This window comes from Pinus tabuliformis, chromosome 8 (assembly GCF_031772625.1).
Source record: "Pinus tabuliformis cultivar Carrire ecotype Pingquan chromosome 8, CPIR1, whole genome shotgun sequence".
In the NCBI taxonomy this organism is placed as follows: Eukaryota; Viridiplantae; Streptophyta; class Pinopsida; order Pinales; family Pinaceae; genus Pinus; species Pinus tabuliformis.
In genome coordinates, this window is record NC_142294.1 from 296,130,492 (window position 1) to 296,202,580 (window position 72,089).

The 72,089-nt window shown below is 35.2% G+C and overlaps 1 pseudogene; it reads right to left on the bottom strand.

Moving 5' to 3' along the window:
• Positions 1–8,999: 8,999 nt before the first annotated feature.
• Positions 9,000–37,041, bottom strand: LOC149235291 (heat shock protein 90-5, chloroplastic-like; annotated as a pseudogene).
• Between the last annotated feature and the right edge of the window lie 35,048 nt (positions 37,042–72,089).

Here is a 72,089-nt window from a genome sequence, read left to right on the forward strand (position 1 = left end):
GGTCACTATGCTTCTTAGTGTCCAAAGAAGAAAAAGGGAAAAGAGAAGACACAACAGGTAGCAACAACAACAAAAACCTAAAACTATCTATGAAATGTGTAATCCTCTCCTAAAGTAATGTAGCGTATCTTCTCTTCAGCTCTTCAAATTCCTTCTCAAACTGAACTCTGATTCATGTATTCTGTCATAAATAGAAATAAATGTACGTAGTGAGCTTAAAATGAAGCTCCAAATTCATACACATACTTAAGCAACTTCCAATAAGATAACATAGGGATCTAGGTAAACTCATAAATATTGGTTGAACAAATCTAGCAAATCTTGCACAACAAATTTAGCAAATTTAGAATAGAGAAGTTATATGGAAATATTCTAGAAGTACCTCTTCTTCATGAAGATTTCTAATTCACTCTTGTTCCTTCTATATCCTCAGCATCTCATGGTACAGAGGGACAAGAACATTTGCATGCTTCACTGTAAAAAACCATCAGCAAAGTTGGTTTAACATAATAAAAGTAAAGCATAGAGGAGATGATCCAAAAGAAGACCTTTCTCCAAATTGACCCACAATGAAGGTAACAGTGTGTAGCAGTGCACGAGGTATTCCACGAACAGAAGATAATGACCTGATGGCTTGCAAGGGAATTGATAAGCTTCAGAGCTCAAGGAAAACTGTCAGCCTCATACAAGGACTAGAATTTTCAGCTGGTGGCTCATAACATGGATGAACCTAAACATGACCTTTCTCCACATTGACCCAAGATGAAATTGGCAGTGTCATACTGAGCAAGGTATTCCATGACCAGAATATTAGGATCTCATACACCATCAAGGGTTGCAATACTTTTGGTAGGGACATCATACACCAGCAAGAGCTACAGAATTTTCATCTAGGATCACAAATGCCCATTGAAGCACAAATTAAGTGAGAATAAATAGATGTTGGATATTGGTTGCAAGAGTAAACCTATCATTAATTACTGTAATGTCATGTGAGAAATACTATCGTAGTTAATTAACTATTTGCATGCCTTACTGATAATTCTGACGTATAGTTTATGGAACACCTGGAAGAAGAGCTATACCTTTTTTATTCACATTAGATGTTTGTATCCATTTCAAGAATGGTATGTGTTCGGTTATTCTAATAATCGGAGTCAATCCAATTAATACACGTGTATGTACTATGTCTCATGCAACTCTACCATATAAATAAAACATATGTGTTTATATGCCTTCAACAAATGTCATGCCTTTAGATATGTGTTTGTATGCCTTCAACAAATGTCATATATGGCTTAGACACGTAGTCAATATGCATTCAAATGCCCATGCAGGAGGGAAACAATGCTTTGGCACCTGCAATTAACTTTTTCTTTAGCACCAACAATTTGACCATCACCGAGAAGGGAGGCGAGAGCCCAATTGAATCAAAGCATTCACACCTATGACTTGTGGTGTAGTAGCCTAGAGAGGTTGCGAAGAAGTTGCTTTCCTTTTCTTTCCTGCGGTTTAACATTCATTCTTGTAAGATACAGAGGATCACTGTGGGGGATTAGAGAAGATTTCATAGCCAAGAGGCTCCATATAGTCACGAGAGAAAATTTGATAGCTGAAACACTCCATATAGTCACGCGAAGGACCCAACCAATATGTTGACTCCTGGAGCAGTGATGTCTAGCTGGGAGAAGTAATGTCTGGATCCAATCCAATTGGAGATTTTTGCAAGAAAATTCAGAATCCACTGATTTTTGTAAGAAATTTAGGAATCCACTGATTTACCAGGAATTTTGAAATCCACTGGTTTCCCTCGAAAACTTGTAGGCTGAAAAACCACATCAGAAAAGGGTCGAACTAAGTTTAATAGAAGGACAAATTTTCTGAAGTTTGTATCAGGTTGGAGGACAACCTTGATCACCATATCAATCCTTATTGGCATTACCAAGATGCAGCCTCTAGTGCCAATGTTTACAGGAGCTCAAGTCCGCGTATCTTTGTTTGAACCAAGTGATTCCCTTCATCCACTTCGTGCATCTGACAGCGAACCCATATGTTATGGGCCTAATTTGAAATCAGTTTTTATAGCTAAATTCTAGCATGAATACTGTTACTATCTGATGCTATGATTCTAAGAAACACTAATAGATTCCAATTCTGTAAAGAATATTATAAGATGATGCCTTTACCAGGTTATGATATTCTGATTGCAATATTTTTTTTTTTCTATATTAAGACTAACCTAAGTACCCACGAGGGATTTGAACCGGTGACCTATCGCAAGGAGTGTCTTAACAAAGCACCCATTCACCGTCAATCCAAAACCCCGTGGGCATTCTGATTGCAATATTAAATGAAAGCAAATAAACAAAAAAATTCAGCAGATTATATGTTAAAAAAATTTTAACAGCAGATTAAAATGTTGTAATTTGATCTACTCTAGCAAAGTAAACTCTGCAGTCAATGTATAAAATGTAATTTTCAATAGGAAAACAATTGTTGAAAACTGCTATATACTCTCCTTAGAAGGTATGAATTCAAAGTTTAAGGACTTTTGGCAAAGTTCTCTATCTTTGAGAAAGAAACTTGAATAAAGAGGTTATTCAAAGTTCTTAAAAGTTCAACTTAAAGGAAACTTCTTAAAAGTACAGCCTAAGAAAAAGTTCTGAACAAGAAGTTGCTTAAGAAAGTCCTTAAAAGTTCAGCTTAAAAGAAAGTTCTTAAAATTCCAACTTAAGAAAGTCCTTAAAATTTCCGAACGAGAAGCTGTTTAAGAAAGTTCCAAACTAGAAGCTTCTTCACGATTTCAGAAACTACAAACTACAAAAAATTGTTATGCTGTACAACAACAAAATGAACAAAAGGTCTACAGTAACAAGAAATAGTTCCATTCAAATTAAGAAATAGTTCAATTTACAATAACAAGAAATAGTTCCATTCAAATTAAGCAAGGTCTACATTAACAAGAATTATCAACAATAACATATTAAATTCGATAGTTAATTAGATCAATATCTGTTTAAATTAATAACAACACAATATCTGTTTTAATTTGACTGTTTATCAATGTTTTATAGGAGGTGCAGCGCTGGAAAAATGCCAAGAACATATCAAGTCAAGAACAATCCAGAAAAACATTGATTCCTTCAACCCGACATTAAGATCCAGCCATGCCTAAAATAGCAACGAAACATAAGCAAAAGAAGGGTATTCTGGAAGCAAAACAAGGTTCTTCGCCTAACAGCCATGCCCTGAATGAGCTCTGGGGATCTGAGATTGTTATGGTATGAAGGCAGAGACCTGTGATTCTCCACAATAGGGTATTAAACCTAGCTCTAGAGATCCTAGCTCCAAATAAGTGTTACAAAGGCCCAAATGGTAGTGTCAGAAAGATCCAAACGTCAAAAAGGGAAAGCTAGGAAAAGAAACATATTAAACTTGCCATGTATGCTGGTGAAACAGAACAAGAATTTAATGTGCTCCGCTAATGCTAGCATTAATTCAGCTAGTATTTACTAGTTTCAAAATACAAAACAAATTACTAATTATAACATATGGTTTTTCTCTTTGGCCTCGGAAGAGGCAAAATAAGAAGGAAAATAAATATGTATTGAAAAATTTTGGCTGCACTTTGGTTGCCAAATCTGTCTTTGTCGAGAAACTTTGGCTATATCATCGTTAGTGGGATTAACAAACAGGTGAACTAATGCTAAGATGGGCATAATCGACTACTATAGTCCGTGGCCATTGCTAGATATATCCAATATATGCCAACAGTAATAGATTATTCGAACATGTAAACAACCCCACCACTATATTATTTAGAAGAGGGGAAAGTAAGGGACCTGGATTCTTAGACAGTGCTTCTATGATTTCGATGCTTGGAATACCACGCTGGAGACAATATCCACAATATGTGCACTTGCTTGCGTATACATGTCAAGTAAGGGGTATTGTTGTTGTATGAAAACCATTGAAACACACCCCACTTCGCGGCCTTAGCAGCCGTGTAACTGCCTTCTCCCCTGTTCCAAGAGAAACCACTAGGAACGTCTTGTTGTCCTGTCTAAAACAAATAGCATGATCAGTCATTATCAAGCATGTCTTGATTGCATCAATCCACTTCAATATAACTGACCCAAAATTATGAATTCCCTGAAAGAGCCCCTCTAGTCACCTCGTTTATACTGACTAACGTCTGCAACACCAAATCACCTACCCTCTCTGTTACTCATTACTGGCACTCATATTTTATATTTTTGACATATAATTTACGAATTAATTCATGAAAATTTAACTAAATTATAAATTAAGAGAATATTGAGAAATCTGAAAAACATAAATTATTTGTCTAATTTGAAAAACACAAATTAATTGTTTAATCTCGCCCATGTCCCAAATCCAAAATCTAGATTTCCCAAACATTACTTACTGGATTGGTTGGGCAATTCCCCCATCAACGACATTAAAAATTTCGGTATTTCCTGTAGAATCTTTCGTTTGAAAGTAATAAGCAGGAAGATATGTTGGAGTTGCTAAACTTCCAATGTAGACATCACACAAAAATGCATCTTTCAAGACCTGCTGTTTGGCCTGCAAAGAGATTTATGATATCATAATTACATTAACTAGAATTGGAAAAAATTTCTTCTTTACAATTATGTTAGAAAAAAGATTACTGCAAAAGTTGTGAATATTGCAGGTTCCTGAGACATGATGTCATATGCTGGAATGACGACATTAGTTAGCATCTGGGGCAATCGTGTATTCTTCAAATTCATCTTTATGAACTTATGCAGGTATTCCCCCAAATATATGCGGCCAAAGAGAGCCCGCACAAATTCTAGGCAACCTCTCTCAGTAACTCATTTTAATAAACAAGGTTGTTGTTTGGAACATTAAGAAAACCAAACAAGAATAAAATATTGGACTCTCACAAGGTCTGTGGAAAAATAGAAGCAGATTGTTCTAAATAAAATTTTGTAATGTCCTTTGCAGCAAATAGAGGACGATTGTTTTCATTTGGAGAGGTTAACATGGCAGTGACCAAACCTCAAGTGCTTGTCCTGGGAATAACGTAGAAATAATTAGATATCCTTACGTCTGGACCGTCTAGTTCCTATTATATTGGCACAACTCACTTTTTCATATGTAATAATACCATATCCATTGTTATTGAAACCTAATCTAACCTTTTCCAAGTTGAACGTGGGTTAGATTAATCAATACCTGAAGCTTTGCCTCCAAGAAATCAAGGATAGTTGCTGGAACAATCCCTCAGACTCCTCTTCAGTCAATACTTCGAATTATTATCATATTTCCAGCACATGGAGGGGATTCTTGCAGGCCATAGGCTAATGTTTGATGACTGTCAAATACTTTTATATAAACAGACGATATATTGAATGAATGAAAGTCGTTTATGTTGAATATATTTCAGTGGAGAGGATGTAGTTTATGTGGGATGCGTTGAGTGCAGTCGTATAATATTTACTAATACCCATACCCGATCCATTTCAAGTAAATTATTAAAGCGCATCCTTATCTCGATTGTTGATTCCAGATAAGGGGTTGTTAACTATTTGATCGCTGCACCCATTTTTTCTTGATTGCTTAATATTTGGAGAACCAACAATTACATTAACTCAAGGGTAAATTATATGCTACAATTTTGTCTTGAAGCTTTATCTTATTGTTCACGTTATAAAAAATCAAACTAAAATAAGATACAGAAATTGTAGTTTAACAGGAAAATTCAGGCAATCGCGCTTCTGAACTCGCGGGAGTAATGGCACAATTGTTTGAAGAAGAGCACATTATTGTACCTCCCCATAAGACTAGTAGCTAGTTGTAGCTATTTGTGGGTTCCTATCAGAATTAGAGAATTGGACTAAGTCACTTTATCATCTTAGACCAAAAATACTCATGCATGCGCTGGATGTGTGTAATGTCTCCACCTTATTAATTTACGAAAATTACATATCTCATAAAAAAAAAATTAGTGTGGTTATAAAGTTTCTCCACGTTATGTAGTCTTCGTAAATACACAACTCCATATTTTGTTTTAATCATTATTGTACTAGCATCATTTATACGTAATTTAATTCTGAGGATTGGTTTCATGCCAGGGAGTCCATGGGGCTTGCATATATATACTCCATTCTGCACTTTATGATAGGCCATCACGTGCCTTGCAGGCTGTCCGGTCTCATCTGCCATCTGCAAACTCGCCCTCAACAATGGTGCAAAACATCTGATCTGACAGTGACAACTTTCCCGGAGCTAACCTCATCTTTGGCATGCAATGAGAATAACCTCATTTGTTAGGAAACAATCCTGCGAAGCCTGCTCTGGTTTGGCTCTTCCATTAGTAGCCTCAGTGTGCTAGACATACAAGATTTAGATCAATTTGTCGGTTTTGTTCAGACTTAGGGTTTGGCAGCGTTCAAGACTCTTCAGGTAAAATGTGTTCCTCGCTAAGCTATTCATGCTACCCTCGTAAACTTACATAGCTGGAAGCGCTTCTCGTATACAGTTGATCTAAATATGTTTTTCATTTATGTGGAACTCATGCTACTTGTAGGATGTTCCAGTTATAGCTATGGCTCTAAGCTATACCAGATGAAGGGACGCTCCTTCAGTGGTGGTTTCAACATCTCCCAGGTAAGTCATATTTAGACTGGAAGCTTTCTTGCATTTTCCCCTTACCTTTTTTTCCGGTCTGTCTCAGCTGTTATGTATTAGTTTTTATCAGTCGCATTATTCTAATACCATGTGGCTATGGCTCCATGCAGGATGCTTGATGACCACCTCAAATCTTTTGGCTGCATCTAGTGGGAAGGCACTCCTCTAGCATTGGCCTCAAGGGTTTCCATGTATGATTTCATCCTGGCCTGGTGCCCTCAGACTGAAGGAATAAGACTTAGGGTGATATCTGGGTCACGGTTCTCAGCAAATTTTATGACTTCTCAGTCTTAATGACTGCACCCAAAATCATTTGGCTAGGATTTTCAAGGGGTTCTTCCCAAGTTCGGTGAAGGGACTTTCCTTCTAGGGTTTTCTTCTGTATATGTTTTCGTTAATTAAGAGCATTGTTCCTATTACAGATTCGGTGCTTTCTGCTGCACAAGATTATCCGGTCTCTGGCTAATTTATTATTTTGTATTTATATCAAGATTCCAAGTTGAAGAACTATTTAAAATTCTCTCAGTTAAATGTGAATGATTGGGTGCATAGCTGGGGCTTCGCCCGCATGCATTGAACCGTTTTTCCTGTTATTAATATATCACATTTGTTTGGCCTATCTATAAATTCGCGTGATTATTTGTTGGGTTGGTTCTATTTTTCATGGAAATATTCTCGTGGCAGCTATGTGTTTTTAAGTTGATATGTGGCCTCCAGCCAGCACATAATTCTATTCATTACTTATAAAATTGAATTACAATTACATAGTTTTTTTTTTCTTTTTTTTTTTATAACTGCATTTGGGTTTTGGATCTACTCTTACTGAGCGTAAATTTGGTTTGTCAATATCAAAGCCTATACATTACAGGATCATTATGTTTTTACTTTCCCTCGGAAACCAATTTCCTCTATAAGATTTCCTTCTGTTTTGAAATTCCTATGGATTTATAATCATTAGGGTTCTCATCCCTCGAACAGTTTCATTACAACCCGATAGGTTCTTTATTGCTCCGGATTCAGGGATTCTTGGACCCTTTTTGGGTTCATAACCTTGACCATGGGGTAGAGCGACCATCCTTCACATACCCCGGACTTGTTATCTGTTACAGAACTTGGTTATTCTACTTCTGTGTTTATCTTTAGGTTACGTACTAATGAGACATCTAATATCAATTCTTTATTAGTCATGCGTCAGAGAAAGCTTTTCCACTTCCATGGTTTTATTTAAGAACTAAACAAGGTCCTAGGGTTCTTATTTTATCATGCAGTTCTGATATTTGAAATTACAAAAGCCCAGGTGGCCTATCTTGCTTTTCCTCACTATGGTCTTAACTTTCATTTCCATTTTGAATGGAACTGTAAAAGAATTATAATCTTTCTTTGTTACAGAATTATATCTCTCTTTGTTACATAAATTTTCTACCAGCATTCTATAGACTGTCGGAATGGAGTTTTTCAATAAAGTAGAAATTTAACTTTCTAGTCTAAACAGAGTTTTGAAACAGAGAATATAACCAATTTCTTAAATGGGAATGTCCCACCTAGATGGTGGCACTTACAACTAGTATCTTTTGGAAATAGTAACTCTGTTTATAAAGAAACTTGCTATATTTATTTTGGTTATAGCTCTAGGAACCTATTACTTGTAGAAAAATAACACTTCTAACTCATTTCAGATAATAGCTTAGAATTCGGTTGGTACCTCATACCCGATTCCTTCCAAGTGAGTAACTCCAGAGGAAGAGGTCACCTCTGATTCTGTAGCTAGTCAAACCACCCGACCATGAGATTGTCTTTCGAGACCAAATCTTCCCCCTAGCTTGCTCAAAGACGTACAATCTTTTTCAGGTTTCTCACGCTCTGCGCCCTTGCTATCTGATCATCACCAGACATAGCAATATTTCTCCCTTTTTTCTCCACTACCTGTCCCTACAACGTAGTTTTTCCTCCCCCCCTCTTCCTTTTCCTGGAAGCCCTCCACGGTTAGGGGAGGTAGTTAGGGTTCAGCAACTATTTCTTTTTAACTTCCCTCCTCAGAAGTTACTTGATCTCCTCTTCACTAGGAAATCATTTCTCATTTTTTTCAATAAAATAAAAACATTAATTAATTCAAACAGATAGTAACCACAATCCTTCAGTTTGTTTTCACTATGGTAAATAAAATATTTACAACATTCTGGGGATATTACATCTCCCCCTCCTGAAATTGGACATCGTCCCGATGTCTTTCAACCATGAACAACCCTGGGTAAGCCTTTTTCATGAGCTCTTCATCTTCCCAGGTGGCCTCATCAGGCCCAAAGTGCTGCCACTGCACTTTAACTTGGGTAATAGGTAGCTTCTGCAACATTACTTCTCTCCGGTCGAGGATGCTCAACGGCTCGATCAATATTTCTCCTTCCAGTTTGACCTGAAACATGCAACATCTTTAATTAGTTAAAAAAAAAAAAATCATTTATATTGATCTACCGGAGATAATTCTTACCTATATATCCTACCATCTAATTACATGCTTAGGATCATAAACATATTTTTTTAACAAGGAAACATGGAAGACATTGTGGACCTATATGTGACTCGGCAGAGCGAGCTGGTATGCTACCGGCCCAATTCTTGCTAAGACCTGAAACGATCCACAGAATCGTGGTGCCAACTTAGCACACCCGCTCCATTGTAATGTGCTCTTTTCTACTCGAATTCTCACATACACATGATCACCCACTTGATACTCCTTAAACTTCCTTTTTCGGTTAGCAAAGTTCTTTTGCCTATCCTGAGCTGCCTTTAGATTGGACCATACCTTCTTAACCATTTCCTCCATTTCCTTAAGCATTTCGGGACCTAACATCAATTTGTCTTCCAGTCCACCCCAGCTTGAGGGCGTGCGACACTTCCGCTCGTACAATACTTCAAATGGGCTCATTTGCAATGATGTATGATAGCCATTATTGTATGCGAATTCGACCAAGTGTAGATAATCTTCCCACTTGGTTGGTTGTTGCATTACATATGCTCTTAACATGTCTTCCACCACCTGGTTCACCCGTTCTGTTTGTCCATTAGTCTGACGGTGATAAGCTGTACTGAAATTTAGCTGAGTCCCCAATTCTTCAAACAACATTTTCCAAAAGACCGATGTAAATTTTACATCACAGTCTAAAATTATTGTTTTTGGTAACCCATGCAGCCTAAATATATTTTGCATAAAAATATGGGTGATCTGGACAACTCTATAAGCAGATTGCACAGGTATAAAATGTGTTGATTTACTTAACTTGTCCACCACCACCATGATGGTGTCATTATTTTTCTTTAACTTGGGCAAGCCCGTTATGAACTCCATGGAGATGGTTTCCCACTTCCATTCCAGAATGGGTAATGGTTGTAATACCCCCACAAGGTGTTGGTGTTCTGCTTTAATTTGTTGGCACTCCAGACAATGTGCCAAGTATTCAGCCACATCTTTCTTCATACCCTGCCAATAATATTCTTTTCAGAGCGCAGTGATCATTTTCTGATACCCCGGGTGTCTAGCATAGTGACTTCTATGAAATTCATCCAAAATCAGGTTTTTAATGCTATTTTGATTGGGCACATACAACATTTTCTTATAATACAGCATTCCAGCAACATCCATAGCATAACCTTGCTGATTTTCCTTGCTGGTTGAGTGCTGCATTTGCTGTTTTATTTGCTGATATGCGGTGTCTTGTTCTGTAGCCCTCTTAATCATTTCTTCGAAGGTGTTTTTCCCTTTACTACAAGAAATCTCATATATACATTGTAATTTTTGACTTAAAGCATCCGCCACCTGGTTCTCTTTCCCTTTCAAATGATTTATCTCGAAATCAAAACCACTTAACAAATCCACTCACCATGCTTTCCTAGCATTTAAGGTGTGCTGGCTGAAATAATTGGTCAGACTATGGTGGTATGTCAATAATAAAAATTTTCTTTCCATAAGAGAATGTTGCCACATTTTTAAGGTGTGAATGACAGCTGCCAACTCCAGATCATAAGCGGAATATTTCTGCTCATTCTCTTTTAATTTTTTTGAGTCGTAAGCAATCACCTTCCTTTTTTGCATCAACACGCCTCCTACCCCTTCCTTACTTGCGTCTGTGGACACCACATAATCTTTACTGGGATTGACTATGCTTAGAATGGGTGCGGTGATGTGCAGATGCTTAAGTTGCTCAAAACTCTTTTGAAATTCTGGGGTACACCTAAAGGTTCTTCCCTTTTTCTGTAAGGAAGTGATAGGATAAGCTACTGTTGGTCGCTCTAATTGTTTTCACAAATCGAGCTCCACATAAATTGTCAACCCGAGAAGGTCTTTTTATTCCAAAGGTAATAACGCACTGGATATGCTCAATTTCAAAAGCAAGATCAATGTTGTAGTGAAAGAAAGACATACATCTGTCAAATTCATCAATCTATCAATTCACACTCTACTTAATTAAAGCCGAAGTCAATTAAATTATAGCAGAAACAATTTCTCTATTACAGCAAAGAAAAATCAATCTATAAGGAAAGAAATCATTCAACCATAGCAGTAACAGGACCCTATTCCCTGGTGGGGAACTTCAGCACCTGCTGCCTGGCACTTAGTCACACTGTAAGAAAAGTAATCTCAAGAGGTCAAGACCCTATTCCCAGGAACAGGAACCTTCAGCACTTGTCCTCTTGTCTCTAATCACACTGCAGGCAAAAGAAAGCAATCAATGGGAGCAAGACCCTATCCCTTTATGCAGGGATCTTTAGCACATGCTCTCAACATCATCCACTCGTGCATTCAATACGTGTAGCGCTAAGAAACAGAGTATTGCAAACCATGTAACTAGTGTTTCAGCAACAAAATTAAAGAAAGTGCAAACATATAAAGAAATAAATAACTACAGGAACCAAAGGGGTGAATCTTGTGAGGAAGGTGGGCCCTTTCCTTCTCACAAGATTCCCCAGGAGAAAGAATTAAACTGGAACGCTCAAAAGAAGTCTTTATTCATCTGTCAAGAAACTGATATATTACAAAAAGGAGACTAGCTCCTGTTCTCACACAATGCTGTTCTGTGATTTACAATTCAATCCCCTTCTAATGATGATGTCTCCTCTTTTTAAAGAGGAGACATCTTTTACAGTTCATGAGAGCGAATATCTCGATTCTGTTTCCTTCTCCAAAACGGGACTATTCTGTTCTTTTAAAAAGAGATACTGTTACAACCGAGACAACAGAAGTGCTATCTTCAGGATGATCCAGGTAACCGTATCTTCGGGCTGTTGCTACTATTGCACAAAAAGTTCTTCCAGAATCGCAAATTACGCATGACGGGATTTGCGTGCTGACGGCTGTTTCAGCAACTGAGTTAGCTGTTTCAGCAACTGAGTCAGCTGTTTCAGCAACGGTCGCTCGTTCCAACATAACAGGATTTGCGTGCTTGATGGCTGTTTCAGCAACTGAGTTAGCTGTTTCAGCAACGGAGTCAGCTGTTTCAGCAACGGCCGCTCGTTCCCACCAAGGCATATACATATCTGCGATCTTTGGCTTGTGTTAGCAACAATGCACTTCAATAAATGATAAAATATAAGAGTATTGTAGAATTAAATGTAAGACAGATTAATCATATAATAAAGAAGAGGTTTCTATATACCTTGGGATAAAGTGAATGAAAAAGACATTGAGGTTCATGGTTTTAAGAGTAAAGTGATGTCAAAATATATAGCAAAAATGGTACATAGTGGAGTCCTAACAGCTACTTTCGAAAATCCTTCTACAAACCATCTGTAATAACCTACTAATCCCATGAAGGATCTGATGTCTGCCACATTCTTTTGTATCGGCCATTCCATTATGGTCGATCCTTACCTTTTTGGGATCCAGCGCGATCCCTTCTATAGTGATTATATGTCCCAAATATTGTATTTGTTCCTTAAAGAAATCACACTTGCTGAACTTGGCATATAACTGGTATTCTTGGAGGGTTTGCAGTACCAATCTGAGGTGCTCATTATGCTCCTCCATATTTCGGGATTATATCAATATATCATTAATAAAAATCAGCACAAAATTATCCAAATACTGATGAAATATGTTGTTCATTAAACACATAAAGGTTGCGGGAGTGTTGGTTAACCCAAACGGTAACACCACAAACTCATAATGGCCATATCGTGTTCTAAAAGCAGTTTTAGCTATGTCTTTTTCCTTAATCCTAAATTGGTGATACCCTGATCGCAAATCAATCTTAGAGAATACCGTTGCCTCTTTTACTTTATCAAAAAGTTCATCAATACGGGGCAAAGAATACTTATTCGTGATGGTAAACTTATTCAATTGATGATAATCCATACACATGCGAAGGGTCTCATCTTTCTTCTTAACAATCAACACTGGGGCTCCCCAGGGGGACACACTGGGGTGAATGTAGTTTTTGTCTAACAGCTCCTGTAATTTCATTTTTAACTCTGTCAATTATAGTATGCTCATTCTGTACGGTGCTCAGGATACCGGGGCTGCCCCTAGCACCAATTCGATGGTAAAATCTATGTCTTTCTTGGGTGGCAGTCTAGGAATCTCTTCCAGAAATGCATCAGCAAATTCTTGTATCACAGGAATGCTTTCCAATGCTGCTGTTTTATTTTTTGAGTTGGCATAACCCACTTGGATGGCATAAATCTGACATCCTTTCCTAATGCATTTTGCTAACTAAGAGGCAGTTATTGGCCGAATCTGCACTGGCTGCTTAATTCCTTGCATCTCTTGCCTTGCTCCAAGCTCATCTTTGTAATAGATAGTCTTTGTTTTACAGTTAATGATGGACCAGTGTTTTTCTAACCAGTCCATACCAATTAGTACATCATACGAACCGAGGGGAAGCATGTTTAAATCTGCCATCACTGGCTGTCCTGCTATCTTTAAAGGGTAGTTATTGACCTTAGCAAGCACTCATCTCTTTGCCCCTGTTGCCAGCTGTACTAGCCAAGGATCCTTAAATTTAACAGGTTGCAATTTACAATGCTCCACAACCTTAGGACTAATATAACTTAACGTAGCTCCAGGATCAATTAAAATAGTTACAGCAAGGTCTAAAATCTTACCTTCAAATTCCACCATGGTTGGCTGGTACTCTGCCTGACGATCTTCCAGAGTAGCATTAATCCTTGGTAAACTACGTCCTACATCACCGACTGTAGATGCTTCATCGATCTAGGAAACTTGTTCGGTTCCCTTTCATTGAGGACAGTTTTTAATATAATGAGGCCCACTATAGCCCCAACATTGCACTAGACGCCTTGCTGTCCCTTCATTGTCTATTTTTCCAAGTTGTTCACTGATTATGGACTCATTGGTTGGCTTTGACCTGAGTGGATTCTTTTGTATATTTCTGCTATTTTTCCCTTTGGCAAATCCTTTGTTACCACCACCTCGATTTCCTTTATTATTTCTAGCCAACTTGTTGCTTCTCTTATCAATCCACCTTTTACCCACAATTTCTCCCTTTTTTTTTTACATTGTTGGTAACAAGTCCTAGCTTTACGTATTACCTCATCCATCATCTTTGGGTTGTCAAATTCAATTATTTCCCTCATGTTCAGATGTAAACTGCTAACAATCCTCTTTACTTTATGCTTTTCCTCTCAAATATAAGGCACATAACGGAGCAATGAAGTAAAACAATTGATAAACTCATCCATTGTTTACTGTCCTAGTCGCAGGTCATGGAATTCTCTTGCTTTTTCGTCATAAAAATGTTCAGTCAGGATCTTTCCTTAAAGTATTTTTGAAATTTTTCCCAATTTATATTATGCTCGCTTACTCTTCTTACAATTTTAACTTCTTCCCACCACAGAGTGGTTTTTCCCTGTAATTGGAAAATCGCCAACCATGCCTTGAGGTTGTGATTGTCTTCATATAGCTGGAAGTATTTGTTCATATTAATCAACCATGCCTCAGCTGCCTCCTCCAATTCTCCATCAAAGTGTGGTGGTTTGATTTTACGAAACTCCCCTTGCAACTCTATCTGTTGCCTTTTTGATGTCTATTACTTAGAAGCATTATCAAATCATTCTTCTCATTATTCCTCCCTTCCTTCTAACTCTTCTAGTTCTGTGTGGTTATTTTTCTCCTCAAACACCCTTTCACTACAACAAAACCAGTGATTTGCGCCAGATTTAGCACCAGATTTTAGTGCATTTTTTTGTAATTGTGATGAACAACCTAGCGCTAAATATGGCTCTATTGTACAACTTTTAAAGCACCCTTTTTTGCGCTTGATTTTGCATCCTTTTTCATGCTATATTTTGCATAATTTTTTACACCAAATTATGCATCATTTTTTACGTCAATTTTGAACCAAGATTTGTATCTTATTTTATGACAGGTTTTTCTTGTAGTTTTGTGTCATTTTTTGCATCTATTTTTCATCGTCTTTTGCTTCCTATTTTGTGTCATTCTTTGCTTCCATTTTTGCGCCATCATTTGCATCAAGTTTACATCATATTTTGCATCCAATTTAACGTCTTTTTCTGCCTCCATTTTGTGTCAACTTTTCCATATAGTCTTACACCAGGTTTTGTATCTAGTCTTACACTAGTTTTTGCTTCTATTTTTGTACCTATTTTTGCACCAGCTTTGGTGCCTATCTTTGCACAATGTGTTGAATTTCATTTAGCATCAAATTTTGCATCCATTTTTGTGCCCCTTTTTGGATATTTTTTTGGACCATTTTTTACGTCAACTTTTACGTTTGATTTGTCTCCACTATTCCCATCCCATTTTGCACCATATTTTGTGTCATTTGTTGCATCCAATTTTGCATCGTTTTTAACAGCATTTCTTGCATCCAATGTTACATCATTTTGAGCATCCCAATTTGCATTTATATTTGCATTTTATGTTGAGTCATGTATTGTGTCCACCTTTGCATCTTATTTTGTGTCTAATTGTACATTCAATTTAGAGTCATTTTTACATCTACTTTTGTATTTGTTTTTGCACCAAGTTTTGCATCATTTTTTGCATTCAATTTTGAGCTACTTTTATGCTCATTTTTGCACCATTTTTTGTGTCTAATTATGTGTCCAATGTTGCAACATTATTTATGCCCACTTTTTCATCCAATTTTGCATTTTGTTTGGTGTCTAGTTTTACATCGTTTTCACCATCCAAATTTGCATCTTTTCTACCTCATTTTCTGTCCACATTTGCATATAATTTTTTGTCTAAGTTTGAGCCTAAATTTTCATCTGATTATGCATCATTTTTTACATCCAACATGGCATCCTTGGTTTCACCTTTTTTCAGCCCCATTTTGCATCTTGTTTTATGTCTTTTATTACATCCTTATTTGCACCCAAGTTTGCATCCCAAATTTACACATTATTTGCATCATCATTTGGGATCTTAATTTGTAACATTTTTTGCTTCTTTTTAGCACTCAACTTTGCATTTTATTTTACATCTAGTTGTTTGTCTTTTTTTGCATCTAATTTGGTGTCCATTTATGTGTCCTTGTTTTTGCGCAATTTGATATCCTTTTGTATGCCATGTTTTGTTCCCTTCTTTGTGTCAACTATTGCACAATTTTTCACTTCTAGTTTAAAACACTTTGTATGCCATTGTTTTTATTTTGTATTAATTCCTAGTATAACATCCAATTTTACTTTCAATTTTGCATCCATTGTTACATCCGCATTTGAATTCTTATGTAGAGTATATTTTTCTTTACATATATGACCCCCTTTATAGATTCATTTTACTAATTTCAATTGCATAGTGAAATATATCATAATTTCTAAATGTCATTAAATAAGATATCACAATTCAAAATCATTTGTAAAGGAATTTAAGGGAAATTGACAACATCCATCCAAAAAAATAACACTGTCATCATATACAATGATTCATTGACAATTTTAAACACATGTATAAAATAGCAACATAATACTAATAAGATCAGTATTATTTTTAATCAAAACAACTAAAATTAAAATATGATTAACCAATAAAAATATTTCATGAATATCATTATTCTACGATAAATTTACGACATACATCCAAAGATGGTAATATCACCATACATTATAATTCTCTATCAAAATACTGATGATACTTTCTAATATATAAATCAAATAAAAATATAATAATGATAATGATAATAACATCATCATCTTCAATCAAATCAAGCTCATTGTATGATTACCAAATCAAAATTTTTCATTGATATAGGGTAAATTTACAAAACCCATATAAACATAACAATGTCATTCTACACAATAATTTCTTCATAAAAAACAATGCATGTGCATGCCTAGCTACCACCACCAAGATCATCCTCATCATCATCTTGACCATCCTCATTAGTCTCGTCCACATCATCACCAACACCATAACTATCATCATCATCTCCTCCACCACCATCATCCTCATCCTCATCATCTCCTCCTTCACCACCATCATCCTCATCCTCATCATCTCCTGATATATGTTGAGCATAGTTTGGATCATCATCGTGATCATCGTCTTGGCAATCATTACCTATAGCATTCTAGAAAAAAAAATCAGTATTACATGTTAGTATTAATTACATAACACAACAGATGTTTTTGTTATACAATGCTAACCATAAAATGAGGTAAGATATTATATCTAATAGTACTAAAAACTAAAATGAAAATATGGTTCAAAAGTATATTAGAAATCCAACTAAGATTACATACCATAGAGTCCATCCAACAAAAAATTCAACCCATCTCTTTTGCTGCAACACCTCCTTTTCCAAATGATTTGGAGGTCTTCCATATTTTAGTTCCTGTAAATCAGTAAATAGGGGGAAATTAGATAACAATGACTTTCTTCTAGTACAAATTTTATTAAAAAAATATCACATGTTTAATATACTTATAAAGGTTGTTATCAGTGCTTTTAAACCTTTCTGGCCACTACAATAAGTGACTTTTGTCTTGGTTAACCTCGCCTTGGATGCCTTGTCCTTAAACATAAACCAATTCAATTTATTTTCACACAAATACGCATCTAAGATACTTACAAGTATTAATACATTCTAAATAACATTTAATGAAAAATTCAATAGTTGAATGCATTCAGCGCCGACCTTTCTTTGTGCATCCAACTTATCATATGATTTTACAAGGACTTTCCATACTTTAAAATATATGTCAAATGATCTTTGTTTCAGTCTTTGATCTTGAGGCATTCTTTTAATTTTTCTTGTTTGGTTGCAACGAAACCTCTTACAGTTGAGCAACATTTGCAATTTTATCTTCTTAACTGACCAACCCGTACCAAATTTATTCTCTATGTCCTGTACCACCATCTTCTTTAGGTAACTGAGCACGAAGGAGTCATAGAGGTAATAAGGCAAACTTCCATGAGTCATTTCAATAGTTACACAAAACTAGATGCGATGAGGGAGACAAAGATAAAAGAAATTCCACTCTACAAACTATTACCTGCAAAAATTTCACAACTGAAATTCTATTGCACAAAATTAAACATTGTGGAAGATAAACTGGAAATTGAGAAAATACTAGCATACACAATTATAACATTGTTATTTTTGGGAAAAAGTCCCCAGAAAAAACCCAAATTGGGAAAATCGGTGCAACAACAAAAGGTTTTTATTATTAAGCAACAGTGAGAAATTCCGAGTATAACTCGATGTTGAAATTTGCTAATCCTACAAAGAAAAATGTTGGTAAAAATATTGTGAGAAAATTTTCCTCATCCCCACAAGAAATCTTGGCTCAATCAAGCCATCGAGCTAGCTCTCCAACACCTCCGCACAGGCCCTGCACCAACACTGCGCATGCCTGAAACTCACTGGCCTGAAACTACTCTGATTAGTTTCTGACTAACTGTCATTGGTCTGGAAGGCTCTGGCTTGGACCTTTGGAATTTATTTCAGCCACTAGCGTTTTTAACGACCCTTCCTCTAGCTAAATCGAATTTCCCTCTAGAGACGTATGCATAGCACCTATGTCATCCTCTCTATGGTTATCTCTGCCTCTCAACAAGCTACTCTCAGGATCTAGAAAGTTTCCTTCGAACTCACTGTCTTTACCTCTCTCTGTCCCTGCTTCCCTTCTTTGGCTTGAACTCTTCCAGCAAACAATTGTTGCTCTCTAGAAAGTCAAACTACCCAAGGAAATCAATCTCAAGTGTATTCCTCCATCTACCCATCGACTTCTTCCTATAATCTCTAGTTGGGACTCCAACGGCCAAGATTAAAACTTAATCAACGACTAAGATTATTTCCTAGTCGATCAATGTGAGTTTCTAGAGAAATCTCACCTTCCTCAATTAATTACTGTTAATTAATCATTTTCCCTAAGACTTAGGAAAATTTTAATTACTGATTAATTAACTTAATTAAGGCACTTCTAGGTGGATTTTCCTAAAACTTTTTCTGGGTTATGGAGTCCTAGTGTTTCTTAGCCTCTCTGACAACTGCAAAGACTAGAACACCATCCGATGCTACAAAAACTAACATTACCCACCAAAGTGGGTGGCCCTATAGGAGAAAAAATTTCTCCCAATCTTCACATCCATCCGACCAACCATGCAGCCACTAACAGCCACCACTAGCTGACAATCTGCCATTGTATCCCCACCACCTGCATCAGTCATATACATTCTCACCCATCCAACAAAAGCACATGAACGAAGGTTGGCTTCCAATCAAAGGCTAATTTATTCATTTTGCAATTTGGTGCTTATTCTTGTTTGTATTTGGGCATTTTATATGTATTATGGGATGACCTGGAAGAAAGAGGGGATTTGACTATGATCTTGTTCCCTCACCTTAAATGTGGGGGGGGGGGGGGGGGGGGTTAATCTTCGATCTTAGTCCAATGGGGCCTCCCCTAATGGCCTAATGGGTATAGGAGGGGTTGATTGAGATAGAATTGTTCCATTTATCCCTATTCCATACTTTCCAGTTTTCATCTTACATTACAAGCCCATGTTCCACCTCCATTCTTCAAGTTCCATCGACCCTTAGTTTTCTGGGATTTCACAGCCATACATCTACATACCTAGGTTGGGCCAGAAAATTTTCCCTAGGAGTTTGATGCAGCTAAAAGAAAAAGAAAGAGCATATCATGGCCACAAAATAATATAAAAAGAATATCAAAATGCCAACCCTCAAATGATAATTCTAGGAACCGCATAGTGATATTGATGGACATTTGAGGGAAAACCCTCAAATAATGATTTTTAAAGGATTTTACACCACACTTGCCACTGAAAAGCCTCAACGAATGCCACATGGAGCTCATTTATTGGATGATGTCAACCTTTTGAGGCCTCACTACTCAAATATGTGGGCTCTCATTTTATTTATTGTCTAAGCTAGATGGGTTAACTTGTAACCCAATGCATCATTATGATTTTACTTGTCTTTTAGGGGCTTTTAGACTAAAAATTATACTTATCCCCCTGATATAAATAAAGGAAAGGATTTTTTCATTTGTCATCATCATCACTTGTGAATTCAGAGTCTCTACTTGAGAATTAAGCCTCTTTTCCTATTGGAGAGATGTGATCTATGGATAATACTTTATATTGGAGCTATATTCTTGTCTTTGGAGAAGTTGCCTTGGATTAATGATTGGATTGTACATGCATATTGTCTTGCAAGTGCTCTTTTATTGAAAAAAATTGATTTCATGTCTAATATATAGAATATATCGGTGATCTAGATTAAATATTGTGCCTTAATTTTGTTTAATATCAACTTTCTGGATGCTAAGTCATATTATTGCATGCATTACTCATTGTATGATATGTGAATGGAAAGCCCCGTGGTGATCTTACATTAGCTCTCCCAAGTGAATTTTGGTCCCACACAAAGAAAATACTTAGGGTTATGATGTTAGGGCATCAAAATATCCTTACTCCTTTGCAAGTTTTAGCCAACCTAAAGAATCCATACACTCCATCAACACTAGGAATAGGCATTGCCCATCCTTATTTGGTGATAAAGTCAATTTTCATCCACAAAGTTTACTTTCTCTCTCTTACCTTTCTTGGTCCTCTGAATGGCCGAGCGACCAACTAGGGCTCTCAGTGACAAGGAGAGGGAATTTGGGTCATGAAAATTCTAAACATCAAGGTTTGAGTGGTTGCCAAAAATCCATTCCCCTTGGCGGGCATTCATTCCATTTTTATGAATAATATCCATTGCCCTAAATATTTTCCCTAACGTAAACCTAGTTTAGTTATAGCTTCAACTTGGGGGCCTACTGAGGGTTTCTGGTGTCTTAACCTTGTTGGAATATGTTGTAGGAAGCCCTTTCTTGGCATCTTGACCTTTAGTCATCCCAACTCTCAACCTAAAATAATCAAACCCTAGCTCTTATGTTTCCCTAATTTGTCCTTTCCAAGGAAAGCGAACTTCTTCCTCTTGATGCCTTATGCCTAAATTGTGCCCTTCCCTTGGAGGCCTCTTTGTCACCTTACAGCTCTAGGCTTAGAACACCTATTAGGTGACTTATTATATATAGGGACTCCTCCCATTGGTGAAAATCCATAATGAGTAGGGAGTTTTGGTTGTGGTCACAATGGGCTGCCACACCATTATTGTCACTTAGTCTAGTGTCTTCCTTGTAGGGTACCCCTCTCCAAGGTCTGATAGATTTTGCAGCAACACAAACAAAAGAGGTTAAAAGACAAAAGAGGTTGAAAAGGCAAAGACCACTGCCTGCCATTGTCATTGGCCTGGGAAAGCCTCCAAAAAGTTTAGAAATAGTTGTACAAAGATAATAATAAAGGTTGTGATGCCTCTGAAGAGGGATTGAGTGCATGAAGTATAATAGATGTGTTAAACAGTATACTCCATGGATGAAGAGAGTGCTCAGACACACAACAAATCGATAGTATTAGTAATTATATGCATATCAATAACATAGACATATTTCTCCCTGTAATACCTATGAATGTTCCTACTGAGAGCTAGATGCTTGAATTTGCATTGGGAGGCTAAGAGGGGGAATATCAGTGATCAATATGTGTGCATGAGGATATGATATGTGTATTAGAGAAAAGAAAGAAATATTTCTGAGTGAAATTGTGTTTATATTTGTGTGAAATCAAGCCTCTTCATTGGTCAGAAAAGCTAGGGATAGGTTGTGTAAATGATGTATGTTCATATGATAGAGGTTCTGCATGTATGTGTACACCTTGGTTATGTACTAACCAACCATTGTAGGTCTATTGCTGAGGACATTGTACAAGGTCCTAGCAATGAAGAATACTGCACTGGACACCAAGGACTCTTACAGAACCTTTGTCTATAGGTAAGAATAAATTATGTTGCAGGAAACAGTGAGCCATTGGTGCCCAAATAAGACATGAATATACCTATGATCATGTGATGTGGGCATGAAAGCAGACAAGAGAAAAGATAAAACCAAGCTCACTTCTTTTGAAGTTCAATATTTTTCATAACACGTACTCAATCAGACAAAACATAGCACTTAGACCATATGAACAAATGCGGACAAGAACAAAAAAAGAATTAAAATAAAAAAGAGAACAATTTTGTTCTAAAAATATCCAATCCAGAAATGCATGCCTGCTCTCTTTGAAAATATAAGAAAGACAACAATTATGTACTCAAAACATCTAATCTGGACATGCATGTCTGTTCTCCTCTGAAAATAATAGATCTACCTGCAAGAAAAAATAATGATCCCTTGAAAGCAGAGGATGAAAATTATAATAATAATCTAATTTTAAGGTGTATGAGACCCCCTTGTTTGTGGGACAAGTGACCCACCTCCGTGCAGTGATTTGACTGCTAAAGTCTACTGAGGTGTACATACTCTAACCCCCTGTGGTTTGACTTTGAACCTATGACCTCTTAAAAGGAAGCACATGTTATCAACTATTAGGCCCGCTCAAGATGTACAAAACATAGTTTTCTCTAATGTCAGAAATGAAATTGACAAATTTTGCTTCATTTAGGGTCATGTTTCCTCTGCAACGGATGGTCAGAGGGTTGCTCTTATTTATGGATAATTTTCTACCACATTCATTGGCATGCTTCTTCAGAATGAGACAGACTATATAGAGCTTCCTAGACTATAGTTATTGTGTTCCATCATCAAGTATATCAATACAACATACACATTACTTACCTAGGTCCAGGTCTTCTTTACTATTATCAACAAATTTTTTGTCTTTGTATGTCTGAAGATTTTGAATAGTGACCTCATCAATTGTGTATACGAGATAGAGGACCTGTAAAGAAACACAGTACAATGTAGTTTCCACTTTGTATGTACTATCAAGGTACATGAAATATATAAGTCATTTATGTGGAAAAGTAAAATCATACCTCAATAGCCTTCTGCAAAATGTTTTCTAAAAATGGTGCACCCCTAGCACTTTTAATGCTATCTGAAGCAATATAAAAAATACCATGTTTTTCAGTCATGTTTTGAATATAATCATCCAAGCTAACCATCTCCTCATCATGCATGGATACCGTAAAATAAGAGCAATCCATTTATGATTATTTTAGTCTTCGATACAGCCCAATTTGATATACTTTCGAAAGTTCTCCGAGAATTTCTTGTAATCTTGCATTAATAATCCAAAATAATGTAAATTCCTTTTACAGAAGCTTCAAAACACATTCACTCAATCAACATCAAAGAATATGACAGAAGACAATGCAATAATACTTCAATTTCATTAAGCTGACAAGAATCAATCAACATTACTGTCACAAAACATGATTTCCATTTCTAAGAAGAAAGTTCAGGAACATAAAGATGTAAGGAGTCTATAAACAACTCAAATTATGGCACATATATTAACTGGATTCTACTAATCTATGAAACATAACTCCATTCAAATAGATAGTGTTTAATGAGCACCTCACATTGAATTTAAGGTGGAAAGTAGGATAGCATAACAATATTTCTTGGACCATGACATGGTTAATAACTTTCCTCTAAATTTACAGGTTGTGGACTTACATCTTTATTCTCACTTTGCAGAATACCCTGAATCATATGAAATGTCTTCCGTAGAAGACGCTTCCTCATTATATGAACCTGACATGCACATTCAAGGATTTAGTCACAACTAAACTTAATGAGTATACAAATGTTCAACCAAAATGCCATTCCATCAAACATTTACTACTGCTAAAGACACGAAAGAAAATAATCACAATATCTTGTAGTTAGACTTGTTGAAACTGCAAATGGAATATGACTTGATGTAACAGCAATATAAAATCCCTACCTAGCTCCAGAACAAAACATTTACCATCTACAACTAAATCAAACATAAAGACACAATCCATATTTTTCTTCTTTAAACCCATGAAATACTTGGAAACCAAAATATTTCCAACATAGAAGCTCATATTAATGTTTGCATATCAATATTATTCAAAAAAACACCAACTAATATACATATTAAATCTTATAATTTAACCTCATACAATGGCATATTTGAAAAGGAAGGTGTGAATGCGGAACTTACAATGCGGCTTTCTTGAAGGATCTCCCTGGAGACATTAAGAGGAAGATCATTTGAATCGACAACACCTTTAACAAAGCTCAGATAGCATGGAAACTACATACATGTAGAACATATTTTGTTCAACATAAGCACCAGATACACTCAAATGAGACTATAATTTTTGGAGGAAACATTCCAGGAGTGAAGTAGCTGCAAAAAGAAAATCGATACAACTTACCAATTCACCATCAAAGTCAGTAGAAATAAAAACACACTTGACAAATAGACTAATGTTCTTATTCTTTGGATGCATTATATCCTCAATGCTGAGGGGAGCCATACCAGGGATCTAAAGGACACTTTTGAACTCTACTTCACCCTGCATTCAGACAGTATGGGGAAATTTTTTGTAATAATCTTTCATACACCGATTACGTGAACCAAAAGAAGAAATTTTCCTAATTAAAGATCTTTGTACATCTATCAAAACGGCCATACCTCGGTTGTGAAATGAGTATATGTCAAGGGATCTAGAAATTCATTGAATGCCTTCTTATAAAACTCATTTATCTTCTGATGCAACCTCTTTGGGATTATGCATCTAGAACATGAAAGTTAGAAAGACATAAGGCTAAGCCCCAGAGGAACAACTAGAGATTCACATGGTCCATGCTTCTACTATATATAAAGGATTCAGGCAAGCAATAATAAAATTAAATAAAATAGAATTTTGAGTTCACAGTTAGCCAGAAAATATATGAAATGGTTGTTCAGAATAAGATAACACCCAATGCATCCATAGGGTCTTGGATAGATGGTGATCAGGTGCATTGTTAAGGCACTCCTAGATGTTAAGTCACCGGTTCAATTACCTGCCTTATTCGGGTGTTATTCTTGGACATGACCATGATGTAGCCTCACCATTGCTAAACTTCCAAAAAAAACAAAAAGATAAAACCCAATGCAGCCTAAAACATCCTTTGGCAAATTGGCACAATAACATATAGATGGCTTACCCAGATAGGCTTTGTTTCATTTGCCAATTCCTAGTCCCAATACTTTTCTATCACAGTCTTAGTTTTCTTTTCCTCCCCTTCTTTTACTTCAGCACTGTCATCCTCAACCTTCAAAAGATCCCAGCTTCTTTCAGAAGATAAATCAGGCTTACAGCTAGCTTTGACACACTATTAAACTTTGTTTCACATATGATTGACGAGCAAGGGAATTAGTTCTTCACTTTTATAGACATACAGAAAGGAGTACATCAAAACCTATCCTGCTCACCTCCTTCATTTGGGACTTTTCCTGCCATGTGTATATTGGGAAAGAGACAAACTGTGAATAATTCTTAACCAGGTTACGAACCCTTTCCAGATCAGCATAGTCAAACTTGTCATCAGGCTGCATGGAAGGACAACAAATGGAATATCAACATATGGTAGTATAAAAGAAATTTAACAATGCCATGCAAAAGAAATGCCCTCTACCTTTAGGTAAAGGGTTATTTTAGTCCCTCTAACAATGAGATTTTCTGGATCTGTCTCCTCCCGTGTTATATAGGAGCTAGTATCAGCTTTTCCTTCCCACACATACTGCTTATCAGACTTTGGGCTTTTTTTTGAGACGGTGACCTGCGACACATTGAGGATCATTATTACTCACAACAACCAAAAGAAACTCCAACATTTCCAAACAAGATTTTTTGGTAATGATGACATCACTTCTTCAGAAGGTCTTTGTAGCTCGTCTTTAACCAAAAGGAACAATTAAGCATAGCAGAGACTTATCAGCCATTAATCACTGAAAACTTATCCAAGAAATATAAAAAGATACCTTATCAGCAACAAGAAAAGCAGAATAGAAGCCTACACCAAATTGACCAATCAAATTGTTGTCAGGGCCAGTCTTATTTTCCTGCAAACAAGACGTACATTTTTGTAAAACAAGAATGTAGAGCATAAACTACTGTCTCAAAGCTGGACTGGACCAACTGATTTAGTAGCAAAAATGTTAAAATAGTCCAACCTTCAAAGCCTCTAAAAACGTTTTAGTTCCACTCTGAGCTATAGTCCCAAGACAGTCAATTAATTCTTCTTTGGTCATACCGATGCCAGTATCCCTGTAAACCACACAAAGAGCCAACTCTTGTAAGTCATCAGTTACAAGAACACGAGAAGTTTATTTGAAAAGCGCAGCATACAGAACTTACAATATGGTGATGGTCCCATTCTCCTTATCTGGTTTTATGCGGATCTCCAAGTCACCACCATCTCCAAGTACACTCGGGTTGGTCACACTTAAAAACCGCAGTTTATCTAGAGCATCACTTGCATTACTGTTGCACAACAATCAAATGATCATTCTTTTGTATTAGACATATTTTATTGATAATCTATGTAGAAACTACATGGGAGAATTCCATTCTTAATAAAAATTTAAACCAGTATTTCTGACAGGTCAATATATGTCCATTTAACAAGAAACCAAACCAAAAACCCTCACATCCAACAATGACCAAAAAGGCAATGCACACAATTATATGAGATGTGCTAGAACATATCAAACTTTAAATCTGGAAAACAAAAGAGAAATTTGCTTACTACTACACTAACTTTTCCAATTTAAGTAACTCCTGAATTTATGCAACCTAAATTTCAGTTGTATATGTAGAAGATAAGAGTTTTTAATTTGGTTTTAGACAATTAGTGTTATATCTATCAATAATTCCTCTGTTTCAGAAGATCAGCTGTGTATTTTATAGCCCAGTAATCATTCAGTTATATGTCTCCTATGTTCATATTTTTTCACTTAGATTTCAGACACAAAATCAAGGTCAACTAAGATCTTAGTTTGAGTCTCATGGTTGTGTGCAGATCATTGAGATCAAGAAGATTGTAAGTGTGTTACAATGAATGTCACAAGAAACAATGGTTGCACTTGTAGAACACTATACCATTAACAAAGTTTATATCAAAATTTCTCCAGAAACTCGAGATAAAAGTTCTCATGAAGAGTTTTGTGAGTGTTAGATGGTTAAAACATCAAACCTACAGAACACATGCCAGAATAAATTTCTGGAAATGAGGTTCTTGCTATGATCTTCTTGGGCCTTGAATACTCCATATAAGTATGTCATGCAAACTCTTCCATATAACTTTTGCTTTCCCTCCTTTGCTTGATGGATGAATAAAGAGGAAGAGTGATTGGCTGGAAAGGAGGAGCCAAATTACCAAATCACCCTCACCAACCAAGAGAAATTTTGAGTGGTGTAAAATCAAGGGATGTAGCAGAAATAATAGCCATACAAAAAACCTAACCAAAAAAAAAAAAAATCCCACCTAAGATAGAGATAGGAGACAATGTAGCAACCAATTTAAATCTTGTCAGATCATCACTCCATCTACTGGCCACAACTTCTAAGTAGAAATTGATGGCACAGAGACCACATCAGCCTAGGAGGAGTTGATGGAGCCCAAATTCAAAGAGTCAACTGATACATAGAAGAGTTTGGATCCTCCACCCTCAGTTCCGTTAAGAACCTTAAAGAACCAACTCGTAACTATGTCTAATGGGAGGAAAAAGGTTCCAATGTATTTTTCAATGTTAAAGGATACAATAATTGTCTCAGATAATCATAATTTGCTTCTGCTAGAAGTGGCTAGCTAACAGAATGTTTGCAATTCCTCTGCCCTAGGATAAAATAATGCTAACATAGCAATAAAAGTTAGTGCTTATAATAATCCATTCATTAACAATACTGAAAAATAACTCTACACACAGATAGTTTAGGTGATTCCATCAGTTGTTCACATAATGTGTGTAAACAACGTGGACAATGTCAAAGTTGGTGAGGGTAAGTTCAAATGGATCAGCTAACCTTTGTGCTGCATCTTTCTGCCACACATATTTGTCCCATTGCCTCCCCAACCGATGCACTTTCCTTCTCTCTTGCCACCAATAGCCTCAATCTACAGATGATCTGTATTGCTAGCCCTTTTTTGTTCCCACTGTGTCTTTTTCTGTTTCTAGTTATCCTCCCAAGTCCCCTCCTTCCACCTTTTTTCCTATTCCAAATTGGGGTTTTCCCAGAGCGAATGATCTATGGTCAACATATTGAAGATGGGAGTGAGATCCATAGGTTCCAACGCTAGCCCTTTTTCGTTCCCACCACATCTTTTTCTGGTTATCCTCCCAATTCCCCTCCTTCCGCCTTTTTTCCTATTCGAAATTGGGGTTTTCTAGAGTGAATCGAGGTTTTCTGGCACGAATGATCTATGATCAGCGCATCGAACATGGGAGTGAGATCCATAGGTTCCAGCACTAGCCCTTTTTCATTCCCACCACATCGTTTTTGGGTTATCTTCCCAATTCCCCTCCTTCCACCTCTTTTTCTATTTGAAATCTGGGTTCCTCGGAGCGAATCGAGGTTTTCTGGAGTGAATGATCTATGGTCAGTGCATTGAACATGGGAATGAGGGCCATAGGTTCCAACGTAGTTAGGGCAAGCCAAAAAAAATAACCTATTTATTGGCCATGTATATTTATTTCTTGAAATTACAATAATCCCTAGTAAATAGATAAATAAATATATATACATATTCATCATCTCTAATTGAAAACTACACATTAAGAAAGTTCATGCACTTCTATATGGATAAACATGCTTATTATCTTCAATAAGTTTCATCCAATATTTAACATATTATTCATCAACTTTGGATATTCATCATCTCCAATTAACAAATATACATTAAGCAAGTTCATGCACTCTTATATCGATAACATGCTTATTATTTTTCATGAGTTTCATTAAAGATTTAACATATTATTCATCAACTTTGGATTCGACGAGGATGAATTATAGTATATTACCAAGTGTATGTTCTTTTTCAAATGTAGTTTTTACTTTCATGATTAATTTGGTTGTAGTTTTTACTTCCACGATTAATTTAGTCTAAGTTCTCTAGGTAGTCATTAATGATCTATTTGGTGCTATCTGGGGGTTTTAGTTTTCAAAAAATCTGAAGTATCTATGTTGTATTGGGACCTAGTGACCTTGTTGAAAAACCATAGCAAACATCTTTGAAACCATCTACTAGCACTAGTTGAACTTGAGATTTCCCAAAAACTGAAAGGAGCAAATAAGGGTTGCTTTGCCAATCCACTCATAACCTAATCCACTTTGGTGATGAAGGGAAACCAACTATAAGATATCAAACACCTTCCCTCATGCACAGTGTGTGTTACACAAAATATTGTCACCATGACTTTTTGCAGTCAGTGTGAGTCTATCACCACTCGTACTGTCTTCCTTTGCAAGTCTTAAACCTTAACTCTTCATGTTAAGCCTTAAAAATGAGAGAAAGTTCTTGAAAATCTCTAAAACTCTGGTTCCCCACTTTCTCTTAGCATTACCTACGGTCCTGCACCCCTTGGTCGTGTCACCTACGGACCTGCCCGCTTTGTCTCTAAAGGAATGGGTGCGGACCCCTGTAAAAGTCAAAAAGGCACAAGTTTATTATTAAAAACTCACTTTGGATTAATTCTGGACGCTTCTAGAAGGAATCTTGAGGTGGAAAGTTCGCTCCTAGGTTGTTCATGCATCCCATAACTAAAGTTGCTAACCCCTTGATGAGAGGAGCTTATCCCTTTGAAGGTGGACCTGGTAACTTCCTTCCTCTGCACTATAAAATGAGGCATTGGGCTAGTTGCTAGAGAGGTTGAAAGCTGAATATTTTCTATGGTAAATGCTATTGGAATTTAGACTTACTAATTGAGCTTGAGAGGAGAGATTACATACCTTTTGATCTCTTTGGGAAGAGAGTGAAGCTTGTCAAAGTAGAGGAGATTCTTGCTGGACCCAGGGAGGATCTTATACAACATCGAGGCACCAAGGTTGTAAAGTTCTTCTTTCTTTAAAGTTAATACAATCAAGTTCATTTTTCTCAATAATCTATCTTCTATGGTTTATTTCATGAATTCCTTGATCATCATGATAAATATGGTTTATTATATTAGCAATGTAGGTGTTATTTGATGTGTGTCTGTTTGTGTTTGCAGGTTAAGGGAGCTCATTTTGATTAATGGAGCGCAAATTCCACAAACTGGCATTGGACTTGAGGTAGGGTTTAAAACATCTATTGGCTTTTATTTATAAATCGTAATATTTAGAGAAAGATAGAATTTGTTTGTCTTGATTGTCGCTAGATATCCATAGATACTAGGAAGATCAGTCTTGCCCGCAAGAATGATTTATCTGCCCGACAGTGTGCATAGAGGCTCTACCCCTGTAAAGATTTGAACATGTGTTGTTTACATTGTATTTCCCATAGTTGTACCATTTATAGTTTACTCCTGTCTCTTTGGGAGGAATAGATCACTTAGGCATCATTTTATGATTTATTTATTTATGCAATAATTATTTTAGTCCTTATTGACTTGGTTGGAAATGCCATAGTGTTTTTTTTTTCCAATAAGAAAAAAATATCATTTGTGTATTAATATTAATGCAAAGGTGTAATTTAGATCATCTAACATATATTAAATATGATTCACATGTATGACATGGTAGTATAATATGTTCAACATCTAATGTTTGATAAATATCGAAATCTCCATAAGATTCAAACAATTTCATGAGAGTCTAGTATGACTATGTTCCTAATGTACATTCAAACTAGATAAGCAACTTGATATCCACGTTAAAAACTAGTATCCAAAATTCAATAGATATGGCCCTAATAATTAGAAGTGTAGATCTGCATGAAAAGTTAAGACTTCAACTCGGGTTCAATCATTATCATAAGAGTGTCACAACAATGGTGGAGAATTTCATAACTGAAAATGCAAATAGCTAACATGAAAATTAGAATGGTTAAAATAATGGAATAAGAAATAAGACTATAACAATTCCATAGATGACTTTAATAAAAATTGTTATCATTGTTGTGTATTATAGGTGCTAGGAGAGGCCATGGAAACAAATGAATTTATTTCCAATGAAGAGACACAACATGATTTAGGGCATCACATACTTAAATATTACATTAATTTATGGAATATAATAAAATGAAATTTAGTTTCCATTCCTTGTTTCCCTAAACCTTGTAATTTATATAGTTTATTATTCAAACTCGAAAAAAGATAATGCATGTCGTTGATTATTTTAGGTGGAAAATGTGTTTGCAACAAATAAAAAGTTGAACCCTTTTAATGTAAAACAACCAAAATATGTACACAAGGGTGGACCCCATACTGTTAAAGCACATCGCATGAGAAAGTGGGTGGAAGACGATATGACAATTGAGTCTGCAAATACAATAGATATTTGTGGCAATGAACAAGAGGTTAGTCATGATGATAATACATGGAATGAATACTTTGATACAATTGTTATACTTTGTGGGTTTTATAAATAAGTTCAGCTATAAATTAATGGACAATATAAGTACATTATATAGTCTAATCTCTAACCTTGGAAAAAATAATGCATGCATCAATCATTTTAGGTTGGCAATGGAATCAGAACAAATGAGGAGTATAATCATTTTGATAGACCAATACAAATACCTGCGTATGGACGTGGCCTACGCCGTACAATTAAATCACCCAAAAAGAAATGGGTGGAAGAGGATATGACAATGGAGTTTGTAAATGCAATAGAAAATCAACACAATGAACAAGAGGTTGGTCATGATGATACTACATGCATGGATGAATACTTTGAGACAATTGTTGTTTTTGGATGTTCCTAAGGTAGAAAATTTAAGAATATGAAATTGATGTGGCTTGTTTTTAAAATAATATGTTCAAAAATAATATTTTTATTTTATTGTATATATGTATAATATTGTTTTGTTGAGTAATTTATTGTGTATATCTTTGAAATGGATCCATGTTTTATACAGTAATTGCTATCTAACATTAAATAATGGTTGCATTTAATTATAGGTTAGATAAGAGTTACTATGGTTAGTTTCATCTATTAGTTGAAAATGGTTAGAAATGATATGAATTTATGACCAAGACAAAATGAAAATAATTTATGTGTGTATAAATTGTCACATATTGTGCATATAGACAAATATAACTTAACACACAAATATAACTTGTTAAGTTGAATTTATGGAATTAATTAACACAAATATATTAAACTACACTACAATAAAAATTCGAATTATTAAGGATATTTGGATGGGTAATGAAGGTGAATTCAAATTGTCTAATGAGTTTATTCATTTTTGTGATCAATAATAACTTTCCCACATGCAGGTAATATTTTCCCCATATAGGGAATCCCTGATGGCATGGGGTCCCTATCATTGTATTGTTGTCATCATTATCATAATTTAATCATCACCCTCATTTCCATTGTTATCGTCATCATATTCACCATTGCCACCACTATCATAGGTCATTTTTTTGATGAGGATTATCATCATATCTTCCTTGGTTTATATATATATATATATATATATATATATATATATATATATATATATATATATATATATATATGATGATGATGACAATGAGAAAAAAAAACATTTGTCATAAAAGGCTACCATACATAGACTATCTTTAAAGGTAGATCAAATTATTTTTTTCCACACTTCCAGAACATATGGTTTCTATTCCAAGCTAGATCTTGAACACATTGATGAAGCCAACTTTTTCTTGGATGTATCACCCAAGAATTCTATATATTTACAAGTTCACCTCTCATTTTCATTGTTTTTTAAAATGTTAAAGATTTTCACATGTGATATACTGAATAGTTAATGGACAATACAAATAGTTTTTGTGGTTGATATTATTCTACTTATATGCTCTTTGTAACTAAACAAAATCATTAATTTTGTCTTGAGAATTAGACTTGTAGCACAAAGAAAATGGTTGGGAATCATTTAATGGCTATATCAATTCACAACTACTAAGAATTGTTTTTCCTTTCTCCTTAAGTTTTGCAACCCAATTTGACTTAAACATGCTTAACAGTGAAAAAACCATTTGTCAATACTTCAGGTTTTACAAAATTCCTATAAACAACTATCTTGGTAATCTAAAAAATATCAACAAATTCAAAATCTCATATATTGGTCAAAAGAGGTCATCCTCAAAGTGAATCAAATACCAAGAATGATCTATGTCTACTAAAACCTATAATCACATTGTTTCCCTAATAGTAACTAAAAACTCCTATACCCGGTTGTTGAACTTTTGCAACCAATTACAAAGCTTCAACACGAATTTTTTTTCTAATGAGGATTATTGCCATATCTTCCTTGGTTTTACGAGGAAAAAGAAATAAAATTTCATTGGTTATCAAAGGTAAACCAAATTAATTATTTGCATACTTCCAAAACCTAGGGTTTCATATCCAAAGGAGATCCTAAGCATATCAATGAAACCAACTTTGTTTTTATGTATCATCCAAACATTATGTACAATTACAGACTCACCTCTAATCCATTGTTTCTAAAAATGTTGAATATTTTCATACATGATATCCTGAACAGTTGGACAATACAAATAGTTGCCATCGCTATTCTTCCATTTATATGCTTTTTGCAACTTATTTGAAAGAGCAATTTTGTCCCAACAATTAGACTTGTAGTACAAAGAACATGGTTAATACATATGATTCGACCAAAAACTAGTTACTACCAAAATTCAACCAAAAAAATATTACTGCATAAAAATAGAATTAAAAACAAAAAAAAAAAAAAAAAACAAAAATTTCCCAAATTAAAAATAAATAAATAAATAAATTATCAACTTTTTTTTACCAAAATTTAATGATTTTTTTAGTGCTAATACTAACATCACCATTACAACAAGATATTTTTCTAGTGCTAATACTGCCATTACAACAAGATATAAGAGGGATATAATGCAAAAGTTAATAATAATATGTACATACAAGAAGGTCTTCAAACTCGCGAATTCACGATAATAAATGGGACTACAGTCAAAATAATTGCATAAATCATTTTTTTAACCAAAAGTTAACAAAAACTTTGCTGGTGCTAACATTAGAACCACCATTACAACAAGATATCTTTCTAGTGTTGACAACACCATTATAGTAAGATACCTCAAGAGAGACAAAAAATGTAAAAAGTATGATAGTAATACGTATCTAGAAGATGGTATTGAAACTAGTAATTGTTCATGAATCCATAAGATTGCCAGGTCATTCTCATTATCATAATCATTTTCATCATCATCACCATCATCCTTGTCATCTTTATTTCCATCATTACATTATCATCATAATCATCATTCATGCCATCATCATAATCATTATGGACATTGTTTGCAATTGTTCATAATTATAGATGTTGTAAGGAATATCATCAACCCAAAAAATCTGATCAATAATAGAAAAGGGTTGTTTAGGACACATTGATATACGTGAGAGAAATAATAACTCTATTTTTGAGAGATGATCAATGATGATCATCATCACCTCCGTTATCATCGTCATTGTCATTTTTATCATCCCCATCATCATCATTAATGTAATTTCTATCATCATTGTTGTAATCATCATCATTGACATCATCATCATTCATGCCATTATTGTTTTTGATGATGACGTAGATGAAATTGATGATAATGATGATGATGATGACAAGGATGACGACGCAAAAGATAATGCTTATGATTATGACAATGACAACATTTAAAAATTGGGAAGATTCGCCAAGGTCATTAGCATCGTCATCATCATAATCATTGCCATCATCATCATTGTCATTGTAACCACTATCGTCTTTATCATCTTAATCACAGTTCATGTCATCGCCATCATCTTCATTTTCATCATTCTCAATATTATTTACATTGTCATCAATTGTTCATAATTGTCAATGCCATAAGGAACATCATCAATGTAGAAAATATGATGAGTGTTGGAAAAGGGATGCAAAAGTGAACACATAAATGGGGGCAAAAATAGAAGTAAAATTGGATGAAGAGTGGATCCAACATAAGTAGATTCACAAAAACATGAAAAAATTGACGCAAAAGTGGATGAAAATGCAGATGCAGTTGTCAATGCAAACTTGGATGCAAACATGAATGCAAAAATGGAAGCAAACATGGGTCCAATGGTAGGCGTAAAATTTGGCACAAATTGTGGTGAAACAAATTTGGATGCAACAATGGACGTAGAAAAGGACACAAACTTAGATGCAAAAAAGAGACAAACATGGATACAAAATAAGATGAAAAAAGGGATGTAAACATGGACGCAAACATGGGTGCAATAGTGGACACAAAATTATATGCAAAAATGGATGAAACAAAAGTGAATGCAATAGGGGATGCAAAGACATACACAATATTTGATGCAAACTTGAACACAAAATAGGGTGCAAATGTGGATGCAAAAGTGGAAGAAAATGTGGTTGCAATGGTAGGCACAACAAAAATGGATGTAACAATAGAAAAAAAATTATGCAAAATAAGATGAAAAAGGGATGTAAAAGTGGAATCAAACATTGATGCAATAGGCGAAACAAAATTAGATGGAAAAAATAGATACAACGGAGGTAGATGAAAAAGTAGATACAAAACAAGATGCAAAACCCAATGCATAAACCTGACACAAAAATGGATGCAAAAAGAGATGCAATATTTGATGCAAAATAGGATATGAACATGGGTGCAAAATTGGAAGCAAACTTGGGTACAACAGCAAGTGCAAAACATGGTGGAAATTGTGGCACAACAAAAGTGGATGTAAAAGTGGATGCAATGATAGATGCAAAAAAGGAATCAAACTATAGATGCAAAAAGTGGACTTTAAAATTGGTGCAACAGTGGATGCAAAATTATATGCAAAAGTGGATGCAATAGAAGTTGATGCAAAAGTAGATGCAAAACAAAACACAAAACACAATGCAAATCCTAATCCAAAAGTGGATACAAAAAGGGATGCAAAAATAGATGTAAAAGTTGATGAAAATCTAGACGCAAATGAGGATGCAAACGTGGATGCAAAATTATAATCAAAAGTTGGTGCAAAAGGAGGTGCCAAAATAGGCGCCAACTGTGGCACAAAAATATTAGATGCAATAGTGGGCACAATAATAGATGCAAAAGAGGATGTAAATATGGATGCAAAACAATATGGAAAAGTGGATGCAACAAAAGTAGATGCAAAATTATATGCAAAACTAGACACAAAACTCGATGTAAAAATTGGCGCAAAAGGGATGCAAAAAATGATTTTAAAAAGGATGCAAAAAAGGGTGCAAAAGTCGATGCAAAAGTTGATGCAAGTGTAGGTACAAAAAGTGGATGCAAAAGTATGTCAAAAAAAATTAAGTGCCAAACTTGATGAAAAACTTGGAACAAGACCTGGTGCAAAGGATGACACAAAAATTGACATAAAATTTGGTGCAAAACCTATTGCAATACCTCGTGCTAAACTTGGTGTAATATTTGGTGCAAAACTTGATGCAAATTTTGTGTCAAGTTTTGCACCATATTTGATAAATGGATGCAAATAACACCAAAAATGGGCTCTAGATGCAAAAAAAGATGTAAGAAGGGATGCTAATCACAACGATTTGTTGTAGTGTTTGCTGCTCAACGCTGGGATTTAGGGGTTGTTGATTCTTCTTGTCTGATAGGCTTTTTATAATCTTTTCCTATTCCATGGTTAACCTCACGTTATCCTCCCTCAATGTAGCCATTTCATTTTTTAACTCCTGCACTTTTTCTAATATGGCAAGATTCGTATTGCGAACCTCCTCTCCAAGTTGTACCCATAAATATAGGTTATTTTCAGGGCTTGTTGCAGGTCCTTGACCCACCACAAACCTATGCGAAACACTGTCTGCTCTTCTCATATTGGCAGTCTTCTATTTTCCTGTACTTAACATAAGAAAAGTAACAGAAGAAGGGTTAATGCATTAACTGTTTTTCTTTAAATACACAATAGAAATGGGAATAAAATGAATGCACTTTATCTGTTTATTTTTTTTTCCAGAGGCCACAATTTTTGAAACTTGGCTCTGATACCACTTGTAATGTCTCCACCTTATTAATTTATGGAAATTACATATCTCATAAACATTTTTTTTTACTGTGGCTATAAAGTTTCTCCACATTATGTAATCTTGGTAAATACGTAGCTCTAGATTTTGGTTTAATCATTATTGTACTAGCATCATTTATACGTAATTTAATTCTAAGGATTGGTTTCATGCCGGAGAGTCCACGCGGCTTGCATATATATACTCCATTCTGCACTTTATGCTAGGCCATCACATGGCTTGCCATGCCTGCTGTGAATGTTATTAACTCTGCCTACTCCGTCCTGTACATGGCTGGGTAGGTTATCTAGTCTCATCTACCATCTAGAAACTCGCCCTCATCAATGGTGCAAAACATCTCCCGCGATCCGACGACAGCGATCTTCTCGGAACTCACCTCATCTTTGGAATGCAAGGAGAATGACCTCATTTGTTGGGAAATACTCCCGTGGAGCTTGCTCTGGTTTGGCTCTTCCATTAGCAGCTTCAATGTGCTAGACGCACAAGATTTCGATCAATCTACCAGTTTTTTTTAGACTCAAGGTTTGGCATTGTTCAAGACTCTTCAGGTAAAATGTGTTCCTCACTGAGCTATTCATGCTACCCTCGTAAACTTACATAGCTGGAAGTGCTTCTCATATACAATTGATCTAAATATGTTTTCATTTATGTGGAACTCATGCTGCTCGCAGGATGTTCTGGGTACAACTATGGCTCTAAGCTATACCAGAAGAAGGGATGCTCCTTCAGTGGCAGCTTCGACATCTCCCAGGTAAGTCATATTTATACTGGAAGCTTTCTGGCGTCTTCCCCTTACTTTATTTTTCCTGTCTGTCTCAGCTGTTATGTATTAGTTTTTATTAGTCACATTATTCTAATACCATGTGGCTATGGCTCCATGCAGGATGCCTGTTGACCACCTCAAATCTTTTGGCTGCATCTGGTGGGAAGGCGCTCCTCCAGCGTTGGGCTCTAAGGGTTTCCAGGTATGAGTTCATCCCGGCCTGGTGCCCTCGGGCTGAAGGAATAAGACTTAGGGTGATATTTGGGTCATGGTTCTCAGCAAATTTTATGACTTCTTAGCCTTAATGGTTGCACCCAGAATCATTTGGCTAGGATTTTCAAGGGTTCTTCCCAAGTTCGGCGAAGGGACTTTCCTTCTGGGGTTTTCTTCTGTATATGTTTTCGTTAATTAAGAGCGTTGTTCCTATTATGGATTCGGTGCTTTCTGCTGCACAATATTATCCGGTCGCTAGTTAATTTATTATTTTGTATTTATATCAAGATTCCAAGTTGAAGAACTGTTTAAAATTCTCTCAGTTAAATGTGAATGACCGGGTGCATAGCTGGGCTTCGCCCACATGCATTGAACCCTCTTTCGTGTTATTAATATATCACATTTGTTTGGCCTATCTATAAACTCGCGTGATTATTTGTTGGGTCTGTTCTATTTTTCATGGAAATATTCTCGTGGCAGCTATGTCTTTTTAAGTTGAGATGTGGCCTCCGGCCAGCACAGAATTCTGTTCATTACTTATAAAATTGAATGACAGTTACAGAGTTAATTTTTTTTTATAACCGCATTTGGGTTTTGGCTTTACTCTTACTGAGCGTAAATCTGGTTTGTCAATATCAGAGCCTGTACATTATAGGATCATTGTGTTTTTACTTTCCCTTGGAAACCAATTTCTTTTATAAGATTGCCTTCTATTTTGCAATTCCTATGGCTTTATAATCATGAGGGTTCTCATCCCTCAAACAGTTCCATTACGACCCGATAGGTTCGTTGTTGCTCCAGATTCAGGGATTCTTGGACCCTTTTGCGGTTCGTAACCTTGACCATGGGGCAGAGCGACCCATCTTCGCATACCCCGGACTTGTTATCTGCTACAGAACTTGGTTATTCTGCTTCTGCATTTATCTTTAAGCTACGTACTAATGAGAAATCTAATATCAATTCTTTATTAGTCACGCGTCAGAGAAATATTTTCCACTTCCATGGTTTTATTTAAGAACTAAACAAGGTCCTAGGGTTCTTATTTTATCATGCAGTTCTAATATTTGAAATTACAAAAGCCCAGGTGGCCTATCTTGCTTTTCCTCACTATGGTCTTAACTTACATTTCCGTTTTGAATGGAACTGTAAAAGAATTATAATCTTTCTTTGTTACATAATTATATCTCTCTTTGCTACATAATTTTTCTACCAACATTCTATAGACTGTCGAAATGGAGTTTTTGAATAAAGTAGAAATTTAACTTTCTAGTCTAAACAAAGTTTTGAAACAGAGAATATAACCAATTTCTTAAATGGGAATGTCCCACCTAGACAGTGGCACTTACAACTAGTATCTTTCGGAAATAGTAACTCTGTTTATAAAGAAACTTTCTATATTTATTTTGGTTATAGCTCTAGGAACCTGTTGCTTGCAGAAAAATAACACTTCTAACTTAGTTCAGATAATAGCACAGAATTCGGTTGGTACCTCATACCTGGGTTGCTTCCAAGTGAGTAACTCCAGAAGAAGAGGTCACCTCTGACTCTATAGCTAGTCAAACCACTCGACCATGAGATTGTCTTTCGAGACCAAATCTCCCCCCTAGCTTGCTCAAAGACGTACTGTCTTTTGCAGGTTGCTCGCACTCTACGCCCTTGTTATCTGATCATCACTAGACATACCAATATTACTCCCTTTTCTTTTCCACTACCTGTCCCTATAGCGTAGTTTTTCCTCCCCCACTCTTCCTTTTTTTGGAAGCCTTGCATGGTTAGGGGAGTTAGTTAGGGTTCAACAACTATTTCTTTTTAACTTCCCTCCTCAGAAGTTAGTTTATCTCCTCTTCACCAGGAAATCATTTCTCATTTTTTTCAATAAAGTAACAACATTAATTAATTCAAACAGATAGTAACGACAATCCTTCAGTTTGTTTTCACTACAGTAAATAAAATATGTTGGGAATTTTTTGTTTAATTCCAAAACAAATTAACTGAACAGAACAGAGAACGATGCTTTGTTTTCCACAGGATCTTAACACAGAGAAGCTAAACTAGTTTTCTAAGAAGACAGAGTTTCACACACTCATAAAAACTCTTTGTCTTCATTAATGAGACAACCTGTTGCAAAAGGTTCTTCCTCTTAATAGAGGTATTCACCAAGAGCTTCTAGTTCCATACAAAAAGATTACTCTGTCTCTTCTGGAATGTTTACACTACTGTGTGTAAAATTTCTTTACATTCACTGTTGTAAAAACAATCTTCAACTATACAAAATTACATTCACTGATGTGTAAAAAAAACTTTTCACTTCTTACCTTTTGCACTGCTGTGCGTATTACATTTCATCGCTTCAACAAAAATGCGCCAAGAAATATTTTACAAAAGAAAACACATTCACGCTGCTGTGCTTCTGAGTATTTCATTTCACATACATCACCACCAAAAAATTACATTCCATATTCTCAAATCAACCTGCTGTAAAATTCCTCTTTTCATTCGCTGCTGCGAGTTTTACATAACATTGCTATCAACCAAAAAAAAATTCCACGCTGCCCCTGTTCTTCTATATTCGCACTGCTGTGCGTTTTTCATTCCATTACAAAAGTCAACAAACAACAAACAAAAAATATAACATATATGTTTTCTTGTCCCATACTGCCGTGGATTAAAAAAAACATTAAAATTATACCAACTTTTACCTATCACAATAAATTTACATTAATTACTTTTACGAAGAAACTGGCGGTCAAAACAAAAACTTCACGCAAGGTTCATGGAGTGGACTGTATGCAACTTTAGTTTCAATCAACGGTGGACAACGTTGAATTCAATCGGATGGATATTGCTTGCCCAAACCAAATGAACATTACACCCCGATGAAAAGTGGTTTTGGAAAAGTACTAAGGACACACATCAGCTCAGGGTTTTATTGCGTCCCTTACTGGAGAATACCACCGCTCGCTGAAAAGCGGTGCGATGGAGTCTGGTGGCTTTCAGCTGCATGGCAGGATAAATTAGATTTCAACACTCCCATTTAATTTCAACTGCTGGGTTATCAGTCATACCCAGACATTTTCTAAAAAATTCAAAACTTTTCTGTCCCAAAGGTTTGGTTAGAATATCTGCAACCTACTCCTGAGTTTTGCAATGTTCTAAGAAAATTTCTCCATTGTTTACCAATTCCCTGATGTAATGAAAGTTTGTGCCAATGTGTTTCATTCTCTTATGAAACACGAAATTCTTGGATAATCCAATAGCTGAGTTATTGTCACAAAAAATCACAGTTCCTTTTACTTGCTCTTGGCATAAGCTCCTTAACATCCTTCTCATCCAAACTGCTTGACATGTTGCTGTTGTAGCTGCCACATATTCTGCCTCTGTTGTAGACAATGCTCCAATAGGCTGTTTTTTAGAAGCCCATGAAATAGCACCTGAACACATATGAAAAACATAATCGGATGTGCTTTTCCGATCATCTACACTTCCAGCCCAATCACTATCAGTGTATCCAACTAAATCTGAACATTTTGAAGTAGTATATAAAATGCCAAACCTTTTAGTACCTTTAACATACCGCAGAATCATTTTTTTTGTCTACCAATGTGCTTCTTTTGGCCTCTCCATGAATCTGGAAATTAAACTAACAGCAAACATTATATCCGCCCTAGCTGCAATAAAATACATGAGGCTGCCAACTATACTCTTGTACAAACTAGGATCAAAATCTTTGCTGCTGTCCTCTTTGCTGAGTTTTAATCCCATCACTGTGTGAGTGATTTTTGCTTTGCTCTTCTGCATGTTAAATCTTTCCAACACTTCATTAACATATTTCGCTTGTGAGATAAAAATCCCATTTCCACTTTGTTCTACTTCTGTTCCTAAGAAGTATCTCAGCAAACCCATGTCAGTCATCTCAAATTCTTCTTTCATCACTGTTTTGAAATTTTCAAAAAGATAAACATCATTGCCTGTGAAAATAACATCATCAACATACAACACAATAATTAGTATTTTACCATCCTTTTCTTTGATGTAGAGGGTGGGTTTCCCTCACATTTGTCAAATCCATTTTCCAGTAGATAGGAATCTATCCTACTGTATCATGCTCTTGGTACTTGCTTCAGCCCATAAATAGGTTTCTTCAATCTGCAAACTTTGTGCTCTTGGCCTTTCTTTTCATAGCCTAGAGGTTGTTCAATGTAAACCTCTTCCTTTAACACTCCATTCAGGAACGTTAACTTCACGTCCATTTGGTAAACTTTCCACTTGTTTTGTGCTGCTATGGACACCACTGCTCTCACGGTTTCCATTCTAGCAACCGATGCAAAAGTTTCCTTATTGTCTCTGCCATACTGCTGCTTATATCCTTTGACAACAAGTCTTGCCTTGTGTATTTCTATTTTGCCTTCAACATTACTCTAGGTCTTGTAGACCCATTTGACTCCAATGACCTCCTTTCCTTTTGGTAGTTCAACTAAATCCCATGTCTTGTTTCTTTCTATGGCATTGATTTCCTCATCCATAGCTTCTATCCATTTCTTATCCTTAATTGCTTCTTCGAAATGAACAGAGTCATCAACATGACAATATAATGCAAACAAAGAATTCATACCTTCATTTGCTGCCTCTTGTTCATAAATATCACTTAAATTTTTGAGCTTCTTATCTCTTTTATTTAGTTTGCAAGTGCTTGAAGAAGCACTTGAATTTCCTCCTTGTGGTGTGCTTGGAGAAGCACTTTCATTTCTCCTCAAGGGTGTCCCTTGTTGTCCTTGTGTTGGTGCTGCTGTTTGGGAATATATTTCAGCCATCTCCTCATCATTTTCATCATGTGACAAAGAGCTTTTAACATTCACTGTCTTCTATATGCTTCCATCCCAAGCTTCCTCCTCAATGAACTAAACATCTTTACTCACAGTGAGCTTCTTGATGGATGGGTTATACAACCTGTAAGCTTTGGATTCCTCACTGTATCCAATGAAAATACATTTCTCCCCTTTACTGTCCAACTTCCTCCTTAGCTGATCTGGAATGTGTGCATAAGCCACACATCCAAAAGCTTTCATGTGGGTGACTCTTTTCTTTCTCTCACTCCATGCTTCTTCGGGCACTCTATTCATGACTGCTTTTGTAGGGCATCTATTCAAAATGTACGCTGCACATTGTACAGCTTCAGCCCAATAATCATTTGGCAACTGCTTTGCCTTTAACATACTCCTTGCCATATCCATGATTGTCCTGTTTTTCCTTTCAACAACTCCATTTTGCTGCAGGGTGTACCTAGGTGTAAACTGCTTATGAATTCCATTTTCTCTACAAAACCATAGAAATTCTTTGGAGATATACTCACATCCTCTATCAGTCCTCGGAACTTTGTTATGCAGCCTGCTTTGATTTTCCACAAGTGCCTTGAAATTGCAAAACCTTTCAAACGCTTCACTTTTGTTCTTCAAGAAATAAACCCATGTTTTTCTAGTAAAATCATCAATGAATGTTAGTGTGTAGTGGCTGCCTGCAAGTGATGGAGTTTGCATCGGTCCACATAAGTCTGAGTGGACAATCTCTAAGGGTGCTTTTGCCCTTATGCTTTTTCCTGATGGAAAACTTTCTCTGTGTTGTTTCCCCAAGATGCAACCTTCACAAAGGTTGTCTGGTTTCTCTATCAATGGTAATCCTCTTACCATTCCTTTTCTACTCAACAAATTAAGACCTCCAAAGTTGAGATGTCCAAATCTCAAGTGCCACAATCAATTTTAATCCTTTGGTTCGCTTTGGAATGCCTCCTGAGTCACTGCTGCAATTACTTCTTTATTTTTCAAATCTGCATTCATTCTGAGAGGGAACGTCCTATTCCTTGTCATCTTCACTTCAACAATACATTGTTTGCTGGGTGCTCTATCCATGATGGTGCATACATCATTCATAAAGAAAACATTGTAACCCTTTTGAACAAGCTGTCCAATTCTTAAGAGATTACATTTCATTCCAGGAACATAATAAACATCTGCTATGGTTTTCTTTTCACCTTTCTTTGTTAAGACATTTACCTCTCCTTTTCCCATAACAGAAACTTTGTTATCAGTCCCTAGTGTGACTTGTGACTTCACATTTTGATCTAACATGGAAAACAGGGCTATGTTTCCTGTCATATGGTTGCGGCAACTGGAGTCTAGAAACCATACATCTTCACTCTTTTCTTCAGCGATATTACAAGCTAAAAACAAATTATTTTCACTGATATTTTCTCTAGTGAAATTTTCACTAGTTCTATTATTGATATCATGCTGCTTCTTCCTACATTCATTTTCATAATGCCCATATCTTTTACAATAATAACATTGAAAATTTTATTTTTCGTACCTTTGTCCTTGAGCATGATGTTGTCCACTTTGTTGGCTGTTGCCTTGGCTTTGGTTCTAAATTGGATTGCTGCCTCTTCCTTGAGCATTTGTTGGATTGTTCCTTCCACCTCTGTTTTGGCTTTTTCCTCTTCCTCTCTTGTTTCCTCTGCCTTGACCTCTTCCTCTTCCAAAGGACATCTGGGTCTTGAAGGCATGCTTTAGAGATGAGTTTTCATTTCTACTCAATCTCTGCTCATGTGTTATCGGTGATGCATGTAGTTCATCAACTGAAAAGTTTGTGAGATCCTTTGTTTCTTCTATGGTTGTGACAATCACATCGAACTTTGAGGGTAGGACCCTCAACAGTTTCTCCACAATCTTCTTTTCCTCAAGAATCTCTCCATGAGACCTTATTTGTGTGACCGGATCAATCACATGTGTGAAGAATGAGTCAATATTGTCTGGCTCCTTCATGCAAATATTTTCAAAATCTCTCCTTAGCAGCTATAGTTTTGTTGTATTCACTTTCTCCATGCCTTGATAGGTCGTCTTGAGAGTTTTCCATGCTTCTTTGGATGTCTTGGCTGCTTCTATCCTTGGAAACACACTCTCATGCACTGCTTGATACAAAAATACGAGGGCTTTTGAGTCCTTCTTCTTATAGCTCTTCAACAGATCTTTCTCTGCCTTTGTCAAGTTATTAAACTCATTTTCATCTGCTGGTTCTTCAAAGCCATCCTCAATTAATTCCCATAAATCTTGTGAGGCAAGCAAAGCCTTGCTGGTTATTGCCCAATATTCATAGTTTTTCCCATTAAACTGTGGGAGCTGAGTATTAAAGATACCCATGCTAGTGCTGGTGCTGGAGCCAACCATTCTTGCACTCTTAAAAATACTTGACTATCTATTAAAAATCATTAACTGTCTTCAACACAAAAAAAATCTTTAGAAATACTTTGGATTTTGACTGAGTCTTCACTCTGTTGGAGAAGCTTTTGTAGTAATAAACTCTTCCTTGAGCTTCTTTGACACCTTCAAAGAGCCTGGACAAGATCTGATACCACCGTTGGGAATTTTCTGTTTAATTCGAAAACAAATTAACTGAACAAAACAGAGAATGATGCTCTGTTTTCCACAAGATCTTAACACAGGGAAGCTAAACTAGTTTTCTGAGCAGACAAAGTTTCACACACTCATAAAAAACTCTTTGTATTCATTAATAAGACAACCTGTTACAAAAGGTTCTTCCTCTTAATAGAGGGATTCACCAAGAGCTTCCAGTTGCATACAAAAAGATTACTTTGTCTCTTCTAGAAATTTTACACTACCGTGTGTAAAATTTCTTTACATTCAATGCTGTAAAAATAAAATTCAACTACAAAAAATTACATTCGCCACTGTGTAAAAAAAGCTTTTCACTTCTTACCTTTTGCACTATGTGCGTATTACATTTCATCGCTTCAACAAAAATGAGCCAAGATGTCTTCCAAAAAAACGCATTCTTTCTGAGTATTTCATTGAAAATTACATTCCATATTCTCAAATCAACCTGGTGTAAAATTCCTCTTTTCACATACATCACCACCAAAAAATTACATTCCATATTCTCAAGTCAACCTGCTGTAAAATTCCTCTTTTCATTGGCTACTGCGAGTTTTACATAATATTGCTATCAACCAAAAAAAATTCCACGTTGCCCCTGTTCTTCTATATTGGAACTGTGTTTTCGTGTCCCATACTGCGGTAGATTAAAAAAACATTAAAATTCTACCAACTTTTACCTATCACAATAAATTTACATCAATTACTTTTAGGGAGAAACTCACGGTTAAAACAAAAACTTCACGCAAGGTTCATGGACTAGACTGTATGCAACTTTAGTTTCAATCAACGGTGGACAACGTTGAATTCAATTAGACGGATATCGCTTGCCCAAACCAAACGAACAATAAACCCTGATGAAAAGTGGTTTTGGAAAAGTACTAGGACACCCGTCAGCTTAGAGTTTTATCGGATCCCATCCGGAGAATACCACCCCTCGCTGAAAAACGGTGCGATAGTGGTGGTTTTCAGCCGCACGCAGTTGAAATTAGATTTCAACAAAATATTTACAACATTATGGGGATATTACAACGTGGACTTTAATACTATAAGTGTAGATCATCTGGTTTTGCTTCCAGATTTCCAAATCCGGTTTATATGTTGCTTATTTTGCGTCAATGCGTGGTAGAGTATTTTGTAAGTTACCATTGGTTTCCTTTTTATAGGAAGTTCAAAATATTCATTTAATACAAATTTAGGGTGTAGTCTATTGCTTCAACGAAATGGGAATCCGGTGACACTTTTCCGGTTCTGACAATGCTTCGACGGTGGCACCCCGTCAATTTTTCATGTGAATCACCAGCAATGAAGGAGAGGTTGTTGAATGCGTATTGAAGGAGGTCTACGGAATGGGCTAAATAGTGGCTAAAGACTTATAAAGTAATGGTTTATGTATATACGAACTTTGGAGTAGCCTTTGTTTCAGAAATTTCACCAATTAGTAAAGTTGTGTGGGTTAGGTTTTTTTTTCTTTTTTAAACATAAATTAGAGTCGTTACAAAGGGAGGGATTTGTATTTGAGTGTGCTGTGTTTCAAAGATTTTACCAGTTAGTAAAGTTATGTGGGTTACACTTCGTCTTCCTTAACTTAAATTAAGGCCAGGATTTGGATGTTTGTGTCTTGTTTCAAAGATTTTACTAATTTTGAATTAACTAATCTAATTATACAAAGAAATTGTTTTATAATATTGATATACATATAAATTTGTTGAATTATAATATGATAATAAATCTAAAAAATTATCAATAAAATAAGAAAGCATATAAGAAGGAATGGTTTAATTTTTTCACCTTTTGAAGTTATTAATTATTTAATTATAATTTTAATTATATAAAAGATTAAATTACTTAAATTTTTTTAGGATTATATCTTCAACATGTCTAATATATCACCCTAATTAAATGAGAAATTGAATTATTAACTTTTCATTAAAAAATACTTTAACAAACTACACTATTATAGTTTATTTAAAACTCATAAAAAAGATTAATTTTTAATTATAATTTTAATCACAAACAAACCGAAAAACAAATATTTAATGTTTGAAATTGTTGACTTTTATAATTTTAATAGTATACAAACCAAAAAAACAAAAACAATCAACAATCCGGTAAACAAATAGCGATATTTCTTTTTATCGAAAAGAACATATTTCACAAACTTACTGTTTTATCGAAATAAACATATTTTACCAACATGATCTGTCTGGATGTTCTTCATTCACGCGATCTTCGAAAAAACTTTTGAAGCCAACCCATCAGATTAAAGAGGAACTCTCTCCGATTTCTCCGGCTCATCCATTTTGATTTTGGGAATTTTTTTATATTCGTTAAAATTGAGTTTGTGTAATTGGTATAATTGTTTTAAATTCTATTTTAATTTTAGGTGACGAAGATTCGTGGATTATTTTAATTTTTTTAATAGATAGTTTAAATTGATTTTCAAGGGAATATGGTCACCATGTGTTGAGTATTAATGTTTATCAATAGTTGTAGTGTGTTAGAGAACTTGTTAGATTGCATTGACTTTTAATAAATTTACAAAAATTAGATTTGTGCCAAGTGGCTTCCCATTCTACATGATAAGTTCCTCATTATTATTTATAACATTCATTTATATATAAGCAAATTTTGTTTAGCAAAATGGTCCATTACTTTAAAAAAATTTAAAAATTAGATTGGTGCCAAGTGGCTGCCCCCACCAATCTATTAGAGATTTAAGATTATATCAATTCTAATAAATTCCTCCATGATAAGTTCCCCATGATTATTTACATTCATTTATATATAAGCAAATTTTATTTAGCAAAATGGTCCATTTTACACTAAGATGTATAATTCTTTTCTTTCCTCAAGTTAGTGTTGACCTATAACCTTTTTATACATGGTTAATAAGGTAAATGTTTGTATTGGTAATGCATTCTTCCTGTTTCAATAACTCTTTTTGTTATATTTATGAAGTCTTTGGCTATATCAACCACATTAATATTTTGAATGTGATTGTACTAGTTTAAATATTTTAGATAGTTAGATTTTATGTAAAAAATTATTTTAAATAATTAAAGATTATAATTTTACTTTCTATTTATATAAATTAATTTTAATTAAAAAATGTAAAACATAAGATAATTAAATCATCCATATTGTTTTTATCTTCTCAAATAAATATGAGAGAAATCTGTGTTTTTATGTTTTAAATGCAATTTGACATTACTATTTAAAATAGAGATTCATCCTATAATGCATATTTAGAAAAATACTCTTAGTCTATTTCAATAGATAGTTTGTCAAGAATTTTTCACCCATCCATATATATACATAAAACATACATAATATATGACGATTTTTATATGAAATTTTAAATACTTAATCATATCACTCAATCACATAAATTCAAAACATGAGGTGATCAAAGGTAGTTCAAACAATCACATAAATTTTAAAAACTTAGAATGAGTTCAATGAGCTCAAAACACTCTAGGGTTGAAGATATAGATTTATAAATTAATTTAATATGTTAATCTGTACTTACCTAAACAATGAAAATGACTTATATCATGGTTCAATCAAAAGGGCTAATGGCATCAAGCACAATGGAGGAGGGAGATTGAATCCTACCGAGGTCTTCATCATTCAAAGATACAAAAGAAAATTGTTGTTCACATATTCACCTTAATATAGGGAGTATGGTAAGCATGGTTCCTCCAAGTTATTTTAGGATGTTCATGGTGTCTACCTTATAAGGGATCGCACACCTTGTAAGGGGTCCTCATTATTCATTTGGTCAGCATGGTTGCTCTAAGTTATTTTAGGATGTTCATGGTGTCTATTTTATAAGGGGTCGCACCCCGTGTTAGGGGTCCTCATTATTCATTCAAAGATACTAAAAGAAAATTGATGTTCTATTAGAATTTCTAGTCCCCATAAAAATGGGTTCTCTAATTAAAAAAAATAGTGTTATTTCTAATTTGTGTATCTTTAATAAATTTATATTGAAAATCTCTCAATGAATAACTGTTTTCAATATATCTGAGACTATTCTCTACATTTCTACTAGTTTGACCAAAATGTGATATGCCAACTAAAAGACATAGCAAATTTCCCAAAACTTGTTGATTTTGTTATTTTCCCTCATGTAAACTTGTATAAGCTATCACATATCTAATTTTTCAAATAAAATTTTAGAATGTTTATCTAAAGTACTTTTATATGTCTTCTATGATCAATAAAACTTTTCTAGAGTTAAAAGTATCAAAGAAAAAGATATAGCAAAAATACCACATTAAATTCTTAAAAATTGCATTCAATACCACTAATAATCTCTCACTTAGATAGGAATATTTCTAGAAATTTTAGTGAACCAACGTCCAATTATTTTACCATAGATACTTAGAGATCTCTTCTATATCTCCTCAAAATTTCATGATGTAAATCATCCCTCTAGACATTGTGATTTTAACTTGCAGTTACATTACTAATTAAGTTAAAAAGATAGCCATTTATGAATTTTGGAATTCCCCTCGGTAACCCGTAAAGAACACTCTTTTTACTAGACATTTTAAAGAATGAGTTATCTCTCTCCTATTTTGGTTTTTAAGGAAAAACTCAAGTGAGGAAGCCAGTGAAGGTAACCAAAGAGAAAGGTGGAGGCAATGGAGGAAAGGAACTGAATTCATGAAATTGTACACTTAGTTGTTGAAAAAGGTAGCACGCTGCCAAGAGGTATTCATGAGCTGAACAGAGAGCCAATGGAATCCTCAAGTTTATTCAGTGAATCAAGATTGAACCGAGGAGGCATATTTTAGTTCTTAAGATTTTACCCTCATAGAAGGTAATAACTTGCATATGAAAGAACAGGAAGTAAGCGAAACACGAAAAAAAAAAACATGACCAAGGCTAGGAAAGAGCCAAAAACCAGCAGAACATTATACCTGAGAGTGAGGAGTTCCCGAATCCTCACTGATACATTACAATTATCATGATGAAAGTTACTAAGAAGGGGTTTCTGACATAAGCTAGAACAAAACAAATTAAACCCCATTTACTAACTAGAACATACATCGAAATGTTGCAGAAGTTGTACTTAAAGGAAAACTCAATGGAAATGTTTGTAAGTTTGTTCCTCGACTGTACAAGTGTGGCATCAAGGAAAAAATTGTTAGTGTAGCCACCTCAATTAAACATTCTCTAAAATCATAGCAGAAGAAGTATTTAAGCAACAAAGCGAGGAAACAAACCTAACAATGCACAACAAAGCTCGCAGCTTTCTCACATCATCAATGACCATCGAAAACTGGGAGAAAACTAGGTAGTTTTTCCTCCTTAACCCACTTGGCAAAGTATGACCATAAATCATAACCCTAGGCTGATTGATGGTGTAGCAACCTCCAGGTGTTGCAAGTAGAGTCTTAACCAAACATTAACCAAACATCATGGCACACTAATAACCAGTTTAGGTGGATAATATAACTGTTAACCATCGAATAAATATTACATTTGTGTATTCCAAACTTTTGTTGAAATCTAATTTCAAACTGCCGCATTATCACTTCAGAAAACTACATGTTTTTTCCTTGCGATGCGATCTAATCACAGATCACAAATCGCATGCATGCCCACTACCTCCGTCTGTTCACTTGATTTCTGCTGATTGCGATGTTGCGATGCAATCCAAATCGCAAATTGCAACAATATGATTAGTGCTCAATTTTTTCTCTTCCGCCGAATGCGATTTCGTGATGTGATCAAATTGCAAATAGCAAATCGCATATTTCAATGGTTGAAGTACAGGCCTGCAACATGAAATTCACGTGAAGTAAAAGTTTCATTTTGACCGCCAATTTTTCAGTAAAAGTAATTAATGGAATTTATAGCGGTTGGTAGAATGTTGGTAAATGTTTTTAATTTTAATGTTTTTTATTTTATGGGAGTATAGCATAGAAGTATGTAATGCTTTTGAGTGTTGTTTTTTATGTGTATAGTGAGAATGCAGCAGCATGCATATGAAAAAAATTACACAGTAGTTTAAATGTAATTTTTCTCAGTAATGCACAGCAGTGCAGAGAAAGCTTTTTGTTGTGGAAATGAAATATGTAGCAACGTGAATGAAATGAGGAGATTTCTTTCACAGTAGTAAATGCATGTAACCTTTAAACAACAGTGTGTTAAAATATGCAGTTGAAACAGAGTAAATTTTCAGGAGAAGATAGAGTAATTTTTTTTTTTGTTTTGGAACTGCATTTGAAGCAGTCTATGGTTGTAATCCCTCTGAGAGAGGAAGATCCTTTTGTATCAACAATTTTATTAATGAATAGAAATCTTTTATGTGTGTGGTGAAACTCTGTTCTCCAGCAAATAAATTTTTTTTGGCTTCTCTGTGCAAAAACAAAGCATTGTTCTCTGTTCATTATTTTGTTTTGGAATTAAACAGAAAATTCCCAACATTGGTATCGGAGCTTGTCCAGGCTCTTTGAAGGTGTCAAAGAAGCTGAAGGAAGGATTTCTTGCTGCAGCAGCTTCTCCAAAAAAGTGAAGACTCAGTCAAGAAAGATTCAAAGGTATTTCTCAAGCCAGTTATCTAAATACATGACTATATTTTGAAGCATAGTTTAGAGTGCAAGAGTGGCTGGCTCTAGCATTAGCACCAACACTAACATGGGTATGGGTAATAGTCAGCTCCCACTATTTAATGGAAAAAACTATGACTATTGGGCAATAACTATGAGTGCCCTGTTTGCCTCACAAGATTTATGGGAATTTGTTGAGGATGGTTTTGAAGAACGAACAGATGAAAATGAGTTTAATAATTTAACTCAGGAAAAGAAGGATATGTTGAAGAGCAATAAGAAGAAGGACTCAAAATCCCTCGTATTTTTGTATCAATCAGTGCATGAGAGTGTGTTTCCAAGGATAGCAGCAGCAAAGACATCCAAAGAATCATGGAAAACACTCAAGATAGCCTATCAAGGCATGGAGAAAGTGAAGACAGCGAAATTACAGTTGCTGAGGAGAATTTTGAGAATTTATGCATGAAGGAGTCTGATAATATTGACTCATTCTTCACACAAGTGATTGGTCTGGTCACACAAATGACGTCTCATGGAGAGATTCTTGAAGAGAGGAGGATTGTGGAGAAACTATTGAGGATCCTACCCTCAAAGTTTGATGTGATTGTCACTACCATAGAAGAGACAAAGGATCTCACAAACTTCATAGTTGATGAACTATATGCATCACTGATAACACATGAATAGAGGTTGAGTAGAAAAGAAAACTCATATCCAGAGCATGCCTTCAAGACCCAGATGTCCATTCGAAGAGGAAGAGGTCAAGGCAGAGGAAACAAGAGAGGAAGAGGTAGAAGTCAAAACAGAGGTGGAAGAAACAATTTAGCAAATGCTCAAGGAAGAGGTAGCAATCCAAATCAGAACCAAGGGCAAGGCAGCAGCCAACAAAGTGGAAAACATCATGCTCAAGGACAAAGGTATGAAAAATCCAATGTCCAATGTTATTATTGTAAAAAATATGGGCATTATGCAAGTGAATGTAGGAAGAAGTAGCATGATATGAATAATAGATCTAGTGCAAATTTCACTAGAGAAAATATCAGCCAAGATAATTTGTTGTTAGCTTGTAATATGGCTGAAACAAAGAGTGATGATATATGGTTTCTAGACTCCGGTTGTAGTAACCATCTGACAGGAAACATAGCCATGTTTTCTAAGTTAGATCAAAGTGTGACGTCACAAGTCACACTTGGGACTGATAGTAAATTTTCTGTTATGGGAAAAGGAGAGGTAAATATCTTAACAAAGAGAGGTGAAAATAAAACCATAACAGATGTTTATTATGTTCCTGGAATGAAATGTAACCTCTTGAGTATTGGACAGCTTGTTCAAAAGGGTTACAATGTTTTCTTTGTGAATGATGTATGCACCATCATGGATAGAGCAACCAGCAAACAGTGTATTGCTGAAGTGAAGATGACAAGGAACAGGATGTTCCCTCACAGAATGAAAGCAGATTTAAAAGATGTTGTAGAAATAACAGCAGTTACACAAGAGGCTTTCCAAAGCGAACCAAAAGATGAAAATTGGTTATGGCACTTGAGATTTGGACATCTCAACTTTGGAGGTCTTAAATTGTTGAGTAGAAAACGAATGGTAAGTGGATTACCATTGATAGAGAAACCATAAAACCTGTGTGAAGGTTATATCTTTGGAAAACAACACAGAGAAAGTTTTCCATCAGGGAAAAGCATAAGGGCAAAAGCACTTTTAGAGATTGTCCACTCATATTTATGTGGACCAATGCAAACTCCATCACTTGCAGGCAACCACTACATATTAACATCCATTGATGATTTTACCAGAAAAACTTGGGTTTATTTATTGAAGAACAAAAGTGAAGTGTTTGAAAGATTTTGAAATTTCAAGGCACTTGTGGAAAACCAAAGCGGGTTGCATATCAAAATTTTAAGAACTAATAGAGGAGGTGAGTATATATCCAAATAATTTCTACGTTTTTGTAGCGAAAATGGAATTCATAAATAGTTTACAGCTAGGTACACTCCGTAGAAAAATGGAGTTGCCGAAAGGAAGAATAGAACAATCATGGATATGGCAAGGAGTATGTTAAAGGCAAAGAATTTGCCAAATGATTATTGGGCTGAAGTTGTACACTGTGCAGCGTATATTTTGAATAGATGCCTTATAAAAGCAGTCATGAACAGAGTGCTGGAAGAAGCATGGAGTGGGAGAAAGCAAGGAGTCACCCACATGAAAGTTTTTGGATGTGTGGCTTATGCACACATTTCAGATCAGCTAAGGAAGAAGTTGGACAGCAAAGGGGAGAAATGTATTTTCATTGGATACAGTGAGGAATCTAAAGCTTACAGTTTGTATAACCCATCCACCAAGAAGCTCATTATGAGTAGAGATGTTCAGTTCATTGAGGAAGAAGCTTCGGATGGAAGCATAGAGAAGACAGTGAATGTTAAAACCTCTTTGTCACATGATGAAGATGATGAGGAGATGGCTAAAATACATCGCCAAACAACAACACCAACACAAGGATAGCAAGGGACACCCTTGAGGAGAAATGAAGGTGCTTCTTCAAGCACACCACAAGGAGGAAATTCAAGTGCTTCTTCAAGCACTTGTACACCAAATGAAAGAGGTAAGAAGTTCAGAAATTTAAGTGACATTTATGATGAATGTATGAATTCTTTGTTTGCTTTATACCTTCATGTTGATGACCCTGTTCATTTCAAATATGCAATTAAGGATAGGAAATGGATAGAAGCTATGGATGAGGAGATCAATGTCATAGAAAGAAACAAGACATGGGATTTAGTTGAACTAGCAAAAGGAAAAGAAGTCATTGGAGTTAAATGGGTCTACAAGACCAAGAGTAATGCTAGAGGCAAAATAGAAAGACACAAGGCAAGGCTGGTTGTCAAAGGATATAAGTAGAAGTATGGGAGAGACTATGAGGAAACTTTTGCACTGGTTGCTAGAATGGTAACGTGAGAGCAGTGTTGTCCATAGCAACAAAAAACACGTGGAAAGTTTACCAAATGGACGTGAAGTCAGCATTCCGAAATGGAGTGTTAATGGAAGAGGTTTACATTGAACAACCTCTAGGCTATGAAAAGAAAGGTCGAAAGCAAAAAGTGTGTAGATTGAAGAAAACTCTTTATGGGCTGAAGCAAGCACCAAGAGCATGGTACAGTAGGATAGATTCCTATCTACTAGAAAATGGATTTGAAAACTGTGAGGGGGAACCCACTGTCTACATCAAAGAAAAGGATGGTAAAATTCTAATTGTTGTGTTATATGTTGATGATGTTATTTTCACAAGTAATGATGATTATTTTATTGAAAATTTCAAAACAGTCATGAAAGAAGAATTTGAAATGAATGACATGGGTTTGTTGAGATACTTCTTAGGAATAGAAGTAGAACAAAATGGAAATGGGATTTTTATCTCACAAGGAAAATCCGTTAATGAAGTGCTAGAAAGATTCATTATGCAGGACAGTAAGGCATCAATCACTCCCACAGTGATGGGATTAAAACTCAATGAAGAGGAAAACAACAAGGATTTTGATCCTAGTTTCTATAAGAGCATAGTTGGCAGCTTGATGTATTTGACTGCAACTAGGCCGGATATAATGTTTGTTGTTAGTTTAATTTCCATATTCATGGAGAGGCCAAAAGAAGCACATTGGCAGGCAACAAAAAGAATTCTGAGGTATGTTAAAGGTACTAAAAGGTGTGGCATTTTATATACCATTTCAGAATGTTCAGATTTAGTTCAATACACTGATAGTGATTGGGCTGGAAGTGTAGATGGTCAGAAAAGCAAATCTGACTATGTTTTTCACATGGGTTCATGAGCTATTTCATGGGCTTCTAAAAAACAACCTATTGTAGCGTTGTCTACAACAGAGTCTGAATATGTGGCAGCTACAGCAGCAGCGTGTCAAGCAGTTTGGATGAGAAGGACGTTAAGGAGTCTATTCCAACAACAAATGAATGCAACTGTGATTTTTTGTGACAACATCTCAGCTATTGCATTATCCAAGAATCTTGTGTTCCATAAGAGAACGAAACACATTGACACAAAGTTTCATTGCATCGGGGAATTGGTAAACAATGGAGAAATTGTTTTAAAACATTGCAAAACTCAGGAGCAGGTTGCAGATATTCAGACTAAACCATTGGGGCAGAAAAGTTTTGAGTTTTTGAGGAAATGTCTGGGTATGACTGATAACCCAACAGTTGAAATTAAAAGGGAGTGTTGAAATCTAATTTCAAACTGCCACGTTATCACTTCAGAAAACTAGATGTTTTTTCCTTGCGATGCGATCTAATCGCAGATCACAAATCGCATGCATGCTCACTACCTCCGTCTGTTCACTTGATTTCTGTCGATTGCGATGTTGCGATGCGATCCAAATTGAAAATCGCAAATCACACCCATATGATTAGTGGTCCATTTTTTCTCTTCCGCTGAATGCAATTTCGCGATGCGATCAAATCGCAAATCACAAATCGCATATTTCAATGGTTGAAGTACAAGCGTGCAACATGAAATTGACGTGAAGTAAAAGTTTCATTTTGACCGCCAGTTTTTCAGTAAAAGTAATTAATGGAATTTACAGCGGTTGGTAGAATTTTGGTAAATGTTTTTTATTTTACGGGAGTATTGCATAGAAGTATGTAATGTTTTTGAGTGTTGTTTTTTAAGTGTAGAGTGAAGAATCCAGAAACATGCATATGAAAAAAATTACACAACAGTGTAAATGTAATTTTTCTCAGTAATGCACAGCAGTGCAGAGAAAGCTTTTTGTTGTAGAAATGAAATATGCAGCAACGTGAATGAAATGAGGATATTTCTTTCACAACAGTAAATGCATGTAATATTTACACAGCAGTGTGTTAAAATTTGCAGTTGAAACAGAGTAAATTTTCAGGAGAAGATAGAGTAATTTTTTTATGTTTTGGAACCGCATTTGAAGCAGTGTATGGTTGTAATCCCTCTGAGAGGGGAAGATCCTTTTGTATCAGCAGTTTTATTAATGAATAGAAATCTTTTATGTGTGTGGTGAAACTTTGTTCTCTAGCAAACAAATTTTTTTGGCTTCCCTGTGCAAAGACAGAGCATTGTTCTCTGTTCATTATTTTGTTTGGAATTAAACAGAAAATTCCCAACAACTTTCATTGCCATACCTTTGAAATTGTATGCTCATGACATTGATTGAGGCAACGGGTTCATGGTACACCTATGTTATGTGATAGCCATAGTTTAGAGTGAAGAGCCTTTAAATCATGTATGGATATTTTTCTTGGACTTACCATTAGGGAAAGTATTTTTTTTTTATATATGTGTGGAATAAGTATATGTGATACTCTCACTATAAATTATAGTAAAAATGCAAAAATTAGAGCAAAAATGCAAGAAATATAATTGTTTGAAACTAATTTTAAGAGCACTAAGTAGCTCTAACTTCTTTAGAGTATATATCCAAAAATATAGAGAGAAAAAGTCTTTAATTTTTGTAACTAGTACCCACTGACCTCACCTCACCGTTCCCTCGAAATTTCATAGCCTAAAACACTCCCTAAAAAATAAGAAAAAACCATGATCTAAAAGTTTAATCAAATGTTGCCTGAGATTTCTCCTTAATATTCTCCAAATTCACCATATCAAGCATAAAAAAAATGCTTTTAGCGAGAAATGTTGAAATGATTCTTTTGAAGCAACAAAACCCTCTAAGCATAAGCTCTGATACTTAGTGTATTGAACATTGTGTCTTAAAAATGATGAGAAACAAATAATTAAAGCCTTTTTTGAGGGGAAAACCAACTTTTACAATGTATAAGAAAAGACTTGATGATCCTAAGACTTGGTCTCTTTACTATATGTATTAGAGACAAATGATACAATTACAATAAAATGTGTGGCATGTAATTTCCTATCCTACATAACAATATAATAATGGAAATGTAATCACTCAACATCAAGAGTTTAATAAGAGCTTTTACAGTTAACATGAGGCTTATATGCATTATTTATTGTTGTAATGGGATTGATTTCTTGTATAGAATCCAAAAAAGTGAAAAACCTTAGTCTATTAAAAGCTATGATGTATACAAGTGAAGAATGCCAAGAGATTAATAAGAATTCTATTATGGACAATTATAAATAACTAGCCAATATGAAATATGATACCTATAAATTGTTGGGGATTTTTCTGGTAAAATCCCAAAAACACACAAACACACTGCACACAGACACAATGCTCTGTTTTTCTCCAGGATCTTTAACACAGGGAAGCTTCAAATAAAATGTCTGAGAACAGAGTATTACACATCCACACAAATATTTGTATTCATTAAAAAATATAATGCCTGATACATATTCATCCTCTTTCACTCAGAGAGATTTACCAAAAATAAATTTCAACCAACAAAATATTTACTCTGTCTCCTTCTGAGATTTTACACTGCTGGTGTGTAAAAATCCCTTCTTCATTTACTGCTGTAAAACCCTTTTACATTTACTGGTGTGAAAACATTTTACATATACTGCTGTAAAAATAAATTTTTACATATGCAGTAAGTTTTACATTACATTCAAAAAAAATCTTTACTCACACCATACGATTTTTCATGCTTCCTCCTCGTTTGGGCAACCAACAAAATTACATTTCAACTTGGTTTTTTTTATACTCTGCTTGCTTCACTCTACGCACTGCTGTGCGATATCTCACCTTGCTTCACCACCGGTCAACAAGAAAAACATTACAAAACCATATGCGCTCCCCCCTGTTCTGTCTTTATGCACTGCTGTGCAACAACACTTAGTTTTCGCTGCTGCCTCGTTTACATCTCTCCCATGTGCAAAAATGCAACAACACAGAGCACGTTTCTGTTGGGCTCGTTATATCAAAAAAAACATAACACAAAACATATGTAAAAGGATTTTTAAATATACGTTGACTTGCCCATACCTCCGGTGTAATTAAGATTTAATGTTCTACCAAAAATTTATGAACCACAATAACTATGCAGTGAATGCTTTTACCACGGTCAAGCTGAAATTGACTTTACTCCACGTAATGTTTTTAATGATGGCTCGAATGCAGGTTTCTCTGATGGACGACAGAGATAGATGATGACAATCAGATGGTGGACGAAGATTTTGGGAAGCCTTTTGCTGCTGGACGTTAGGCTCCGATATGGCAGGTTCAACGAACGTATAGAGGACCACGCGTCAACAGGTGATTGTATCGGAGGCATTTGTACGAAAACCAGAATTGCAAGAAAGGCGGTCCGATATGTGTCAGTGGTTTTGCTGAAGCTATTTTGTTGCTACGTGTTGGCTGATTCAGCAACTAACTGTTGCCGTCGCTGTCCACGTCCGCGTCCATGTTGCCTGCAGTTGGAATTAATATTCCAATACTCCCCCTTAATTTCAACTACTGGGCGTTCAGTCATACCCAAACATTTCATAAAAAATTCGAAACTTTTCTGATCCAATGGTTTGGTCAGAATATCTGCTACCTGCTCCTTCTCTGCTCTCATGGGAGTTTTAATTTCATATCTCTCCCCTATAAGAAGATCCATATGATAGAGTTCTACTAGGGTCTTCATCAAATCTTCAATCTCTTCCTCTGTCATATTGACAAGGGTGTTGGCAGTGAAGCCCATCTCAGCCATCTTGGCAAGAGTTACATATCGAACTCTATATTCTTTAAACAGATCTTCAAGAAACTTTAATTCCTTTCTCCCATTCATGGGTTCTGTCCATTTCTTATCTTTAACTCCATCTTTTAAATAAACAGGGTCATCAACATGACTAGATAAGGCAAACAAAGTATTCATACCTTCATTTGTTGCCTCTTGTTCAAGGGTGTCTCTTGCTGACCTTGCGTTGGCACTGTTGTTTGGGGATGTACTTCAGCCATCTCCTCATCACCTTCATCACGAGACAAACAATTTTTAACATTTACTGTTTTCTCTAAGCTTTCATCACAAGGTTTCTCCTCAAACTGAGGTTTTACTGTCTTTACATTCTCCATGCCTTGATAGGCTGTCTTGAGAGTTTCCCATGCTTCTTTGGATGCCTTAGCTGTTGTTATCCTTGAAAGAACACTCTCATCCACTGCTCGATATAAGAAGTAGAGGGTCTTAGCATCCTCCTTCTTATTGTTCTTCAACAACTCTTTCTCTGCCTGAGTTAAGCTATTAAACTCATCATCATTTGCTGGTTTTTCAAAACCATCCTCAACAAGTTCCCATAAATCTTCTGAGAAAAGAAAAGCTCTCATAACTATTGCCCAATAGTCATAATTCTTTTCATTTAATAGTGGGAGCTGAGTATTAAACATACCCACGCTAATGCTGGCGCTGGCCATTTCTTGCACTTTAAACTATGCTTCAAATACTTGACTGTATTTAAAAAACAACTGATTGACTTCAGCAGCTACACAATTTTTTTTTGAGAAATACCTGGATTCTTTTTGCTAAGACTTCACTCTACTGGAGAAGACTTACTACTGCAACAAAAGAAATCTTCCTTCAGCTTCTTTGACACCTTCAAAGAGCCTGGATTAGCTCTGTCACCATCAAAGAGCCTGGACCAGCTCTAATACCACTGTTGGGGATTTTTCTGGTAAAATCCCAAAAACACACAAACACACTGCACACAGAGACAATGCTCTGTTTTTCTCCAAGATCTTTCACATGGGGAAGCTTCAAATAAAATGTCTAAGAACAGAGTATTACACATCCACACAAATATTTGTATTCATTAAAAATATAATGCCTGATACATATTCATCCTCTTTCACTCAGAGGGATTTACCAAAAATACATTTCAACCAACAAAATATTTACTCTGTCTTCTTCTGAGATTTTACACTGCTGGTGTGTAAAAATCCCTTCTTCATTTAATGCTGTAAAATCCTTTTACATTTACCGGTATGAAAACATTTTACATATACTGCTGTAAATTTTTTTTTTACATATGCAGTAAGTTTTACATTACATTCAAAAAAAATCTTTACTCACACCATACGATTTTTCATGATTCTTCCTCATTTTGGCAACCAAAAAAATTACATTTCAACTTGGTTTTTTTTTATACTCTGCTTGCTTCACCCTACGCACTGTTGTGCGATATCTCACCTTGCTTCACCACCGGTCAACAAGAAAAACATTACAAAACCATATGCGCTCCCCCTCTTACGTCTTTATGCACTGCTGTGCAACAACACTTAGTTTTCGCTGCTGCCTCGTTTACATCTCTCCCATGTGCAAAAATGCAACAACACTGAGCACGTTTCTGTTGGGCTCGTTATATAAAAAAAAGCATAACACAAAACATATGTAAAAGGATTTTTAAATATATGTTGAATTGCCCATACCTCCAGTGTAATTAAGATTTAATGTTCTACCAAAAATTTACGAACCACAATAACTATGCATTGAATGCTTTTACCACGGTGAAGCTGAAATTGATTTTACTCCACTTAATGTTTTTAACGCTGGCTCGAATGCAGGTTTCTCTGATGGACGGCGGGGAGATCAATGATGACAATCAGACGGTGGACGGAGATTTCGGGAGGCCTTTTGCTGCTGAAGGTTAGGCTCCGATATGGCAGGTTCAGCGAACTTACAGAGGACGACGCGTCAATAGGTGATTGTATCGGAGGCATTTGTACAAAAACCACAATTGCAAGAAAGGAGGTCCGATATGTGTTAGTGGTTTTGCTGAAGGCTTTTGTTGCTGCATGCTGGCTGAGTCAGCAACTAACTGCTGCCGTCGCTGTCCACGTCCCCGTCCATGTTGCCTTCAGTTGGAATTAATATTCCAATATAAATTTGATTTTACTTTACGTATTCGATCCGCCAAAAGAAGCACATTCCTAATCGAGAGACTAGATTCCAAAATAACCACAATGATGAATTAGATTCCAAAACAACCAGAATGATGAATTAAGTACCAGAGTCTCAGATGCCCATAGAGATGAATTGAGTCCTCAAATGTTGACCAGCCACACGAACGCGCAATTTAGTTGGTGGCTCATCATGCCACGTCGAGAACAATCATAGATTAACCGTGGGCCACATGTATTATTCATGTTTTGACATGATTGAGATTTTCTAACATGTCACTTGGGTTTTTAAATCCTCATTACCTTGCACCTGCTCACGTGCTTCGACTTCTGTGGATCATGTGATAGGAAGGTTGATGGTGATCCCCCTTCTTCCTTCATGCAGAGTTTACTGTGGGTGTAATGACGACTCATTGTCAGGCCTAACCAAGTCGATCCGAGGCTCAGAAAAAGGTGCTAGACAGGTGGACGTTGGATTGATTTGCTTGGCAACACGTCCATGTTTGGGGTTCAGACATATCCAATCCAGAGTCATGGTTCATTGTTATCGTCTCATTTTTCTTTGGCTCTATGTATTTCACTCTGAAATTGACTTTTTGAAATATTTTCCTCCGTTTTCACGTTTCTATTGTTCTTCCCCTTCCCTTCCCGAACTTTATGGCTCTGAGTGTCGTCATCAAGGGTTACCCACCTTCATTTCTTTTATGGAAAGTGGCTCATCTTTTTCTATAGTAAGTATCATTGTCTTGATTTCTTTTGTGGAATGTAGCTCATCTTTCTTTTACAGTAAGTATCGTCATGGTATAGAGGATTCGAGGGAGATGGTCTACAATACAGGTAAGATCATTCATCGTGGTTATTTGTTGAATCTTTTTTTTGTTTTTATTACTTATTTTCTAGTCCGTTGACTTCTAGCTGGTGTGGTTGGATATGAGATTACCACATAGACGAGCGGAGTCTCGAGACGCCACGCTGTAGCCTGAGATGAGAAGGTAAGTTGTCCTACGGACCAACCCCTCCCCCACATACTTTTTCCTCGGCATAGTGATGAGAGGATAGCCACACCCTTTTATGTTTTAGTATTAAAGATTGGCCTTGGATAATTAAAAAAGAACCCAATCTTTATGTTAGGACCTTAAAATACATCGCCAAGGCCTCGGATAGTAATCATTGTATTCCAAAATTTAATAAATTTAAATAAAATTAAAATAGTATTTATTTTTTATTAAATATTTTATACAATAATTTTTATTTTATTTTTCAAAATATTAAAAATAGTAATATTTTTTTTAAGTTGAGTAAGACTATATTTTTATTATGTCTAATTTTTCACTTCAATTGGAGATAATACAAGATACAAGATTTGAACCAAGTGAGACTTCATTTCCATTGTCATTACCAATTAAACTATCCAAACTAATATAAACCTTATAACCTATTATAATTATTATAATTATCATTTTTTTTATAGCTTGAAATTATATATTTAAAAATATTATTCAATTTTTTATCTTTAGTTTATAATTTTAAAATATATATTTATTCTACATTTATTATGTAACAGAACTATCATTAACTTAATTTCACTTTAATAAAGAAAAAATCAATTAAAAATATTGAAATAAAAAATAACCATTTTAAAAATCATGTGATAAATTTGTTGTAAAAACAAAACTTATTGTTCAAATTTAAATTTAAAATTCTATGGCAAGTTTAACATAATCAATGTAAATAGAGTTTGGTAGGTGCCATCTCTATTCTCATAGGAAAAACTAAATATTTTAACCATTCATTATATTATTATTTGATACATATGGTTTAATTCACATTTAGTTATTACTAGTATATATTTATTTTTATGAGGGATTTACAAAGAGACAAGAGCGATTAAATATCTTGAGGTGCAAATAGTTTTTATAGTGCAAAACTTATAAAAATTACACCTTCAAAGATTGCATCCTTTTAAGGACATATGATGGTTGAGATGAATACCTCTCTCTAAATGCACTTAACCCCTTGATAATCCCTTCAATAAATGGAATTGAATAGCTTAAACAAACAATTCTAACAAGTATTTACTTCATTTAAAATTAACTTTTATTAAAAGACTTAAAATCTAAAATATTGATACTTGAAATGCTATAATTTTTCAATTACTTTATATAATATATAAATATTATTAATATTATTTAAAATTATATACAATATGTAAATTCTTGGCATTGAAATAATTTAGTTAACATAAGCATTTGAATATTTTATTTATGGAATATTTTATTGGAATTATAGTTTTTTCTATTAATATTTTTTTAAATATATTTCAATATTACTTAATTTTATATTTGAAATATTTTATTGTATTCTATATGTGTGTGTGTTTTATGCTTTCTCTAAAGTTGATATTCAATTATATTAGTTAAATAATTTCACTTTTACTTATTTTCTTGTTTTAATTACTTTAAAAGAAATTTAAAAATTGATACAAAATTATCTTATTTCATATGGAATCGACACATTTTTTTTAATTATTTAATTTTTAATATTCTCTAAATTTAAAAATAATGTCAGTTATTTTTATTTTTTATATAGACATTTTTTTAGTTTAAATAATATTTTATTTTTATTTTAGAAAAAATCCCTGAATTATAAATTAAAGACAATCATATAATTACATTAGACTATAGAGCTTTTCGGCTCAAATACAAGCATCTCACTCCATAAACTATTATTACTCCAATTTTGTAACTAAAATATTTGCATATAATTATTTTATTTATTTATTTTTAATTAGAAAATTTAAAATATATTCTATTTTATTAAAAAAAATTACAACATTCTCTACCTTAACGAATGAAATATAGAGTAAAGAAATAAAATATGGATTAAATTAACGGATGAGATATGGATTAAACAAGCATCAACAAAAATATCTATGTTGAGTTTTTGATCGTGTAATTTTGAGAAAGAAATTAGAAGAGAACCCAGTGTACATACATTATTCATAAAATTATTTGTTTATTCATCACTCAAAATCAAATTACAGGAAACATATATAATTTTTATGAAAATTAATAATTTCTAAAGTAAGAAATTACTTGTTGATAAAAATTTTCAACAAAATTCAACTACCAAAAAAATAATTTTATTTATTTATTATTCAACTACCAAAAAAATTAATATGGTTGAAATGTTACTTTCAATTGCAGCGTCAAAACTGCCACTTCCCCCGCACCGCTTTTTACCGAATGATGGTAATTCTCCAGGAGACAGTGATCACACTCATCAACGGACATGTGCCCTCAGCGGTTTTGCAAATAAAACCTTCTTCGACGCGTAAAGTTCAGTAAAAAGGGTTGTACGATATTGCCGACAACCGTCCGATTAATGTGGGCTGGATCGACAGATTGATTGGCAAGAAGAGCCTATGCTTGGTCGGCTGCCATATGATCGTTATGGCCTTCTTCAGGAGAGTGCAGGATGCCAGTACTGTACAATATCTAGATTTTCAGAGCATGCAGATGTCATCTTGAAAAGTGTGCTGGCAAACACAGTAAAACAAGTAAAGCCTTGCAATGGTTGTTATAAGATTGACATGGATGATCCGAAAGCTTGTACTTCTGTTCATGTTGATGTGAGTGATGGAAGGCATGATCAAGATCGACTGAATTAATACATTTATTACAGTTGTTGAAGTAATTAATGAAAATTTTCTGCAGTTGTTGAATGTAGGAGAAGTTTTTAATTTTATTGTTTTCTTTTAATTTACAGGAGTAGTTTTTTTTATACAAGTAAAAATGTAATGTTATATTATTATGCAATGTAATGCACAACAAGTCTTGATCGCAAATAAAGAAAAAGGCAGCGAAAGGCAGAGGGCTCCAGTGATTGTAGGAAGTTTTACACAGGCGTGGCACGCTCTGATGTTTGTTTCTGATTTGCCGCTTCCGTGAGCGAATTTTGTAACAATCAATCTTATCAATGAATAGAAGTCTTTTGTGTGTGTAAAAACTCTGTCCTCTGGAAACAATATTTAGTTTCTCTGTGTCAAAACAGAGCATTATTCTCTGTTCAGTTATTTTTTTTTTGGAATTATCAAAAATTCCCAACATGGTATCGGAGCTTGTCCAGGCTCTTTGAAGGTGTCAGAGAAGTTGAAGGAAGGATTTCTTGTTGCAGCAACTTCTCCAGCAAAGTGAGGTCTCAGTCAAGAAAGAATCTAAGGTATTTCTCAACTTAGTTTTGTGTGTTACTATTGAGGACATTCAGTTATTTTAAATACACAATCAATTATTTTGAAGCATAGTTAAGAGTGCAAGAATGGCTGGAGCCAACACTAGTGTGGGTATCTGTAATACTCAGCTCCCACAATTTAATGGAAAAAACTATGACTATTAGGCAATAACTATGAGAGCTTTGCTTGCTTTCCAAGACTTATGGGAATTTGTTGAGGATGGTTTTGAAAAACCAACAGATGAAAATGAGTTTAATAGTTTAACTCAGGTAGAGAAACATCTGTTGAAGGGTAATAAGAAGAAGGATTCTAAAGCCCTCTAATTTTTGTATCAAGCAGTGCATGAGAGTGTGTTTCCAAGGATAGTAGCATCCAAGAGATCCAAAGAAGCATGGAAAACTCTCAAGATAGCCTATCAAGCCATGGAGAAAGTGAAGACAACAAAACTACAATTGCTGAGGAGAGATTTTGAGACTCTCTACATGAAGGAGTCAGATAATATTGACTCATTCTTCACACATGTGATTGGAATGGTCACACAGATAAGGTCTCATGGAGAGATTCTTGAAGAAAGGAGGATTGTGGAGAAACTATTGAGAATCCCACCCTCAAGGTTCGATGTGATTGTCACCACCATAGAAGAGACAAAGGATCTCACAAACTTCTAAGTTTATGAACTACATGCATCACTGATAACACATGAGCAGAGATTGAGTAGAAGTCAAAACTCATCTCTAGAGCATGCCTTTAAAACCCATATGTGCTTTGGAAGAGGAAGAGGTCAAGGCAGAGGAAACAATAGAGGAAGAGGCAGAAGCCAAAACAGAGGTGGAAGAAAAAGTCCAACAAATGCTCAAGGAAGATGCAGCAATCCAAATCAGAACCAAGGCCAAGGCAACAACCAACAAAGTGGACAACATCATCCTCAAGGACAAAGGTATGATAAATCCAATGTCCAATGTCACTATTGTAAAAAATATGGGCATTATGCAAATGAATGTAGGAAGAAGCAGCATGATATGAGTAATAGAACTAGTGAAAATTTCAGTAGAGAAAATATCAGCCAAGATAATTTGTTTTTATCCTATAATATGACTAAAGCAAAGAGTGAAGATGTATGGTTTCTAGACTCCGGTTGCAGCAAGCATATGACAGGAAACATAGCCCTATTTACTATGTTAGATCAGAGTGTGAAGTCACACTAGGGACTGATAATAAAGTTTCTGCTATGGGAAAAGGAGAAGTAAATGTCTTAACAAGGAAAGGTGAAAAGAAAACCATAGCAGATGTTTATTATGTTCATGGAATGAAATGTAACCGCATAAGTATTGGACAACTTATTCAAAAGGGGTACAATGTTTTCTTTGTGAATGATGTATGCACCATGTTGGATAAAACACCCATCAGACAATGTATTGCTGAAGTGAAGATGACAAGGAACAAGGTTTTACCTCTCAGAATGAAAGCAGATTTAAAAAATGGAGAAGAAATAGCAGCAGTGACACAAGAGGCTTTCCAAAGCGAACCAAAAGATGAAAATTGGTTGTGGCACTTGAGATTTGGACATATCAACTTTGGAGGTCTTAACTTGTTGAATAGAAAAGGAATGGTAAGAGGATTACCATTGATAGAGAAACCAGACAGCCTTTGTGAAGGTTGTATCTTGGGGAAACAACATAGAGAAAGTTTTCCATCTCAGAAAAGCATAAGGGCAAAAGCACTCTTAGAGATTGTTCACTCATATTTATGTGGACCGATGCAAAATCCATCACTTGCAAGCAGCCACTATGTACTAATATTTATCGATGATTTTGCTAGAAAAACTTGGGTTTATTTCCTGATGAACAAAAGTGAAGTGTTTGAAATATTTTGCAATTTCAAGGCACTTGTAGAAAATGAAAGTGGGCTGCATATCAAAGTTTTAAGAACTGATAGAGGAGGTGAGTATATCTCCAAAGAATTTCTACGTTTTTGTAGAGAAAATGGAATTCAAAGGCAGTTTACCACTAGGTACACTCCGCAGCAAAATGGAGTTGCCGAAAGGAAGAATAAGAAAATCATGGATATGGCGAAGAGTATGTTAAAGGCAAAGCATTTGCCAAATAATTATTGGGTTAAAGCTGTACACTGTGCAGCATACATTTTGAATAGATGCCCTACAAAAGCAATCATGAATAGAGTGCCGGAAGAAGCATGGAGTGGGACAAAGCAAGGAGTCACCCACATGAAAGTTTTTGGATGTGTGGCTTATGCACACATTCCAGATCAACTAAGGAAGAAGTTGGACAGCAAAGGGGAGAAATGTATTTTCATTGGATACAGTGAGGAATCCAAAGCTTATAGGTTGTATAATCCATCTACCAAGAAGCTTATTGTGAGTAGAGATGTTCAGTTCATTGAGGAGGAAGCCTGGGATGGAAGCATAGAGAAAAGAATGAATGTTAAAAAATCTTTGTCTCATGATGAAGATGATGAGAAGATGGCTGAAATACATCCCCAAATAGCAGCACCAACACAAGGACAACAAGGGACACCGTTGAGGAGAAATGAAAGTGCTTCTCCAAGCAAACCACAAGGAGGAAATTCAAGTGCTTCTTCAAGCACTTGTACACAAAATGAAAGAGGTAAGAAGTTCAGAAACTTAAGTGACATTATGAACAAGAGGCAAAAAATGAAGATATGAACTCTTTGTTTGCTTTATATTGTTATGTTGATGACCCTGTTCATTTCGAAGAAGTAATTAAGGATAGGAAATGGATAGAAGCTATGGATGAGAAGATCAATGCCATATAAAGAAACAAGACATGGGATTTAGTTGATCTACCAAAAGGAAAAGAAGTCATTGGAGTTAAATGGGTCTACAAGACCAAGAGTAATGCTGAAAGCAAAATAGAAAGACATAAGGCAAGACTTGTTGTCAAAGGATATAAGCAGCAACTTGGGAGAGACTATAAGGAAACTTTTGCAGCTGTTTGCTAGAATGGAAACCGTGAGAGCAATGTTGTCCGTAGCAGCATAAAACGAGTGGAAAGTTTACCAAATGGACGTGAAGTCAGCATTCCTAAATGTAGTGTTAATGGAAGAGATTTACATTGAACAACCTCTAGGCTATGAAAAGAAAGGTCAAGAGCACAAAGTATGCAGATTGAAGAAAGCTCCTTATGGGCTGAAGCAAGCACCAAGAGCATGGTACAGTAGGATAGATTCCTATCTACTGGAAAATGGATTTGAAAAGTGTGAGGGAGAACCCACCCTCTACATCAAAGAAAAAGATGGTAAAATACTAATTGTTGTGTTGTATGTTGATGATGTTATTTTCACAGGTAATGATGATTATCTTATTGAAAATTTCAAAACAATCATGAAAGAAGAATTTGAAATGACTGACATGGGTTTGCTGAGATACTTCTTAGGAATAGTGGTAGAACAAAATGGAAATGGGATTTTTATCTCACAAGTGAAATATGTTAATGAAGTGTTGGAAAGATTTAATATGCAAGAGAGCAAAGCAGTAATCACTCCCATAGTGATGGGATTAAATCTCAACAAAGAGGACAATAGCAAGGATTTTGGTCCTAACTTGTACAAGAGCATAGTTGGCAGCTTCATGTATTTTACTACAACTAGGTAGGATATAATGAATGCTGTTAGTTTGATTTCCAAATTCATGGAGAGGCCAAAAGAAGCACATTGGCAGGCAGCAAAAAGGATTTTGAGGTATGTTAAATGTACTAAATGGTTTGGCATTTTATATACTGCTTCAGAATGTTCAGATTTAATTGGATACACTGATAGTGATTGGGCTAGAAGTGTAGATGATCGGAAAAGCACATCTGGTTATGTTTTTCACATGGGTTCAGGAGCCATTTCATGGACTTCTAAAAAACAGCCTATTGTAGCATTGTCTATAGCAGAAGTAGAATATGTGGCAGCTACAGTAGCAGTGTGTCAAGCAATTTGGATGAGAAGGATGTTAAGGAGTTTATGCTAAGAGCAAGAAAAAAGAACTGTGATTTTTTGTGAAAATAGCTCAGCTATTGCATTATCTAAGAATTCTGTGTTTCATAAGAGAACGAAACACATTACACAAAGTTTCATTACATCAGGGAATTGGTAAACAATGGAGAAATTGTTTTAGAACACTGCAGAACTCAGGAGCAGGTTGCAGATATTCTGACCAAACCATTGGGGGAGAAAAGTTTTGAGTTTTTGAGGAAATGTCTGGGTATGACTGATAATCCAGCAGTTGAAATTAAAGGGGAGTGTTGAAATGTTACTTTCAACTGCAGTGTCAAAATCGCCAGTTCCCCCGCACCACTTTTTACCGAATGATGGTAATTCTCTTGGAGACAGAAATCACACTCATCAACTGACACGTGCCCTGAGCGGTTTTGCAAATACAACCTTCCCCGGCGCGTAAAGTTCGGTAAAAAGGACTGTGCGATATTGCCGACAACCGTCCGATTAATGTGGGCCGGATCGACGGATTGATTGGCAAGAAGAGCCTATGCTTGGTCGGCTGCCATATGATAGTTATGGACTTCTTCAGGAGAGTGCAGGATGCCAGTACTGTACAATATCTAGATTTTCAGAGCATGCAGATGTCATCTTGAAAAGTGTGCTGGCAAACACAGTAAAACAAGTAAAGCCTTGCAATGGCTGTTATAAGATTGACATGGATGATCCTGAAGCTTGTACTTCTGTTCATGTTGATGTGAGTGATGGAAGGTGTGATCAGGATTGACGAAATTAATACATTTATTACGGTTGTTGAAGTAATTAATGAAAATTTACTGTGGTTGTTGAATGTGGCGAACTTTTTAATTTTATTATTTTTTTTAATTCATGGGAGTAGTTTTTTTATACAAGTAAAAATGTAATTCTATATTATTATGCAATGTAATGCACAGCATGTCTTGATCGCAAATAATGAAAAATGCAGTGAAAGGCAGAGGGCTCCAGTGATTGTAGGAAGTTTTACACATGCGTGGCACGCTCTAATGTTTGTTTTTGATTTGCCGCTTCCGTGAGCGAATTTTGTAACAGTCAGCCTTATTAATGAATAGAAGTCTTTTGTGTGTGTAAAAACTCTGTCCTCCGGAAACAATATTTAGTTTCTCTGTGTCAAAACAGAGCATTATTCTCTGTTCAGTTATTTTTGTTCTGGAATTATCAGAAATTCCCAACAAATCTTACTTATTTATTATTGTAAACATTATTCCAAATTCTTTATATTTACATTTCAAGAAAGTTCAAACAAATAAAAAATATTAAATTAATTAAACAACTTTTGACTTATATTTCAAAAACATTCCATCGCTAAAAATAACACATTAACTTAATCATAATCTAAAAAATTACATATACCATAACATAATTACAAACTAACAGTAATATTAAACTGATTAAGCAACTTCCTGCTCATGTTTCAAAAGCATTCAATCACTGAAGATAACACATTAACTTAATCATGATTTAAAAGAATACATATATCATAACATTATTACAAATTAACAATTCTTTATTTTTATTATTTCGGATATTTTCCATATATTAAACTCGATAGGATCACCTTATCCATGAATAATGTAGTCTTATATGGACATCCAAATTACGTACTTGATTGTTACTCTAATGCCTTAAGACAATTACATTAAATTAAAACTTGAATAATAGTTAACTCTTGAAGTAATTATAACCCATTACCCTGAACTGTGTCTGATCACATGATACCAGTTTTACACTGCCCTACTGAAAAAAACCTACAAGACAAGAAAAAGAATT